Source organism: Heloderma suspectum, chromosome 4 (assembly GCF_057233095.1).
Source record: "Heloderma suspectum isolate Gila_16-S chromosome 4, 16-S_ref, whole genome shotgun sequence".
NCBI lineage: Eukaryota > Metazoa > Chordata > Lepidosauria > Squamata > Helodermatidae > Heloderma > Heloderma suspectum.
Window position 1 is genome coordinate 133,713,922 of NC_139461.1, and position 72,089 is coordinate 133,786,010.

Below are 72,089 nucleotides of genomic sequence, written 5' to 3' on the forward strand. Positions count from 1 at the left end.
GAAGACATGGAAGCAGTGACAGATTTTATTTTCTTGGGCTCCAAGATCACTGCAGATGGTGACTGTAGCCATGAAATTAAAAGACGCTTGCTCCTTGGGAGGAAAGCTATGGCAAACCTAGACAGCACAGTAAGAAGCAGGGACATCACCTTGCCCACAAAGGTCCGTCTAATCAAAGCTATGGTTTTCCCAGTAGCAATGTATGGCTGTGAGAGCTGGACTATAAGGAAGGCTGAGCGCCGAGGAATCAATGCTTTTGAACTGTGGTGCTGGAGAAGACTCTTACGAGTCCCCTGGACTGCAAGGAGGTCAAATCAGTCCATCCTAAAGGAAATCAACCTTGACTGCTCATCGGAAGGACAGATATTGAAACTGAAGCTCAAATATTTTGGCCACCTAATGCGAAGAGAAAACTCCCTGGAAAAGACCCTGATGCTGGGAAAGATTGAAGGCTAAAGGGGAGGGGGATGGCAGAGGATGAGATGGCTAGATAGCATCACCGATGCAATAAATATGAACTTGAGCAGACTCTGGGAGAGAGCGGAGGACAGGAAGGCCTGGCGTGCTATGGTCCATGGGGTCACAAAGAGTCAGACATGACTTAACGACTGAACAACAAGATGATGGAAGATAGAGAACTTATTTTTTGCAAGAGGATTATAAGATTATGAATGGTATCAAAGAGATAATTTTTTCTCCTAGTAAACTAGACCTTAGGACTACCCAATGAAGACTGGTAGTAGGTTCTGAGGGCAAAAGCAAGGACCTTTTACACAACGCACAATTATCCTCGCTATTTCAAGAAGTGGTGACTGCTGGATGAAGCAGATACATTCATGGAGGATAGGAATGATTATTAGCCATGATAGCTAAATGGAACCTCCATTTCTAGAGTCAGTACAACTCTGAATGCCAGATGCTGGGGACAAAAGGAGGCCCTGACTTTCATGCTGATTTTGGTTCCAAAAGCATGTAGCTGGCCACTGTAGGGATCTGCAATTTCTGTTTCTCTCAGCTTCTCATTTTCCAATCTTAAGGTTGGTTTGCCTTAAAAAAAAAAATCACATGAAAATCCAAATGCATTTTGTGCACATTTTTCTTAATACATGCATTTTGTATGGATTTTTGCCTAATATACATATTCTTCCCCAAACCAGATGGTTCCTGACAGTCCTACCAGTTTGCCTTTGGGGCTGGGGCTGCCGCTGCTGAATGCTGGGTTGGTCCAAAACAAAATCTCCCCCATCTGTGATTTGTGGATGAGGGGGCTGACCTGGCATGTACTACTGAGACCTGGGTGGGGGACCTGGGTGGGGGACCTGGGTGGGGTTACTTTCTCCCAGCTGTGCCCTCCTGGATACTTGGTGCAGCACCAACAACACCTCGAGGGTTGGGGAGGGAGGGAGTTGCTGTGCTCTTTAGGAATACAATCTCTCTCTCTGTTCTTCCTGTTCATTCGAGTGTGGATGTTGCGTGTCTGTACCTTGTGTCAGGTTATCCAGGACAGATTAGAGATTTTGCTGGTGTACTTAGGGGTGAACGAAAGTCACTTACCTGGTCTCGCAGCTTTTCGTGGTGAGGGGGAGGTGCTTCGCTGCTCTCCCCGCGAAGTTCAGGCCCGGGGGGGGAGGCTTCCCGCCTCGCCCAGCCGAAATTCAGGCCGGGGAGAAGGCGCCTCGCCTCGCCCGGCCGCGAAATTAAAAGTAAAAAAAAAAAAAAAACGACCCCGTGATAGGCTACGTGACGATTAATGTAGCCTATCACGGCTGACTTTGCAAATCTAGCCGTGATAGGCTACGTTAATTGTCACGTAGCCTATCACGGGGGTGTTTTTTTTTTCTTTTATTGGAATGGCGGCGGCGGCAGCCGGTCGAAAGACCGGCTGCCGCTCCCGCCCCTGACGAAGACCCGACGAACTGCCGGCCGGACCCGCCGCCGGGAGGGACATTCGGGAAAGGTAAGTCCCGTCCCGGGGGGGGGGTGCGGAGAATTTCTCCCCGAAACTTGTTCGCGGGGCCGAACATGTTGGCGCTCGGCCCCCCGAAGTTTCGGGGAGAAATTCTCCGCCATCCCTAGGTGTACTGCCCACCCTGCCACCCATTAGACTCCCTGCCTGAGCTGATGGAGGTAGTCTCAGATTTGGTGTTTAGGACCCCTAGGATGATGGTTCTGGGTGATCTCAACTTCCATGCCGAGGCTACTGTATCTGGGGTGGCTCAGGACTTCATGGCCACCATGATAACCATAGGGCTTTCTCAACATGTCATCAGTAGAGGTGTCACGAGTGTGTGACTGGGACTCGAAGCCCAATGAGAAATTGGCGGCTCAGCCCCCTCGACGCCAGTCTGCAGATTGCTGTGCTTGCCTGGCTCAGCATGGCCAAGCCAGGCAAATGCGGTGATCCCTCTCTGAGCCATAAAATGGCCTTTTTTGGTAAATTCCTATTTGTGTAAAAGGTGGAGGTAAAGCAGCCATTTACTCAACATCACAGGTGTAAATGGTCCATTTACAACTGTAACCTTGCATAAATGGCTGCTTTACAGCCACCATTCGCATAAAAGGCCCTTTTTATAAAAGAATGAGCTGCCATTTGACCAGCAGGGACCACCATGCTTGCCTAACCCAGCACATGCTGAGTTGGGCAAGTACTCCATGGACTGGAGTCTGGGAGGCCGAGGGGGGGGGGGAGTCCATTGGACTCCAGTCTCCTCTCAGATTCCCATGACATCCCTAGTCGTTAACAACTATAGGCTGGTAGCTAACATCCCCTTCCTGGGCAAAGTGCTTGAGCTGGTGGTTGCAGGTAGGGATGGGTAGGGATGTATGAATCCCTTACCTGGCTCTGCTCAGGGGCATCCGTGGTCGGGGGGAGGCACTCCGTCTCTCCCCCCAGAATCCTCCCTGGCCGGCTCTGCTCTGTGGTGGCTCTGCAGAGCCGCTGGCCAGGGCCGTCCGCAGCTGGAGTTCTGGCCGCGGCCAGGCTGCTGCGGCCGCAAATGGCGGCCATCGTAGCAGCCGCCATTTGCATCCTGCCAGGCTGCCGTGATAGGCTATGTAAGTATTTACGTAGCCAATCACGGAAAGAGCAGGGGCGCAAACGGTGTAGTGGCCGCCGTTTGCGCCCCTGCTCTTTGCCGTGATAGGCTACATAAATACTTACATAGCCTATCACGGCAGCCTGGCAGGACGCAAATGGTGGCTGCAGCAGCCAGCTGAGAGACCAGCCGCTACAGCCGCCACCGCAGCCCCCCCAGGTAAGCTTTGTCCTGGGGGGATTCCGCGGGGTGGCAGGGGGTGGGAGGCTGTTCCGCCACAGGTTTCGGGGGGCTGAATGCGAGTGCATTCGGCCTCACTGAAATCCGTGGCGGAATTCTCTGCCATCCCAAGGGATGGGCGGATTACTTACCCCGTTCCAGTCTGGGGCGTCCATGGTGGGGGGGAGGCGATCCGTCCCTCCCCCCGGAATTCTCCCCACCTGGCTTCGCTCTGTGGCGAGTCCGGGGAGCCGCCGGCCGGGGCCACCTGCAGCTGGACTTCCGTCCACTGCTGGGCTGCAGCTGCAAATGGCGTCTGGCGTAGCGGACGCCATTTGTGTCCCTGCATTAGCTGTGATAGGCTACGTATACATTTATGTTGCCTATCACAGCAAAGAGCAGGGACGCAAATGGCACCCGCTATGCCATTTGCGTCCCTGCTCTTTTTGTGATAGGCTATGTAAATATATACGTAGCCTATTACTACAGCTAATGCAGGGATGCAAATGGTGTAGCGGGCACCATTTGTGTCCCTGCATTAGCTGTGATAGGCTATGTATATAGTTACGTAGCCTATCATGGCTAAAGTAGGGAGGCAAATGGCGGCCACAGACCGGGGCAGCAGATGGACTGGCCTGGCCGATACCAGGTGGAGTCCATCACGGGAAAGTTTTGCAGGGTGGCGGGGGGGGGGAGTGCTCCATTCTGCCACGGACACCGGGGGGCTGGGTTCTAAAGTATCTGGCCTCATTGAAGTCCGTGGCAGGAATCTCTAACATCCCTAGTTGTGAGACAACTCCAAGCACTCTTGAATGAAACAGATTATCTAGTGCCATTTCAATTGGGCTTCAGATCTGGTTATGGAATGGAAACTGCCTTGGTCACCCTGTGGTATGACCTTTGCCGGGGAGGGACAGGGGGAGTGTAACCCTGTTGATTCTCTTGGACCTCTCAGTGGCTTTCTATACCATTGATCATGGTATCCTTCTGGATGGGCTGTCTTGGCTGGGTGTTGGAGGCACTGCACTGCAGTGGTTCTGCTCCTACTTGGATGGTCGATTCTGGAAGGTGGTGCTGGGGGATTATTACAAAGCTTTCTACAAAGTGCCCCATGATATCCTGATGAGCGAACTAGCTCAAAGTGGGCTAGATGAAACAACGATCCGGTGGATCCACAGTTGGCTACAGAATCGGACTCAAAGAGTGCTTATCAATGGGACCTTCTCAAACTGGGGAGAGGTAATGAGTGGGGTACCGCAGGGCTCAGTCCTGGGCCCAGTGCTCTTCAACATTTTTATTAATGACTTGGAGGAGGAGGTGCAGGGAATGCTGATCAAATTTGCAGATGACACCAAATTGGGAGGGATAGCTAATACTTTGGAAGACAGAAACAAAATTCAAAGTGATCTGGATAGACTGGAGCGCTGGGCAGAAAACAACAGAATGACATTTAATAGGGATAAATGCCAAGTTCTGCACCTAGGAAAAAGAAACTAAATGCACAGTTACAAGATGGGGGATACGTGGCTCAACAACACGACAAGCGAGAAGGATCTTGGAATTGTTGTCGATCACAAGCTGAATTTGAGCCAACAATGTGATGTGGCTGCAAAAAAGGCAAATGCTCTTTTGGGCTGCATTAATAGAAGCATGGCTTCCAAATCCCGGGAAGTACTAGTTCCCCTCTACTCAGCACTGGTTAGGCCTCATCTGGAGTACTGTGTCAAATTCTGGGCACCACACTTTAAAAAGGATGCAGACAAACTGGAGAGGGTTCAGAGGAGGGCAACAAAGATGATCAGGGGACTGGAAACAAAGCCCTATGAAGAGAGACTGAAAGAACTGGGCATGTTTAGCCTTGAGAAGAGAAGACTGAGGGGAGATATGATAGCACTCTTCAAGTACTTGAAAGGTTGTCACAGAGAAGAAGGCCAGGATCTCTTCTTGATCATCCCAGAGTGCAGGACACGGAATAATGGGCTCAAGTTACAGGAAGCCAGATTCCGGCTGAACATCAGGAAAAACGTCCTGACTGTAAGAGCAATACGACAATGGAACCAATTACCTGGGGAGGTGGTGGGCTCTCCCACACTGGAGGCCTTCAAGACGAGGCTGGACAGCCATCTGTCAGGGATACTCTGACTTGGATTCCTGCATTGAGCAGGGGGTTGGACTCGATGGCCTTGTAGGCCCCTTCCAACCCTACTATTCTATGATTCTATTGCTCTGTGTTTTGGCAACTGTGCCATGGGGTTTCACAGGCCTCTGTTTTATCCCCTATACTGTTCAACATCTACATGAAACCACTGGGGGAGGTTATCCAAAGGTGTGGGCTGAGGTGTCATAAGTACACAGATGACACCCAGCTCTACCTTTCCTTTCCATCAAATCCAGGTGAGGCAGGGGCTGTTCTGAATCAGTGCCCAGACACGGTAATGGACTGGATGAGGGCCAATAAACTTAGACTCAATCCAGACAAGATGGAGGTACTGTTAGTGGATGGTTTGTCTGCCTGTCTAGGTAATGTTCAAGCTGGTCTGGAGGGGGTTGCACTCCCCGTAAAGGATCAGGTTCGTAGTTTGGGGGTGCTTTCTACTGGAGAACTACATTGCAAAATTTGGAGAAGTGCACATTTTGAAGGCTACATGAGGTTCAGTTCACATATCGACTCAAAAGTGTAGAATTAGGTAAGCTCACATTGAAATGTGAATTGAACAAATTTCTCCCCAGGCCACCACTGGAAGCAGAACGCTGGACTAGCTATTCTGACCCAGCAAAGTAATTCCAATGCCATAGTTGGGCAGACAGTTATTTACATAAAGGAGAAAGTGGACAGACCTGTGCACAAATCCTTCCATTCTGGGAGACTATTGGGTAGGACTCCTGAAATATTTGCTACTCCCATCTCAGTGAAAACACATCTGAGCAAAGGCTGGGGATGGCTGGTCTATAGCATAGCACAATTCACTGTGCATTATTGAAAAACTGCCTCTCCCCCCACCCCCGGATTCTGTCCTCCAGCACAGGTCTTGAGTGGAGACCTTGGCCTGTCTCCCACCAACAGCAGAAATTCAGTTGGTGGGAATGTGGGACAGGGCCTTCCTTATTGTGATACTCATGCTCTATTGTGGTGCCTCAGGAGTTCTGCCTGGGGAGACCTGGCTGGCCCTGTCAGTGAGGCCATTTCCTCCCCTTGTAAAATATTTTAGTTCGATATGCTTTTGACCTCCAGAGACTTGAATCCTACTTTTGCTCCTGTTCTACCTGAAACTATGATTTTGTTTCTTGTGTTTATATAATTCTCTTATGAACTGTTTTTATGAAATCTTTTAAAAATGAATTGTCCGCTGCCTTGGAGATCCCATTGTTGGGACAGAAAGTACAGGATATATATTTTTTAAATAAATAAATAAACATTATGATTGACAGGATTCGTCAGGTCTGAATTATTCTACTGATGATGTTTTTTCATCCCCTGGTATAGCTCAGTCCACTTTAAAATCGTTTTTCCATAGGATGCCTTTGGTTGGAAGAAAGCAATTTAAACTTGAAATGTATTCTGTTCTGTGCTGCCCTTGAGTAGACAGACATTAATATCTTTTCTTTGGATCCAAATTTCTGCCTGGCTTTCTAACTGCCATTCTTCACCGCTTAATGCTTCAGTCCTAGACTCCTACTTGGACAATTTCCTGGAAGGTCTTGGAAGACATCCCATAATATTCAGACAGGCATGTCTGGTGTGATGGTTACCCATGTGTAAATGCCAGCATCCTAGTCAAATATTTCATATTATTCCAAGAGATAACAGTCTTAATTTGAAACCCCAGTGTAGGTGGCAGAGGCGTGTGCCTGTCTTATAAGATGTGTCAGGCTGTCTTGCCCTTCTACCACTTCCCACAGTGTCGTCTTGGCTGTACTTGTTATAAATAAGAAATGAAAAACACACGAAAACCATGTGATACATATACTTCAGGTAATGCTGCTGTTGAGGAATAACATCTGTTCAAAATGCTCATAATATTTCTGTGCTGCCTTTTCCTTCTAGAACAGAAGGTTTCTATGTTAGAGGTTAAGGGATTTAAAACTAGGGATGTACAGAAGTCACTTACCTTTTTGAAGGGTGACATTCGCAGTAGGGGGAGGTGCTCAGTACCTCCCCCCGAAATCCTACCCTGGCTGGCTCCGCTCTGCGATGACTCCGCAGATCTGCTGGCCGGGTGCATCTGCACAGCAGGTCTGCGGACGCAAATGGCGACCGGCGTAGTGGCCGCCATTTGCGTCCCTTCGCTGAGCCATGATAGGCTACATAGATACTTATGTAGCCTATCATGGCTTGCCAGGGATGCAAATGGCGGCCGGCACAGTGGCCACCATTTGCAGCTGCAGCCCGGCAGTGGCTGGAGCTGCCGGAGCCACTGCCAGAGCCACCGCCAGGTAGGCTCCATTTCACGGGGCTTTCGCAGGGTGGTGGGGCAGGTTGCTCCGTTCTGCCACGGATTCGGGGGGGCCGAATTCACTGGAATTCGGCCTCCCTGGGATCCGTGGCGGAATTCTCTAACATCCCTATTTAAAACTAGTTTTTAAAATCTTTACACTGGCTGCCAATTTGTTTCCGAGCAAAACATAAAGTGCTGATTCTTACCTTTAAGGCCTTACATGGTCTAGGTCCAAGGTACCTCAGGGAGCGCCTTCTCCCCTACGTCCCAGTCCGCCACCTAAGGTCCTGTGAGGGCGCTCTGCTGCGGCTGCCTAGTGTGAAACTGGCAGCCACACGCAAGAGGACCTTTTCCTTTGCCGCCCCTCAACTGTGGAATGACCTGCTGGTTGAAATGCGCCTGCTGACCTTGTTGAAGGTTTTAAAGCAGGAATTAAAGGCTCTATTATTCTGGCAGGCCTTCCCTGTTTAGAACTATCATTCCTCTTTGTTGACTGTTACATACTGTTTTTATGCTGTGTTGTTTTTATTGCTGGATTTATTGTTAAATTGTTTTTAACTTTGTACACCATCTAGAGTATTTGTATATAGGCAGGTTATAAATTGAATAAATAATAATAAATAACAATAATAAAAACCAGTCAAGCCAAGAATACAATGGCTTGTTTCAGATGTAATGAGAAACCCTGGTTTGTCACGCAGGCATGAACCTTGGTCTCGTTTGCTCTCTCCTCCTCTTCTGCCACAAACCAGGGCAGGAGATCAGAAGCAGCCATTCAAAGCTGAGTGAAGAACACCCTCCAGCGTTTGACCCCATATGTAGGATATCGAAGTGAGAGGGCATTTTTGGTGATTTCCTGTGGGCGGGGCAGGAGAAAGTAAAAAAACCCAACAACATCTTACTGATAACAATGATGGCAGCCACGTATTTCCTCCTTTTCTTGCTTTAAAATGAAATTTTCCTCCAGATTCCTGCAGCAGAAATTTGTTGCTATTGGTAGCGAGGTAAACTGTTGAGTCGCCTCAGATGGAATGATGCTACATCATGATGCAGAGGCATTGCTGGAAAAAAAGTGGCACTCGCTCAAAGCAGTTTGTCATATTTGGATGCAACAGTAAAGCTATTCTCTGCTGTCATTTTAAAATGGATGCTTCTAACAGCCTTCCCTCACATACAGATAAAGGGAGGGGAGTGTAAAGGAAGAGAACTGGCCTCATTTTGGGCATTCAGCTTGGTTTTAGGATATTATGGGTAGGGATATGTGAATGAGCAAAACCTGAGCTTGTCAAAGTTCTCCAAATTCCATCTTGAAGCTTGTTCTGACTTGAGTCAGATGACTGTAGGAGGGCTAATGTTGTCCCTGTCTTTAAAAAGGGCAAAAAGAAGAACCCGTGAACTACAGACCAGTCAGTCTGGCATCAATCTCTGGGAAAATTTTGGAGCAGATTATAAAGCAATCAGTCTGGAAGCACCTTGAAAACTATGCAGTGATTACATGAAGCCAACATGGATTTGTCAATAACAAATCCTGCCAGACTAATCTGATCTCATTTTTTGATCAGGTAAGCTCCCTTGTGGACTGTGGGAATGGTGTGAACATAATATACCTTGACTTCAGCAAAGCTTTCAACAAAGTGCCCCATGATATCCTGATGAGCAAACTAGTTAAAAGTGGGCCAGATGAAACAACGATCATGTGGATCCACAGTTGGCTACAGAATCGGACTCAAAGAGTGCTTATCAATGGGATCTTCTCAAACTGGGGAGAGGTAACGAGTGGGGTAGCGCAGGGCTCAGTCCTGGGCCCAGTGCTCTTCAACATTTTTATTAATGACTTGGAGGAGGAGGTGCAGGGAATGCTTATCAGATTTGCAGATGACACAAAATTGGGCGGGATAGCTAATACCCTGGAAGACAGAAACAAAATTCAAAGTGTTCTTGATAGGCTGGAGTGCTGGGCAGAAAACAATAGAATGAAATTGAATAGGGATAAATGCCAAGTTCTGCACCTAGGAAAAAGAAACCAAATGCAGAGTTACAAGATGAGGGATACTTGGCTCAACAATACTACAAGCGAGAAGGATCTTGGAATTGTTGCAGATCACAAGCTGAATATGAGCCAACAATGTGATGTGGCTGCAAAAAAGGCAAATGCTATTTGGGGCTGCATTAATAGAAGCATAGCTTCCAAATCCCGGGAAGTACTAGTTCCCCTCTACTCAGCACTGGCTAGGCCTCATCTGGAGTACTGTGTCCAGTTCTGGGCACCACACTTTAAGAAGGATGCAGACATACTGGAAAGGGTTCAGAGGAGGGCAACGAAGATGATCAGGGGACTGGAAACAAAGCCCCATGAGGAGAGACTGAAAGAACTCGGCATGTTTAGCCTTGAGAAGAGAAGACTGAGGGAAGATAGGATAGTGCTCTTCAAGTAGTTGAAAGGTTGTCACAGAGAAGAAGGCCAGGAACTCTTCTCGAACATCCCAGAGTGCAGGACACGGAATGATGGGCTCAAGTTACAGGAAGCCAGATTCCGGCTGAACATCAGGAGAAACTTCCTGACTGCTGGAGCAATACGACAATGGAACCAATGACCTAGGGAGGTGCTGGGCTCTCCCACACTGGAGGCCTTCAAGACGAGGCTGGGCAGCCATCTGTCGGGGATGCTCTGACTTGGATTCCTGCATTGAGCAGGGGGTTGGACTTGATGGTCTTATAGGCCCCTTCCAACCCTACTATTCTATGATTCTATGAATCTGTATCAGATTGTGAGCTTCCTTTGTTTCTTTTCACATGAAGTCCATTGGTATTTTTGTGGATATTTTTCCAAATGTATGCATCAATTGTGCACATCTTTGAAATGTGGACATTCTTCTCCCATTTAGTAATGTGAGTTTGTGTGCATTTTTCAAAAGTACACATTTTTCATGTTTTTTTTTCTAATGTGCACATTTTTCAAATGCATACATGCCATTGAATGCATTCATACATACATCGATCCTCTTTTTTCCTTCAGGCTAATAATTATCGGCCCAACTATAACACAGGAATTGCCTTGCTAGGTCAGAATGCTAGTCGGGTATTCTGTTTCCAGTAGCAGCCAACTGTATCCCTTTGGAGGCCCAATAGGATGCAGTTGGCCTCTTCCCCAGCCCCCCAGCAGATGGTATTCAAAGGTGTACTGCCTCTATATATGGAGGTTCCATTTAGCTATCATGGCTAATAATCATTCATATTCTTGCAGTATTGAATTCAATAAGTTGTTTGTGTAAAGGCATCCCTTTGATCATTTTGAGTACCCTTTGAGTGATTACTGCGTGTACAGTTGAGCTACAGTCTGTTATGAAAGCATGTGCAAACTAAAAGTTATCTAGAGCTCTTTGCCAGGTGGAATAGTAGCAAGCTATATCATGGCAATTTTTTTTTTTTTTATCCCCCAGAATTTACTACCAATCTTTGTAGTAACTCGTCACAACTTGTGGGTAGTATCTGCTGCTTCTGCCCTCCACAATTGACCTGCAGAGACCAGGTAAAGAAAAAGAGAACAGCAAGGACAAAGGAGCTCTATATTTTATAGACCAGTCAGGGGTAGCTGAAAGTGTTTGGTGCCTGAGGCAGAAAATCAAAATGATGGTCAAGATGTAACAATAAATCAAGTAGGAGACAATTTACTGTCCTTTAATGGTGCCTAAAGTCTGCAACCTGAGGTATTCACCTCACTCTAATAGTAGGTCTGGACCTGGGACCAACGGGTAAGTGGAATGCTTACTTTATTCTTGGACTTTTGACTCTGTTCAGTCTCACTCTCAGAACTGCCTCAATTTATTTTTGAGAGGTCCCATAACTAGGGGGGTTGGACTGTGACAGTAGGAAAGCGTCCTTTGTTTTCCGTATTTGTCAGAGCAGCTGTCACTTGGTTGGCTTCAGTCCCCTTCTTTGAAGTACCACAAATCAGGACGTGCCCACGCTGCTGAGGAGAGAGTTCCAAACATACCGTTCCCCTTCCCCCAACACTTCTAACTGGAGCCAGCTTTACAGTTCTTCAAAAACGTCCCTCTGAGCAGAGGGAAAACACCAGCTCTTTGAACATTTCTTTTAGATACCTTTCCTTTCCTTCTATCTAAAGGCATAAAGAGGGCTTACTGCTGCTCCTGGCATCCACCACAAATCAGTCTAGAAATAAAATGAAGCTCCTCTTGAATGAAGAGTGCATAACTGATGCAACTGAACTGTGAAGTGAAGCCATAAGAGAAATACGTAGGTCCTAAGCAGCTAATTTCTTTTAGTGCTACTTCCAGGGGGTCAGGGGCTGCATTGCCCCCAGACCCCACCAGCAGCCTCACCCCTGCCCTCTGCCACCAAATCTGCTGCTGCAATACAGTGGCAAAAGGGATGTTTTTACTTGAATATGGGGTGTGTGGGGAGCACATGCTTTGTTTTAAAGCAAATTCATGCTCCTGGGAGCATGATTTTGCTTGAAAACAGGGAACGTACTTCCCGCATGCCATGTTTTAAAGTAAAAATGACCATCTTTTACTGCCTTGCATTGCTGATTTTTTTTGTTGCTTCTGCTGCCACTGCAAATTTGACACCAGTGGCACTGGGGCTGCACAAAATGTCGGGGGGGATATGCAGTGTATAGCCCATCCCCGCTGTAAAGGCTGGGACAGACTGCATGGTATTTTGCTGGCCAGGGTGAGCTTGAGCTTGAACCCATATTTATTACAACCTACCTACCTTGCTATAACATCTTCCCTTGTTCCTCTCAGGTTGTCTATGCTGTCTCACAATGACTGGGTTTGCATGATCCCTATAGCCCACAGTGGCCACCAGCTAGGGATGTACGAAAGGCACTTACCTTTCGCGGATTATGTTGATGGTGGGGGGGAGGCGCTCCGTCCCTCCCCCCGGAATCCTGGATGGGGGGGAGGCGCTCTGTTCCTCCCCCCCCCCGGAATCCTGGCCGGTCGGCTGTGCTCCGCAGGGATTCTGCGGAGCCGCCGGCCGGCTCCGCCAGCAGACGGACATCCGGCCGCTGGCTAGCAGGGACGCAAATGGCGGCGGCCATAGCTGCTGCTGTTTGCGTCCCTGCAGTCAGCCGTGATAGGCTACGTAAATGTTTACGTAGCCTATCACAGCTGACTTTAAAAACAACAACAACAACAACAACGCGCATACGCAAATGGCGGCGTCCACGGCCGCCGCCATTTGCATTCCTTATTTTGGCACGTCTTAGTCTACGTCAAGATTTACGTAGACTAAGACGGCGAAAATAAGGGGAACGCAAATTTGGATCTTAGTCTACGAGATCCATGGCGGAATTCTCTGACATCCTTACCACCAGCAGGTGGTGGGTTGTGGAGCCTACTGGTAGCCATTTTGAATATTTAACCCCCAGCGGGGCATTGCCATGGTTTGTTGTGTCATCCAAACCTAGGTGGCAGGGGTTGTTGGAGGAGCACAGCCGACCGGCCAGGATTCCGGGGGGGGGGGAGGAACGGAGCGCCTCCCCCCCATCCAGGATTCCAGGGGGAGGGACGGAGCGCCTCCCCCCCACCATCAACATAATCCGCTATTTGTGTTCCCCTTATTTTCGACGTCTTAGTCTACGTAAATCTTGACGTAGACTAAGACGTGCCAAAATAAGGAACGCAAATGGCGGCGGCCGTGGACGCAGCCATTTGCGTATGCGCGTTGTTGTTGTTGTTGTTTTTAAAGTCAGCTGTGATAGGCTACATAAACATTTACGGAGTCTATCATGGTTTTTTTTTTTTAACTTAGCCGTGATAGGCTACATAAATCTTTACGTAGCCTATCACGTGTGTGTGGTTTTTTTTAACTGGAAATGGCGGCGGCAGTGGCAGCTGTTTGGAAGACCGGCCGCCACAGCCGCCGCCGCCGAACTGCCGCCGGAGCCGCCACCGCCACGAAGATCTGCCCCAGGTAAGTCTCGTCCCGGGGGGGGGCGGGGGGGCAGACCGTTCCGCCACCGATTTCGGGGGGCTGAATGCGCTGGCATTCGGCCTCCCCGAGATCCATGGCGGAATTCTCTGACATCCTTACCACCAGCAGGTGGTGGGTTGTGGAGCCTACTGGTAGCCATTTTGAATATTTAACCCCCAGCGGGGCATTGCCATGGTTTGTTGTGTCATCCAAACCTAGGTGGCAGGGGTTGTTGGAGGATTAAAAACCCTTGAATAACCCATTGTTTGTTGTATGGTTAATTGAGGGTTGTTTAACCCTCAGACAATCACTGCCACCCAGGTTCCAATGACACAACAGACCATGGCAACCCCTCGCTGGGGTTGAATATTCCAAATGGCTGCCGGCACGCTCCCTACCCCCCCGGGGCTTATATAAGCCATGGTGGGCTGTGATGATTGTGCAAACCAGCCCATTGGCTCCCTTTCCCTCAAGCCGCTGATTGGGATGTATATATGTGAACCAGTAACACATGTCTGCTCCCATGCCCCAAACCCTTTCCGTCTTCTCGTTGTTGTGCTTCGTGGCAAAGAGAGATCATGTTGGCAACTGGCTATTTTATATACATTTTTTTCAGCATTTCAAATTCCACACACCCCATTAGGTTCAACATTTCAAATTAACCATGATAAAGAATCATTAACTCACATCCACTCCAGAGCATATAACCACAATAAGCTTGTCCATCTTGCCAGTGGTTATCTCTGGGGTGGGCAACCTGTGGACCTCCAGATGTTTTGACCTACAACTCCCATCAGCCCTAGTGAGCATAGCCAATGGTGAGGGATCATGGGAGTTGTAGGCCAAAACATCTGGAGGGCCACAAGTTGCCTACCCCTAACTTAGCTGAGCATTCACATCTCAATGTTACACAACATCGAAATTGTTTTGTTGTACTTTTTATGTAAAATGTCCTGGGAACGTGATTGAAGGACAATCTAAAAATGGATGTGATTAAATAAATCTCTCTCATTCCCCCACACAAAGTTTCTTTACTGGGAATGTTTCTTGGAATACTTCCTCATGGTTTCACAAAGTTTTCTCTTGTATCCTAGTTGCTGTTACATGTGTGGGTGGGGATAAGTTTTTTTTCTTCCTTTCTTTTTGGTAGTCATGATGTGTGATGCTAATAGTGATGATTTTTAGGGCTGGCTCCAGGCCATGGGCAAAGGGTTACCTGGTGGGCCCTCTCTTCTGTCAGCTTACCTGGCTATGATGCAGCACAGGCCACTAGGCTTAGCCATCCTTTACATTTCCCACGGTTCCCAGAGTGATGCTAAGTCAGGGCATCATGGAAAATCTAAATGGTTGCTTGATCCAGTTACCTAGTATTGCTCAGAGTGCCGGACCAGAAAAAAAAGGGGGGGGGATTGAGGGCAGGTATTAATTGTGGGACCTGGAGGAGTGCTCGGGCCCTGGGATGCCAGAGGTTGACATCAGCCCATTTGACTTTATTTATACAGTATCATCAATGCATATGTCACTCTCTAGAGTAACAGAGCAAGCAAAAGCCAAAGAGGGAGAGATCCCTGCCCCAATCAAAATGAGGAACTTGGGAAAAGAACAATAGGAGGGGAGACAGAGGCAAATGAAACATAGGATAATGTATTTAATTATTTATTTACTATTTATATACCACTCCATATCTAAAACAGATTTCAGAGCAGTGAACATAAAAGGTAAAATAGTAAAAGGATAAAAAGATTAAAACAGCATATTAAAATTATGCTTTTCAAAAAACAGAATGCTGATAAAACTGTGACTAGCCACTTAGGAATGCCTCCTGGAACAGTGCTGTTTTCAGGTGCTGGAGGCGCTGGAAGCAACACAGGGTTGGTGCCTGCCTGACCTCCAGGGGCAGGGAGTTTCAAAGAAAGGGGGCCACCACACTGAAGGCTCTTCTCCTGGTGGACTCCAATTGGGCTGTAGGTCCATGTGGAACCACCAGAAGCATGCCCTCTGATGACCTCAACAACCGGCCAGGTTGGTAAGGCAATTGTGAGCCATTTTAATTACATGTACTTAAGCTTCATTTTTGCTGGAGGAGAGGTCTAATATAAGAGGTTCACAAAAATGTGGGCTTGAGCAGGGGTGGGAACTTTTTGCAGCCTGAGGGCCAAATTCAATTTCAGAGAAACTTTTGAAGGCCGCATTCCAGTGGAGGATGGGCTGAAGGCAAATGAGGTGGGCCAAAAGGGCTGCCCCCCCCCAAATACCAGCTTAAAGCTCTTCTTGCCGGGAAACCACCAAAAGGGGGTGTAGCCAGGGGGAAGGGAGCATGGCCTTCTGGCACCTCAGGTGGGCTGGATTTGGCCCAGGGTCTGAGATTCCTCATCCCTGGTATTGGGGATGGATTTGAAGGAAGATACTTTTGTTGGAAGATTCAATCTGTGTTTTTGCATCTGTGTTGGCCTGCCCTTAAGCATATTTATACTAGGGATGCTGGAGAAATTTGAGATGGACTAAAATGAGCTCAGATTTCTAAGAATTTGACCTGCAGAAACCACTGTGGTGTGACCCCCTCAGGCCACATGGAGTCTGTGGACTTTCGGATGGTTTTTTTAGGGATGGCAGAGAATTCCACCACGGATTTCAGTGAGGCCGAATGCCAGCGCATTCAGCCCCCCGAAATCCGTGGCGGAATGGCCTCCCGCCCCCCCGGAATCCCCCCGGGACAGCACTTACCTGGGGTGGATGCGGCGGATTTGGCAGTGGCTCCGGCGGCAGCGGCGGTGGCTGGCCTCCTGCCACCGCCATTGCCATCCATGCAGCCGTGATAGGCTATGTAAGAATTTATGTAGCCTATCATGGCTAACCCACCCCCAAAGCCCCAGCGTACGCAAATGGCAGCGGCTATGGCGGCCACCATTTGCGTTCCCTATTTTTCGCCGATTTATCTTATGTAAATATTTACATAAGATAAATGGGCGAAAAATAGGGAACGCAAATGGCGGCCGCCATAGCCACCGCCATTTACGTACGCTGGGTTTTTTTGGGGGGGTTAGCTGTGATAGGCTATGTAAATTCTTGCGTAGCTTATCACGGCTGCCTGGCTGGATGCAAATGGCGGCCGCTATGGCGGCTGCCATTTGCGTCCGCAGCAGCCCGTCCGCAGCCGGAAATCCAGCTGCGGACAGCCTGGAGCCGGCTGTCGAGGATTCTGGGGGGGAGGACTAGATCGCCTCCCCCCCATCGAGGATTCTGGGTGGAGGGACAGAGTGCCTCCCCCCCACCGTGAAAGATTCCGCGAAAAGGTAAGTGAGTTTCATACATCCCTAGATTTTTTTACTTTCCTGAAATTTACGCATATAAATTCAAAGGAAAATACGTAAGTTTCTGCTGAGGAAATATTGGATGGAATGGGGGACAATATGCTAAATATTACGTACTAAAGTAAATTATGTAAATACTTGCATAAATACTTACATAATTATTTGTGTATTTTTTCTGCATGACAAAGAAATAATATTTACAGCCATTTGTGGGCAGATGCCAGAACAAAAGGCATCTGACAATCCGCAAAACACAGACGGAGCAGATTTTACACAGTCTGTCCATCCCTAATTTATAAACTCTTGGTTTCCTGTGGAGGAAAACAAGGCATAATCTTGGCCTGGAGCCTTTGATCTGGGGGTTAGCAAAATTAACTTTTACCTTGACTGCAAAGCAGAATGTAAGCAATCCATCTCTGCCATTTTAAGTGACACTAACAGCAAGATTGATGATATTTTTTTCTGTACTTGGTTTCATGGTTCTTTCTCTCTTTGGCACCTTAAAATAACTTTTTTCCATTTACCAGGCCTCCTTTTTCAAAAGTATTTATGTATTAAAATTCACTGCGCTTACATCTTTTCTGCCCCTTACCCCCTCTAAACACTCCATTATTTTCTCCATCTTGAATGGCATAGAACTTGTCCAGGTTCCTCTTTTTCCCCATCTCAGACATTACTGTAGCCGCCCTTTCCCACAGTGACTTTGCTGCCTAAGTTGACAGACTGGGAAGTAATTTGCATGAATTGCTTTAGAGATCTGCTTGTAAACATGACAGTGTGCCCAGGCACTGTCACGGGTAGCTTATTAATACTGTTCTCCATTAACTTGACAAACTGGCAGAGAAATGTGCACATGAGAGAGAGCATACAAGGGCAATGTGGCAGTGTTCCCATCAATAAGGGAAGGAGAATATGGGAGAAAGAGCTGAGCAGAACTTGAGATAATTGCTCCAGGGATATTTCCTATGGTGGAGGAAGGCTCGTCTTTGTCAACTTCTATACAGGTTACAGAGAAACTAGAGCAGGGTTCCCTGGTAGTGAATGTGTTGCTTGGTAGAAAGGGACTCTTGAGTGCTGATAGAGATAGTTTTGGAGCAGGACTTTACTTGATGGGTGAGGATGGGGAAGGTGAACAAAGAATTGTTGTGAAGGGACAGAGCCTTCAGGAAGCAGGACATTAGGGATGCTTGGGGGGGGGGGAGTTTGATCTTTGCAAATTCCATCACATACTGACCTCATCTGCATCTCCTGGGCTAATGTGTAGACTGGAATATAGTTATCCACTCGCTTTGCATTTCCTGAATGTTCTGATGCTATTCTTGGCTTGCACAATGTATCAACATATCTTTACAACTGCTCAGAAAATCCATTCAGGGCACAACTGTAGGATGTTTTTACTGTCTAAACATACATGCAACTGCCAGCATGCCTCAGCCAGCCATGTTGTTTGGGGCATGTAGGGGTTGAAGGATTTTTCTTCTGTAAACATACAGACTATTGTGTCCTTAGAAATGCATGTTTTGAGAGAACATACAATTTAAAATACTATTTAACAGTGGTGTAGTGAAGCTAAGGCTCACAGGGGCACAGTGCCAGCAGTTTTTGATTAGCAGTTGATGAAAACTGGCACCCCGTTCATGGTGGCCCCGTTCAGCAGAAAGCTTGGCAAACGCTGCCCATCCCTGGATGGATTTCTCCAACATCTCTAAGGAATCCTGCACCCAGGTTGGGAGGGAGAGCAGTCGGATGTTCAGAAATGATAGTTACAAGAGAAGGATGACAATTATATTATTCCCACTAGGTGAGATAAAACGTGCCCTATTTGAATTCAGAACTTTATATCCCTCCTCAAAGTACCTCATTAGGCAGCACACGTGCCATAATACAACTGTGGGTCAAAGACTGAGTGTGACTTTGACCAGTTTCTAAGATCCCTCGTCTGACAAAAATGAGAGAAAGGCCTTTACCCTTTCTTTCCCATAAGCTCTGCCATACTCGTTAGTACTTTTAACTTTCAGTTCTAACCTCTTTAGATCTACCTCAATTTCAGTTCATGAAATTAGAGGAAATTCTAGTTCTCAAACAGAGCTTCCATCTATCTTTTTCCTGCCTCTTTCATTAACCAGACCCAATTGTCACGTTCCTTCATCCTCTCCCTTCACAATCAACACACTCCAGGAAACAAAGCTTCAGGCCAACACTACTTTATTAGTAAACGACTAGCTTCTTTACAAATGCAGATTCTAGGAAACTCTCAGACTGCATAGAATCAGCTAGGGATGGCGGAGAATTTCTCCCCGAAACTTCGGGGGGCCGAGCGCCAACGTGTTCGGCCCCCCGAACAAGTTTTGGGGAGAAATCCTCCGCCCCCCCACCCCCGCACCCCCCCGGGACGGGATTTACCTTCGCCGAATGTCCCTCCCGGCGGCGCGTCCGGCTGGCGGTTCGGCAGCTGTTCGTGCGGGGCGGGAGCGGCAGCCGGTCTTTCGACCGGCTGCCGCCGCCGCCATTCCAACAAAATAAAAAAACAAACAAACGCCCCCGTGATAGGCTACGTGACGATTAACATAGCCTATCACGGCTAGATTTGCAAAGTCAGCCATGATAGGCTACGTAAATCGTCACGTAGCCTATCATGGGTGACTTAAAAAAAAAAAGCGCGTACGGATAATGGCGGCCCCCATAGGGAGCCGCCATTCCCATTCCTTATTTGGTTGCTGTAGTCTACGTAAAGATTTACGTAGACTACAGCGACCAAATAAGGAATGCGAATGGCGGCTCCCTATTGGGGCCGCCATTAGCGTACGCGCTTTTTTTTTTTAAAGTCACCCGTGATAGGCTACGTGACGATTAACGTAGCCTATCATGGCTGACTTTGCAGATCTAGCCATGATAGGCTACGTTAATCGTCACGTAGCCTATCACGGGGGCGTTTGTTTGTTTTTTTTAACTTTCGAGTTCGCGGCCAGGCGAGGCGGGAAGCCTCCCCCCCGGCCTGAATTTCGGCCGGGGCGAGGCGGGAAGCCTCCCCCCCCGGCCTGAACTTCGCGGGGGGAGCAGCAAAGCGCCTCCCCCCCACCGCGAACGAGCTTCGGCGAAAGGTAAGGGACTTTCGTCCACCCCTAGAACCAGCTAATCCATATATCTATGAATACCAATAGAGGATATGAAGTGGAAGGTAAAGAAGTTGCCAGCTGTCTGGGCATGAACTTCACAGCCAGACTTGCTTCGCAGGGCTGCCCCTCCCTTAGGGTGGCTCTCTCCTGTTGGCTTCCATGAGTGGCCGACCTGGCAGAGCGTCTGAGCCCTGCCCCTAACTTTTCCCGCTTCACTCTGTGATGGACCGTAGCGTCATAGATCAAAGAATAGTAGGGTTGGAAGCAGCCTATAAGACCATCGAGTCCAACCCCCTGCTCAATGCAGGAATCCAAGTCAGAGCATCCCTGACAGATGGCTGTCCAGCCTCGTCTTGAACGCCTCCAGTCCAGTGTGGGAGAGCCCAGCACCTCCCTAGGTCATTGGTTCCATTGTTGTATTGCTCTAACAGTCAGGAAGTTCTTCCTGACGTTCAGCTGGAATCTGGCTTCCTGTAACTAGAGCCCATTATTCCGTTTCCTGCACTCTGGGATGATCGAGAAGAGATCATGGCCTTCTTCTCTGTGACAACCTTTCAAGTACTTGAAGAGTGCTATCATATCTCCCCTCAGCCTTCTCTTCTCAAGGCTAAACATGCCCAGTTCTTTCAGTCTGTCCTCACAGGGCTTTGTTTCCAGTCCCCTGATCATCCTTGTTGCCCTCCTCTGAACCCTTTTCAGTTTGTCTGCATCCTTCATAAAGCATGGTGCCCAGAGCTGGACACAGTATTCAAGTTGAGGCCTAACCAGTGCTGAGTAGAGGGGAACTAGTACTTCCTGGGATTTGGAAGCTATACTTCTCTTAATGCAGCCCCAAATAGCATTTGCCTTTTTTGCAGCCACATGACATTGTTGGCTCATATTCAGCTTGTGATCTGCAACAATTCCAAGATCCTTCTCACTTGTAGTATTGTTGAGCCAAGTATCCCTCATCTTGTAACTAACTCTGCATTTGGTTTCTTTTTCCTAGGTGCAGAACTTGGCATTTATCCCTATTCAATTTCATTCTATTGTTTTCTGCCCAGCACTCCAGCCTATCAAGAACACTTTGAGTTCTGTTTCTGTCTTCCAGGGTGTTAGCTATCCCACCCAATTTTGTGTCTTCTGCAAATTTGATAAGCATTCCCTGCACCTCCTCCTCCAAGTAATTTAAAAAAATGTTGAAGAGCACTGGGCCCAGGACTGAGCCCTGCAGTACCCCACTCGTTACCTCTCCCCAGTTTGAGAAGATCCCATTGACAAGCACTCTTTGAGTCCGATTCTGTAGCCAACTGTGGATCCACCGGATAGTTGTTTAATCTAGCCCACTTTTAGCTAGTTTACTAATCAAGATATCATGGGGGCACTTCATCAAAAGCTTTGCTGAAGTTGAGATATATTATGTCCACAGCATTCCCACAGTCCAGAATGCAGGTTATCTGACAAAAAGATGAGATCAGATTTCTTGGCAAATCCATGTTGGCTTCGAGTAATCACTGTGTTGTTTTCAAGGTGCTTCAAGATTGCTTTATAACTGCTCCAGAATTTTCCCAGGGATTGATGTCAGACTGACTGGTCTGTAGTTCCCAGGTTCCTCCTTTGTCACTTTTTGAAGTTAGGGACAACATTAGCCCTCCTCCAGTCATCTGGCACTTCACCCATCCTCCATGATTTCTCAAAGATAATAGATAGTGGTTCTGAGAGTTCTTCTGCCAGTTCCTTTATGACTCTAGGATGCAGTTCATCTGGCCCTGGAGATTTGAACTCATTCAAAGTAATGAGGTGTTCTTGACCATATGCCTATCGATCTCAAGCTGCAATCCTGCCCCTTCAGCCTGTGCTTTGACTTTGTCAGGGGGGTCACAGACCCTCTTTCAGGAGAAGACTGAGCCAAAGTAGGAATTGAGCACTTCTGCCTTTTCTTTGTCTTCTGTTATCATCTGTTTGCCATCCTCATTGAATAGTTGAACCACCATTTCTTTCCGGTGTGTCTTTTACTATGCACATATCTGAAGAAGCCTTTTTGTTGCTTTTAGCATCCCTCGCTAACCTCAGCTTGTTCTCAACTTTAGCCTTCCTGATGCCATCCCTGCAATTCTGTGCTACCTGTGTGTACTCTTCCTTTGTAGCTTGGCCTTCCTTTTACTTCCTATATGTGTCCTTTTTTGTTTTCAGGTCATCTCTAAGCTTTTTGTGAAGCCACATTGGCTTCTTCTGTTGTCTTCCACCTTTTTTCTTGTTGGAATTGTTTGTAATTCTGCCTTGAGAATTTCCTTTTTTTAAAAAACTCCCACCCATCTTGGAATCCTTTTCTCATTAGAATCACTTGCCATGAAACTTTACTGATCGTTGTTCTGAGTTTATCAAAATTGGCTTTCCTAAAATCCAGGGTATGCATTTGGTTACACTCAGCTTTTGCTTCCTTTAGAACCAAGAACTCAAGCATAACATGGTCAGTTTCCCCCAGAGTTCCTGTAGCTGCTGCTTTATCCACTAAGTCATCTCTGTTGGTTAGGATCAATTCAAGGATAGCCGATCCTCTAGTTCCTTCCTCCACTTTCTGTAGGAGGAAGTTATCAGCAACTCAACTCGAATTTCTTGGAGGGGCCATGTTTAGCTGAATTTGTCTCACAACAGATATCGGGGAAATTGAAGTCCCCCATTACTACTACATCTTGCTTCCTTGAAACATTGGCAATTTGCCTTTCAAAAGTCTTATCCTCATCTTCTCCTTGGTTGGGTGGTTGGTAGTAGACTCTGACCACCATGTTCCTTTTCTTCATTGCTCCATTTATTTTAACCCTGATGCTCTTGATGGGGCTGCCAAACTCATCCTCCTGTATTTCTGTGCAGAGATATGTATTTTTAACGTATAGTTCAACTCCACCCCCCTTTCTGTTCCTTCTGTCCATTTTGAACAAGTTTATCCTTCAATTTCTGTGTTCCAGTCATGGGAGTCATCCCACCAAGTTTCAGTTACAGCTATCAAGTCATAATTTCCCTCCTGTATTAAGAGTTCAAGTTTGTTCTGTTTTGTTTTCCATACTCTGGGCATTAGTATGTAGACATCGAAGACCATGTGCTTTATAGTCTGGCTTTCTTCCTACATGTTTTTGAAGACTATTATCGGGCACTATTTATGGTGCATAAGCCTTTGTCCATTGTTACCCCCAACTTTACATCTCTCTCCCCCGTAGGATTCAGTTTAAAGTCTTCCTGATGAAGTTCTTCATGCTGTGGCCAAAGACATACTTCCCAGCTCTTGTGAGGTGCAACTAGGGATGTCCGCAGAATCCACCGTGGACTCCAATGAGGCTGAATTCCAGTGAATTCATCTCCCTGAAGTCCATGGCGGAATGAATGCACTTACCTGTGCCTCTCTGAACCGAATATCCGCCCCCGGCTGGTTCCATTCTGCCATCTGTGTGGAACATGGAAGTAAGCGATCAGATGCAGATGGCGTCCACTATGCTGTTTGCGTCCCTGTTTTTCTTCGCGATAGGCTACGCGTAGGGATGTATGAAAGTGACTTACCTTTCACGGATTATGTTGATGGTGGTGGGGAGGCGTTCCATCCCTCCCCCAGGAATCCTGGCTGTGGGGGGAGGTGCACCATCCCTCCCCCTGGAATCCTCGAATGGCCGGCTTTGCTCTGCAGCAGCTCCGCGGAGCAGCCGGCCAGGCCCGGCCTGGCCAGGCCAGAGCCGTCCACAGCCAGATTTCTGGCCGCGGAGGACTCTGGGTAAAAACAAAAACAAAAACCGTGTACACAAATGGTGGCAGCTATGGCCGCCGCCATTTGCGTTCCTTCTTTTTGGCCGTCTTAATCTACGTAAATATTTACATAGACTATGACAGTGAATCAAAAGGGGATGCAAATAGCGCCCGCTACGCTATTTGCGTTCCCCTTTATTTTCGCTGTCATAGTCTACGTAAATATTTACGTAGATTAAGACGGATAAAAAGAAGGAATGCAAATGGCGGCGGCTGTAGCCGCCGCCATTTGCTTAAGCTTTTTTTTTTTTTTTACCCACCCAGCCGTGATAGGCTACGTAAAGATTTACGTAGCCTATCACGTCTTTTTTTTTTTTTTTTTACACAAGGCAAGCCTGGAAATGGCGGTGGCAGTAGCCGGTCAGAAGACTGGCCGCCGCCGCCGCTGCCGAAGCCACCGCCGAAGCCGCCACCGGAACCGCCGCCAGAGCCGCCTGGAAGATCCGCCCCAGGTGAGTCTTGTCCCAGGGGGGATCCGCGGGGGAGGCGGGGGGTGGCAGGCTGTTCCTCCACGGAGTTCGGGGGGCTGAATGCACTGGCATTCAGCCTCACCGAGATCCGTGGCAGAATTCTCTGACATCCCTAGCTACACGTCTCTATTTACGTAGATACTTACCTAGCCTATCATGTGAAAAAACAGGGAGGCAAATAGCATAATGGATGCCATTTGCATCCCTGTTTTTTCATGCAATAGGCTACGTAAGTATCTACGTAAATAGAGATGCGTAGCGTATCGTGAGAAGAAACGGGGATGCAAATGGTGTAGCTGATGCAATTTGCATCCAGAGAGCACTGTAGGAGCCGGGACGGAGCCGGCTGGCAGCTCTGCAGAGCAGAGCTGGCCAGCTCAGATTCCAGGGGGAGGAACAGATCACTTCCCCCCCTGGTGGGCCCCCCCGCGGACGCAAGGTAAGGGGATCCGTACATCCCTAGGTGCAACTCATCCCTTGCCAGCAGTCCATCTTTCAGGAAGTCCCTCAAGTCACACCCCTCGCCCTCCTCCTTCTCCTCCTCCTCCTTCTCAGAAACTTGAATTCTCCTGGTGGAGGAATGGGGAAACAGTTCAGCCTGGTCCATCTGTGTGTCAAAGTCTTCGGAAGAAAGTCTCACTCAATCTGGGCTCACTAGGTAGGATGCCTCCCTCTGTTCTTGCTGTTCCCATTCTGATTCTGAAGAGCTGCCAGACATGTCTACATGCTCAGATTCATCCCTGACACCAATAAAGTCTCACCCATTCCATCTAATTCCTGAAAAGTTGTTCAACAGCCATCATCATCAATGCCCTCTCCTTCCCAAATATCAACATCTAGGAATATGTCTTTATTTCATTCAAAGTACCCCCCCCCCCACACACACATCTTATCCTATGGGCTTGGGTATCTGTTGTCTCTTAAACCATTTTGGGCACTCCCTCCCTCCAGGCAATCCAGAAGACACCTGAGTTCAGTCACAATGTCTCTCAACTCAACAGCTCCTGAATCTCAACTGAACTTAAGGTCTATGAAGCATCCTTTATATGTTCCTGTCTCCATGGAGACCACCCTTCATTATGACATAAGAGAAAGGAGTGCCTAACAGAGAACACACTGTTGGCTAGAAAGGCATTCTTGGCTGCTGATATAAGAAATCTTGAAGAGAGCACAAGAGCTTTATGGGATGAGGTGGGGGGAAGAAAGAGAAAATGAGAATGGAATAAACTTTAAAACAGGAAAGTAACTTATCTGAAGTTATGCCAAGGTGAGGACTTGTGTTTATTTATCTATCTAGTGAGAAATACTAACTAGAGCCACTCATATTTTAAAGTTTTGCTTAAGTATTTATTGGTGAAATAATGTATAAACTTCCTAATTCATTAGGCGAAAACAGAAAGGAAGCTTATTTTGAAGTGCCTTAAGGTGCCTAATTGGCTGTTTCTAACTCAAGTAAGTGAAGCCCCACTCCCCTGAATAATTCATAGAGGAATATAGCAGTTTGTTTAGAACCCAACAAAAAGTAACCAGTGGAGACGGGGTCCAATTCTGGTGGGGCTGTGAATCCATTCTGGGTTTTAGTCAGAACAAGCCAGATCTCTAAGAAGGCTGTCCAAAGTACTGAACTTATTTTGGGGATGGGGTTCAGCACCTTGGATAGCTTCTTTAGAATTCTGGCTGGTTCTGACTAAAACCCAGAATGGATTCACAGCCCCCAATGAAATTGGAGCCACCAGCCACCACTGGAAGTAACTCTAGAATCATAGAATCATAGAATAGTAGGGTTGGAAGGGGCCTACAAGGCCATCGAGTCCAACCCCCTGCTCAATGCAGGAATCCAAGTCAGAGCGTCCCTGACAGATGGCTGCCCAGCCTCGTCTTGAATGCCTCCAGTGTGGGAGAGCCCACCACCTCCCTAGGTAATTGGTTCATTGAGTTTATGGGAATACACTCAATAAACTCAATAAACTCATTGAGTTTATGAGAATACCCAGAACAAGAATTGCCAAATATCTTGTACAATCATGTACTTCCCTCTCCTGTGTTAGTGACTCCCATAGAAAAGTGTCAGGGAATGCTGCTGTTGCGAAAAATATCCAGGTGATGTTTTTGTTTTGTTACCAAGGTGGTGTGACAGCTAGACATTGGGAAAGCTTTGTAGTAGCAGTCATATGGCCAAACTGATGTATGAACCAGGCCTTATTGTTGGGGAGTGTATGAGGCTGAAAGGGTGATACTGAATCCTGAAGTGCCCTTCCTTGATGCATCTGTTTGGTGACTGATAGGTCGTGCTTTTGATACTATGGCTGATGGGAATTTTTTTCCGGACTTCAGCAACAACCATTGGTGGCACAAATTAATTGACATCTCTGTTTGCAGAAATGCCAGCTTATAGTGGGAGAAGTAACAAGGTTGCAAAAAGAAAAAGAAAAAAAAAGACTCAGGAGAGAGTGCGGGAGAGGGGGAAAGAAAGAGTTGTGCAGGAAATGAAACAGCAAGTAAACAGGCAGGCAGGTTGCAGGCAAAGAACACATTAGCTTTTCTTGGAAGCTCCCTGAAGTAAAGGGACATTGAATTTGACAAGGTTTTCATGCCTGAGACTAATTTCTCTACTTAGAAACACAACTTCTGCATGGCTTAAATGCTTTCTCTTTGATAAATCACATCTTTTTGAAAACATTGAGAGCACAGCTTCTGTTTCCTTCTGAAATCATGGGAGAAGGCACCTCTCATGCATGAGTGAATGCCACATTGATTATGTGTTTGTTTATTTGCATGAGTGTGCATTTACTGTATATAGTCAGGGCCAGAAATATTGGAACAAGGATAACTGTTTTGGCAGTTGGCCTCTGTACACCACCACATTGAAGTTGAAAGGAAAGAAACACACACAGATGGGAGCGAAGTCAGGACTTGCAGCTGTAATTCAAGGGGTTCGACAAAAGTGGGGCACTAACCATTCAGGACATAAAGCCAGTGGCATTACCCCCCCCATCATTGGTGGCTCATAAGTAATGGAACGAATGGCTGACAAGCAGCTGCATGGCCAGGTGTGGCCTGTTTCCTGGGTACCCCATGACCAATCAAGCAGATAAAAGGCCTGGAGGTGGTTCTGAGGGTTACATTTGCATTTGGTAGCTGTTCACTGGAACTCCCAACATGAGGTCCAAAGAGATGTCCATGCGAGTGAAGGAGGCCATCATTAGGCTGAGGAAACAAAATGAACCCATCAGAGAAATAGCAAAAACAGTGGGAGTGGCCAACACAACAGTTTGGAACATACTGAAAAAGAAGGAATTAACTGGCAAGCTCAGCAACTGCAGAAGGCCTGGCAGACCATGGAAGACAACTAAAGTGGATGACCACAGAATTCTGCTCATGGTGAAGAGGAACCCTTTCACAGCCAGGTCAAGAACGCTTTTGCAGAGGTAGGCATGTCATTGTCAACATCCACAGTCAAGAGATGGCTTTATGAGTGTAAATACAGAGGCTTCACAACAAGGTGCAAACCACTGGTAACGCTCAAGAACCGAAAGGCCAGATTAGCCTTTGCCAGCAAACACCTAAAAAGGCCTGCCCAGTTCTGGAATAAGATTCTTTGGACTGATGAAACCAAGATGAACTTGTACCAGAATGATGGGAAGAGAACAGTATGGAGAAAGAAAGGAACAGCTCATGATCCAAAGCATACCACATCATCTGTCAAACATGGTGGAGGCAGTGTTATGGCATGGGCATGTGTGGCTGCCAATGGAACTGAGTCACTGGTGTGACCTGACTGCTGATAGGAGCAGCAGGATGAATTCTGAAGTGTGTAGGGCTATACATTCTGCTCAGATTCAGCTGAATGCTGCCAAACTGACGCCGCTTTGGCCCCATCACTTCCTGGCATATAGAAGGGGAAGAAATGGAAGCAGTGACAGATTTTACTTTCTTGGGCTCCAAGATCACCGCAGACGGTGACTGTAGCCATGAAATTAAAAGACGCTTGCTCCTTGGGAGGAAAGCTATGGCCAACCTAGACAGCATAGTAAGAAGCAGAGACATCACCTTGCCGACAAAGGTCCGTCTAATCAAAGCTATGGTTTTCCCAGTAGTAACGTATGGCTGTGAGAGCTGGACTATAAGGAAGGCTGAGCGCCGAAGAATTGATGCTTTCGAACTGTGGTGCTGGAGAAGACTCTTACGAGTCCCCTGGACTGCAAGGAGGTCAAATCAGTCCATGCTAAAGGAAATCAACCCTGAGTGCTCATTGGAAGGACAGATAATGAAGCTGAAGCTCCAATATTTTGGCCACCTAATGCGAAGAGAAAACTCCCTGGAAAAGACCCTGATGCTGGGAAAGACTGAAGGCAAAAGGAGAAGGGGACGGCAGAGGATGAGATGGCTAGATAGCATCACCGATGCAATGAATATGAACTTGAGCACGCTCCGGGAGAGAGCGCAGGACAGGAAGGCCTGGCGTGCTATGGTCCATGGGGTCATGAAGAGTCGGACACGACTGAACGACTGAACAACAACAAAATGACCCAAAACATACAGCAAAAGCTACCCAAGAGTTTCTCCAGGCAAAGAAGTGGGATGTTCTTCAATGGCCAAGTCAGTCACCTGATCTCAACCCAATAGAGCATGCTTTTCACTTCCTGAAGGCAAGACTGAAGGCAGAAAGACCCACAAACAAGCAGCAGCTGAAAGCAGCTGCAGTAAAGGCCTGACAAAGCATCTCGAGGGAGGACACTCAGCATTTGGTCGTGTCCATGGGTTCCGGACTTCAGGCAGTCATTGACTTCAAAGGATTTTCATCCAGGTATTAAAGGCGATCTTTAAGTTTGAAACGATGTTGGTTTGTTCCATTACTTATGAGCCACCAATGACGGGTGTGTGTGTATGCCACTGGCTGTCCTTCCTGAATGGTTAGTGCCCCACTTTTGTCAAACCCCTTGAATTACAGCTGCAAGTCCTGACTTCGCTCCCATCTGGGTGTGTTTCCATTCAACTTCAATGTGGTGGTGTACAGAGGCCAACTGCCAAAACAGTTATCCTTGTTCCAATATTTCTGGCCCTGACTGTATAAACAGGAATAGATTTCATTCAGAAGGAAAAATATCACTATTTTTAAAGAGATTTTTGTTTTGGTTACATGGCTTACTTTAAGTTCTCATGGCATTTAGAATGGTCTGAGGAAAACCTCAAAGATGAATAGTAAATCAAAAAGACAAATACCTAGGTTGACCCAACTCTCCTCTTTCTACCCTTGGCTCTGTTTAACCTATTCAATCGGTGCCTACTGAATTCAGCAAGGCTCTTCTACTCAAAGATTTCTACTGAAATATAAAGCCATTTATGGATCAGATGATTATGGTCTCTCAAATCTAGCATTCTGTTTCCCACTGTGGCTAGCTGGATGCCCTTTAAGGTCACAAGCCAGACATAAAGGTAATGGATATCTCCTTAGCATGAGGTAATCAAAGATATAATGCCTCTGAATACAGAGATTTCTCAGCTATCAAAACTGGAAAATACTCTACTCATTCAGTATTTAATGGAACCATTTGTCTAGGGATGGCATGGATGACTGATTGGGTCTAGGAGTCCCTCAGGCTCCCCCCTGCCCATGCCCCCAGACTGCACCTGCCAAGCCTCTGGCCTCACTCGCCTGTGCACTCACCCACACCTCTCCATGAGCACCCACCATTTTGCTGAGCTTATTTTTACAGGAAAAAGGATGGCCCATTTACACCTCTAATATTGTATACGTCAAGCTTTCCCAGCCCAATTATGTGTATGTTTAAATATGCACATTTTAATGACCTCCTTTCCCCCATAAAAATAAGCTCAGCAAAATGATGGGTGCTTGCGGATAGGATCCAGGATGAGTGTGGGTGGCTCAGCGAGCTCATGGGGGCCCAAGCATGGGTCCGTGGCGGAGGGCTTGAGCAGAGGCAGAATTTCAGCAGACACCCACCAATACCAGAGTGGGGTGGGTTTGTCCATCCCTACATTTGAATTGAAAAAGTTGAGAATCTACTCCCTCTGACTATGGGTCTGGTTGCTGGCCTCATCCAGTGGATGAAAACAATATTTTGTCTTGGTTCTCCAGGAGGTTGGAATAATCTCATTGGACTTTTATTGAATTTACTGAGCTCCATTTCTCCAGAATTCAGCAGAACTGTCCAGAGGTTCTGTTCTGTCTCCTGTGTTGTTTAACATCTGCATGAAAGTTCTGGGAGCGGTCATCCGGAGCTTTGGAGTGAGATGCCATCAAAATGCTGATGATACTGAGCTTTATTGCTCTTTGTCACCTGACTCCAAGGAAGGAGTTGACATCCTTGAATTGCCTACGTTCTACTGGATGAGGGTGAACAACCTAAGATTAAATCTAGAGAAGGCAGAAGTCCCGTTGGTCGGTAGAAAGCCTGGCTTGAGGATTGGAATTCAACCTGTTTTAGATGGAGTCATGCTCCCCATGAAAGACAAGTTCTTAGCTTGGGAGTGGTCCTGGATCCTACGCTATCCTTGGATCTTTAGGTGGCAGCAGTGTCAAGGAGTGTGTTTGCACAACTACATCTAGAGCATCAACTGTGACCATTCCTGAGTCAGGCTGGTCTCGCAACGGTTATCCATGCCTTGGTGACATCACAGTTGCAACACGCTCTATGTGAGGCTACCCTGGGGGTGGTAAGGAAGAATGAATGAGGCAATTGGCAATTTCTGATTCCAGGAATGGGACCCCTTTGCTCTACCCCAAAACACAAGGCAGGAGAGGGAGGAAATTCTCTCATAGTGCTCTTGTAACTGTGAAAAGGAAGACTAACCAACAATCTCTCCCAACTTAGAGCAGCTCCACACCTTCACAACAAACCTTATTCAGTGTTTAAACACCTATGCCAGGTGTGGGCAACTTGTAGGCCAAAACAGCTAGAGGGCCCCATCTCCCATCCCTGACCAACACATAAGTGTTTGGGTACTTAAAGATGCCAGTATGGTGTCCACACTCGATGCATTTACTGTGGAAAACACACCCAAGTACATGTGGCAAGCATTTCATGAAGTTGCCCTTCATGACAGAAATGTATTAGTTTCTGTCAGGGGAAAGGTCACTCCTTTTCCCCATCTTTCTGTGAGGACTAAGAGAACCTTATCAAGGCCTTCTGACTAGAGGCCTGCTAGCACTATTTGAGGCATGTTTCTAGGGATGGCAGAGAATTCCACCACGGATCACGGTGAGGCCAAATGCCAGTGCATTCGGCCCCCCTGAACTCCGTGGCGGAATGGCCTGCCCCCCCCCTGCAGATCCCCCCCGGGACGAGACTCACCTGGGGCGGATCTTCCAGGTGGCGGCAGCTCTGGCGGCGGCCGGTCTTCTGATCGGCTGCCGCTACCGCCATTTCCACTCTGGTAAATAAAAGAAAGAAAGAAAAAGAAAGACGTGATAGGCTACGTAAAGATTTACGTAGCCTATCATGACTAGGTTTTAAAAAAAACACACGACGTGATACGCTACGTAAATCTTTACGTAGCCTATCATGGCTGGGTGGGTTAAAAAAACACAAAAAACTGTGTACGCAGTTCCTTATTTTTGCCCTCTTAATCCTTATACGTGTTCCTTATTTTTGCCCTCTTAATCTACGTAAATATTTACGTAGACTATGACGGCGAAAATCAAGGGGAATGCAAATAGCGTAGCGGGCGTTATTTGCATCCCTTTTTGATTCCCCGTTTTAGCCTGCGTTTTAGCCTACGTTCCTTATTTTTGCCCTCTTAATCTATGTAAATATTTACGAAGACTATGATGGCGAAAATCAAGGGGAACGCAAATAGCGTAGCAGGCGCTATTTGCATCCCTTTTTGATTCCCCATTTTAGCCTACATAAATATTTACGTATTTACATAAATATTTGATTTTCACCGTCATAGTCTACGTAAATATTTACGTAGATTAAGAGGGCAAAAATAAGGAACACAAATGGCGGCGGCTGTAGCCGCCGCCATTTGCGTACGCAGTTTTTTTTTTTTTTACCCAGAGCCCTCCGCGGCCGGAAATCCGGCTGCGGACGGCTCTGGCCTGGCCAGGCCTGGCTGGCTGCTCTGCGGAGCTGCCGCGGAGCACAGCCGGCCTCGGAGGATTCCGGGGGGGAGGAACGGAGCCCCTCCCCCCCGGTGAGGATTCCGGGGGGAGGGACGGAACGCCCCCCCCATCAACATAATCTGTGAACAGGTTCGTACATCCCTACATCTTTCCTAGGAAAAATACACCAATTCCTCTTTCTGCCTTTTAATGACATATTAAAGTGTTAATAGTTCCATTATTTCTCCACAAGACAAATAGAAGGTGGGGGTGAAAGCCTCAGTGTTGGATTCAGTAAATATCTAGAGCTATTTCTCTGTTGGTTGACATCAGCAGATTCACTGATAATAATATCTTCAGATAATGCGATGTTGGTATGTATACCCAAGCAACATACAATTTTCAGGAGCTGGTTTTATTCCTCTTCTTGTTTTAGGACTGTACCTGGGACACTGTCAAAAATGAAGTTGGATGTCTGAAAAGCGACCTACGTGATCATGATATAAGGATATTGGAAACTCAGGTATGGCTTCTTTGTCCTAGCTAATTGATTTGTGTTGCATTTTATAATCCATCACTATTCCCTTTATTAATGCTACTATTCGTTTTAGTAGTAAACATAAGCCACTCTAACAAATCATTTTCAGATCTACATAACATAATGGATTATAGCACAAATCCCCTGATCTCATTTGTTTCTTACCTGTTGTCACAGATCTGGTGATGGTAGGGACTTTGCAATTCACCCCAGCATTAAAATTTTATTTTCCAAACGTACTTACGGAATGTCAGCACCATTGGGATTGTTCAGAAAGGTTATTCATGATAGCGTACGACGCTGACCTTTACTTAAGACTGAAGTAAACAAGTTAGATCACAGGTATGGATTCCTTGTAGTCCATCCTCTTTACTTCTCCATGCAGGTGCTCTGTGATAGCAACTTATCCCTAAGATACTTCCTGGAAATATGAGTGCAAATTAATTAGTTATTGACTTGACACGGGCATATGGCACACAACAGCCTCCTACTCCCCTCCAATGGGTTTGTATGTGACATTGCCATCTGCATGGGGCCATGTCCAGCTAACAATCAGTCTGCTTCTTTTGTGCTGGAAAACCTCCATAATTAAAATGAAAACTGTTGCCATCTTCAAAGGCTTTGAAAACCCCAGGAAGCAGTCGTTTGCGTGGATGAGCAGTTTTTGTGAATTAATTGTTCTCATCAATACCAAAGCTGAGCTAGGTCTTCACCAAAGTAAATACGACCACATTGTGGATGGCTTTGGTGGGGTTTTGTATGTAGCTCAGTTAGTCCCATTATGTTCTATGGCAAAATACAGTGTTCATGAAGTGGCCTTGAGATTTGAATAAAAGATTGATAATATTCAGTAGCAGTATCAAACTAGGGATGTTGGAGAAATCTGCCATGGACTCCAGTGAGGCCGGATTCTTTGGAATCCGGCCCCCCGGAGTCCATGGTGGAACGGCCTCCCACCCCGCCACCCTGCGAAATCCCCCCTCTGGGACAGACCTACCTGGCAGTGGATGTGGTGGCGGATGCGGCATATGCGGCGGATGTGGTGGCTCTGGCTTGTCTTCCAGCCACTGCCGGGCTGCTGCACCTGCAAATGGTGGCTGTCGTAGTGGCTGCCATTTGCGTGCCTGCATTAGGCCATGATAGGCTATGTAAATACTTACGTAGCCTATCATGGCAAAGAGCAGGGGCACAAATGGCGGCCACTATGCCATTTGCACCCCTGCTCTTTGCCGTGATAGGCTATGTAAGTATTTACGTAGCCTATCACAGCAAAAGGCAGGGACACAAATGGCGTAGCGGCCGCTATTTGCATCCCTGCCTTTTCCCGTGATAAGCTACATAAATACTTACGTAGCCCATCATGGCCTAATGCAAGGATGCAAATGGTGGCCGCTAGGATGGCTGCCATTTGAGGCTGCAGCAGCCTGGCAGTGGCCAAAAGTCCAGCTGCAGCTGGCCCCGGCCAGCAGCTCCGCAGCTTTGCCGTGGAGTGGAGCCAGCTGGGGAGGATTCCAGGGGGAGGGACGGATCGCCTCCCCCCTCACCACGGATCCCCGGAACGGAACAAGGTAAGGGATTCGTACATCCCTATATCGAACGGGGCGCTGCACACCTGCCAGTTCGGTCACGCCCCTGCGGATTCGGTTCTGCAAGTGGCCCCTTCCGCCAATTCCGTTGCACAAGCAGGATCCACTGCTTGTGCAACAAAGATTTAACGCTTCCTAGAGGAAGCCTCGGAATGTGTGGAAATGCTCATTTCTGGGTCAGCCCTTATGCGAGCTTCGCTGACCTGTCCCATTCCAGGAGTGAGTGGCATAATGCAGGATCCTGTGGAAAACCTGTCATGCCATCTAACACTGTTGGCGTTGCACTACAGGCCCTTAAGGTAGCACAATGTAATTGATGTTGGCGCTCATGTCTTATTTGATTCTCTTGGGCATTTGGCAGCATATAAGGAGTGTTTTTGGTTGTCTCTGGCTGGTTGTTTTAAATTGTTTTAGATATACATAGTTGTTGTGTGTGCTCTTTGTTCTATGTCATGACGTGAATGGCTTTATACTTTATATAATGCATTTTAATGTTTTTTTATTTTATTTTTGTGAACCGTCCAGAGAACTTCAGCTATGGGGTGGTATAGAAATATATATACCAATATATTTCATTTCATTTCATAAATGAAATGAAATGAAAAATGAAATGATGCCACTCAGAGTTTCTACTGTTTTTTTTTAAAAAAACAAAATGCTACAATATCAAATGCAAAATAACTCTAGGACAGTTTAACAGTTTGCAGATCTGTAGGATCACCTTTTGAGAGAAAACTCAGAAACATTTTGCTGTCAGAACTGCTCTGTATGACACACAACCTCTTTTTTAAACCTTTGAAATGGTGGTTTGTTGGAAAATTTAGACGTTTGAATCTAGAGTCAAATGCTCTTTGGGGCTGAGACCTTTTTCCTTATGTTACTCTATAGATCACTGTATTCATTGACAGAGCAAAATTAGTAATTAATAATAATCCATGTATAAAAAAAGCCCATTCCCAGTATTTCATAACCCCCCACCAACATTCCGTTAAACTCTTGTGTGAAAAAGACAACAGTCCCAGATTACCTGATCTTTATGCAGACAGGTGCTAGTTCTCAGTGGTTCCCACTACCTTCTGTGGGGCAAAGGCTGAAATCCTGCACACTTGTACATGTGTGTAAGCTTTACTGAATTCAAGTGGAGCACTTCGGAGTAAACTTGCACAGGACTGGGCCAAACGCACCCAGTCTGCAACGCTAGGAATATCTGAGAGGGGCAAAACTGCTTCTGATACCAGACACTCAGATAGACAGGAGTAGGAGATGAGTTTAGCCAGTGCTGCCACTGCTTTCCATGATTCTGGTGCGTTTTGTATATAACTCAGCTTCATTATTTACTAGAGCAAATGCTCTGCTCATTAATGGCTTATCCCCAGGTGTATGTCTTCATTTTCTCCCATAGATGTGAGTGGCCATCAGAACCTAACTACCACCTTGGAGACTGGGTGACCCAGTCACCAGGCCCAGTATCAGCACCTGGGATGGGGCAAATGCGAGGGCCCTGGACGGCTCATCAGGGCTGACACTGTCATCTCTAAACCTTCTTAATTAGTTTTTTCCCTCTAGCTTGGCACTCAGAAGTGAAGTGGCTACAAAAGGTGCCACTACCTTTGTTACCCCAGAACAGAGGGATGCCTCTAGGCCTCGATATGCATGTTGTCCAGAAGCATTGTGGGCTGATAAAGATGGCGGCTGCAGCAGCTGCTTCACTCAGTGGGCTGGTTCGGATGTGACGACAAGCCACCATGGGTTAATTTCCCTGCAGGGCTTGTTGTTGCATGCCGGCCAACATTTTTCAAATGCAAGCTGGGGGGCGGGGGGGAAGGCGGCATGCTGTGGCTTGGCGTTATGTGCAAATCTGGTCAGGCTAGGTTTTTGGGGTGGTTAACAAACCACCCACAAACCTGAACCAGGCCATGGGTTCTGGGTGTTTTGTTAACCGCCCTAACAACCCACCACATAATGACAAGCTGCAGCATGGCCCCACAAAAAAGGGTGGCTGGTGCTGCGACTACAAGCCCCACGGGTAAATGAACCCATCACGATGGCTTGTTGTTACATGCAAACCAGGTCATTGTGTCTCTGCCAAGCACCACTGCCTTTGTAAGCCTATGGGGTGGGGGCAGAGATGGGTGGTGGCAATCAGCCTGGTGCTTATCAAAGAAGCATCCAGTGAAGTGGCAGCAGCCACTGTTATCTTAGTTTTGGGGTAGGGGTCCACTGAGCTGGTGCTGGGGGGGGCAAAGGGCAGCTTGCCCAGGGCTCCCTTAAACCTGGCACCAGCCCTGCCAGTTACCCCCAAAAGGGACCCACCAGGGGAGCAATTCCTCCCTCCTGAAAGCAGTTTAGTGACATGTGTGAGGACAATATGTTTATGGTGCCCTGCCTCTTCCCACAAAAACAAAAAATGAAAAACAGGAGGTGGCTTTGAGAGGTGGCTTTTATATCCCCTCCCTGTCTCCAAATTCTTGTTTAGAAGGGCAAATGTATTTCTTTCCTCCTCCTTCTGGGGGCCAAGTCTGGTTTTGGGGTATAATAGACAGAGACAGATCAGAAAAAAGCAGGTTTGATTTCACCCCATATTCCATGTGAGGTAATCAGTTCAATAATGGAGAGGAAGGTGAGATTAAGGGGTGGAGAATTAACACAGTGGGGTTGCGCAAAGTACTGGGATGCTCATCTAGGGATAGATGGACTCATTGGAGTCCATGCTCAGCGGGTGCTTGAGCTGTCGCCGCTGCCGCTCACCCATGTGAGCCAGGCTGCGCAAGCCTCTGGAGGGCTCGGCGAGCTGAACAGGAGCACGCCACAGCCGTCTGCTCCTCCGTGCACACCGCCATCTTTTACGCAAGATGGGGTTCTGTATTTTGTATATTTATGGTTGCACACAATGGCGGTCAGAAAGGGCCCTGTCTGGCCACCATTGTGCACAACAGTAAATATATGAAAATACAGAGCTCCCTCTTGCGTAAAAGGGCTCTATGTTTCCATATGCTGGTAGCTGAGATGGGAGGGGGAGAAAGGATCATTGCCTGCCCCCGGCCCATGCGAAGCTGTGCACCTGCAGCTGCTGCTATTTTCCATAAATTAAATCTTGCGCACAATGGCTGGTTGGAAAGTGTCAGCCATTTTGCGCAAGATTTAACTTATGGAAAATAGCAAGTCACCATTTAATGGTGACTTGAGGATAGATGACTATGGGTGCTCGAGGGAGGGACCAGTAAGTCCCAGCAGCTCATGCAGCTCAGTGGGCGGGGGTGGGGCCTTGGTGAGCCACATCCAGGGGGCTGAGCAGGGGGGAGTCTGTCAGGCTCCACTCCCTAAACTGATGCTTGCAACATCCCTACTGTCATCCCTCAGTAGTAGTAGTAGTAGTAGTAATACAGAAATTGTAGTAATAGTAGCTTGGTCTAGTAGTAGTAGGTCTTAAGAGAATTTATTTATTTATTTATTTATTTATTTATTTATTTATTTCATTCTATACCGCTCAATAGCCGAAGCTCTCTGGAGGTAGGTCATTGTAAGTCATCATAGTACTAAACAAATATTAGTGTTATGAAATTGACAATATGTTAATACTTTTAAGATTAAAATGACCTTTGAGTTGAATTTGTGGTATACTAGGTTACTACTTGTTAGCTTCTTTGGGGAGGAAAAAAAGTCACATCAGTGAGTTCCAACATGTTCAAAAGGAAAAGGCTTATTTTTAGGATCCATATTTAAACAGCATCGTCTAAGAATTCCCTTAGCTGCAAAGCTTTGTGTTTCATATCTAACCTCATATTGACATAACTTGCTTTCTTTGGAATGGAGCTTTTATAACAGACTACCTTGCTACCCAAACAAAAAAGTACACAAATAGCCTTATTGCCATGGGCTGTGGTCTTTCAGGATTCACAAGATAATCCAGATCAGACTATGTGGTGGGGGATGTTTTGCTTGGAAAAGCCCCATGGGAAAGCATTCTCCAAGAATACCTTCACATATGTGGATAATTCAGCAACTCTAAAAAAGGGTATAAATATTAAGAAACCAGTTCCAGGAGTCTCATATTATAGTGTAATACAAGCAGCAGGGTTAGTAGTTCCTCCAAAAATCCAAATGGGTAACCAGTGTTGAGGTTGCATCTTTCATTTTTATATTTCCACGGGAATGATTCCAAAGGCATGGTGTAGTGGCTAGAGTGCTGGACTGGGAGTCGGGAGATCCGGGTTCTAGTCCCCACTCGGCCATGGAAGCTCACTGGGTGACTTTGGGCCAGTCACAGACTCTCAGCCCAACCTACCTCACAGGGTTGTTGTTGTGAGGATAAAATGGAGAGGAGGAGGATTATGTACGCCGCCTTGAGTTCCTTGGAGGAAAAAAGGCGGGATATAAATGTAATAAATAAATAAATAAAATAAATAAAGTCACCCCTGTAGACTTTGGATGCGACAATAGGCAATGAACAGGAAGCTCAAGTGCTGTATACCATGTCACGCTAAATGTGACTTCTACATCTCTCCTGTTCAGGAGATGCATACTTTGCTTTGGGAATGTGTGTGTTTCTTGGGTGGGGGAGATATAGATGTTGTATTTCAGATGACACGCTTGTAGAGAAGGGGTAGGCAACGCATTGACTTCCAGATGTTGTTGGTTGGACTGCAATTCCCAATCACCCCAAGCCGGCATGGCCAATGGTGAGGAATCATGTTGGTCCAGCAACGTGGAGAACTACACGTTCCCCATCCCTTTTGTAGAGGAACAGTGAGTACAACGCATGTGCAAGTGAGTACAAAGCAGTGAGTACAAAGCACGTGCACGCCCTGTTCAAGGTGCAACATCTTCGTGCTGTTCACCAACTTTCCCACTTGTCCCTGTGGCATTTTGCATAGCTGTCCCTGTGGTCATCGGCAATTTCCTTCTTTGCAAGGAAGATTGTGATGTCTTTATTATGAGTGTGTCAGGGTTTTGGTTTTTGTTTTAATTTCCCAGACTGTAAAATTAAATGTTTGCTTATCAGGTTCATAATCACAACCATCTAACTTCTATTTACCCCCCCCCCACACACATGAAGATAGTCTTGCTGCTCCATGAGAAAAAAAAATCCAAAATCCACAGCTGGGCAATACCTTTATTAGGACCAACAAAAATTCCACAAAAATGTGCAAGCTTTTGAGTTCTCCAGGTTAGGTGGCTGTGTCGTTTTGAGGTACAAAAGCAGGGAATGGGGGGGGGAGAAAATTCCCCCCAATTGACCAGATGTTATGGTCATGAGGTCTGCAGTTTAGATGGACCTAATCTCAAAATGAAGATTTACAGTCTGAATGAATGAATTCAGAATCTGTTCAGGGCAAAATCTACTGCCAGATTTTCTACCACCTAAAGAGGGACTTTGCACTGAGGGATTCATCCCCTCCAGCCACTAGGTAATGCTCACAATTTGGCCTCAATTGACTTTCTTTTTTTTTTTCTTTTCTTTTTTTTAACCTAATGCACTACCTAAATTAATCTCCAGCATAAGGACAGTTGTGTTTTTCTGCATTTCTGCTCCATGCTGTCTCAGGAACCTGTGTTTCACCCATGGCAAGAGGCAGATTAGAGTTACAGCCAGCCTTTGTGTTTTCAGAAATGGAGATCGGCGATTGCTGCTGTCTCCCAGAATGCATTACTAGGTATAATCTGATACCTGCAAAACGGACTACTGCCTAACTGATGCAGACTGAAAATCTCCATTTTGAGACTGGGTCTATCTAAACTATAGATGTCATAGTCATAACATCTGGCCACGTTTTCAGACTTTTCTGTTTCTTCTCCCATCCCCTGCTTTTTGTACCATCTTGTCCAAGGGTGGGCAACTTTGGGAGATTTGGGGGGCATTTTCAGCCCCCCCCAGGCCCCACTTCCCCCCTTTCAAAAGCTGAAAGAACAAAGCATTAAAAAACAAGCATCTGGCGCAGCTACAGAGCACCAAAAGGGTTAAAAAAAAGCCTTCAAAATGGCCGCTCTGGATGCCATTTTGGTTTTTTTATATCCCCTCCCCCTGGATTGGTGGGTGGCAGCAGGGGCTGCAGTTGGGGGCAGCAGGGATTGCATGCTGGCCGTGGGCTGTATATTGCCCACTCCTGACCTAGGCTGATGAGGAGGTCTGAAGAACACAAAAGCTTGCATAGTTTTGTGGAATTTTGGTTGGTCCTAATAAAGGTGTTGCTCAACCATGGATTTTGGATTTAGGCTAGCTTCTATTTGTTATAGCACAATTGATTAGTTAGCTACTGTTTATTTTAAAAAAATGTTGTCTTATTTTTAAATGATAGGATGTGGCATTGGAGGTAAAAGTGAAGTAATCTGTAGTTCTGGCCCCTGGATTTTATTTACTGTTGATTCATAATGGTTTCTCTAGTCTTTGGGCTCCTTCACATGGAGCTTTTATCCTGCTATTGAGATTGCTTTCTCATGGAGGTTTGCTGGTCCAATTCATGATGCTGTTAACCTCCAGGGCACATCCAGAGGTAGTTCCTGGTTATTCCATCTCAAAAAGATCTGGAATGAATGAACTATCTTTTAAAGTTAGAATGTTATGCGATTAAAACAGCCACTAGATAGCACTGTTTCATTGAGTTCTATGGAATCTTGAGAATTAAAAGCTTCCCCTCTCAACAGTCACGTGGTTGCTGTCTGGGAGCCTGCGGTAAATGTGGAAAGGCTCCAGAAAGGGAGGAGTGCAAGGGTTTTCTTTAGTGTAAAGGCAGCTTTTGTCAAATCAATTATGTCAAGATTACCCCCTTGAAATGTTGGCACAGCTAGACCTTCATAACTGTATATAAATGCTTTTGTTACAGAGGCTGCAATCCTATACCCAGTTACCAAGGGAAAAGGCCCATTGAACTCAATGGGACCTACTTATGAGTAGACCTATATAGGACTGTGCTGTAAGAAAATACATGGGGTGTGTATTATATAATGCACTGAGTTCAGAACAAACTCGATGATATTTTTACCATTTTCCCTGCATTTCTCTTGTCTGAAGTAATATTCTCCCAGTTCTCTTTTCAGCAGAAAGCTGGAAGAGCATGGTTGGAAAAGCTGTTCTTCTTTGCCAGTCAAGGGGCAAGAGAATTTAATTACTTAGTAAATTGTATAAATATTACCTCACCTTTCCACTGCAAAATCTTGAAGGCAGCTTACAAGATTAAAAGCAATTTTAATCAACCATAAAAATATAACAATCACAATGAAATTAAAAGCAATCGGTTTAAACAACCATAAAAATACAGCAATCTAAAACACCCACAAAGAGAGACAAACTAGCAGATAAACACATCAACTAATAAATAAGCCAGGGAGATTAAGGGCGCAATCCTATGCATGTTTAGACAGAAAAAAGTCCTACAATTCCCAGCATTCCCCAGCCAGCATGTCTAAATATGAACAGGGCTGCGCTTTAAAAATAGCAACTCTGCTAGGCAAAGGCTTGCCAAGAAAGAAGTCTATGCACAAGGGCAGAAGGCCATCAATGAGCTAGCTGGGCTTCTCTTGGCAGAGAGTTCTGTAGTCTAGGCCCTGCTACAGAGAAGACCCCCCCCCCAATGTCTTAGTCAAACTGCCAGGTGTTCTGTGGTACAGCACCAGTATAGCATATTTATTTGAGACAGCCATAATACTCTTACTTGCATATGATGGCTGAGGACCTCCTTTCCAAGGTAGCAAATGGCTTTGAGAGAGAGAGAGAGAGAGAGAGAGATTTCAGAGTAACATTGGGTGACTATTTCTCGTCCCCTTGGCAATTGAGCTGTGTGGTTCCACAGGGTACATTCTGTCCCCAATGTTGTTTAACATTTATATTAAGCTGCTGGGAGAGGTCATTAGTGGATTTGAAGCTAAGTGCCATCAGCATGCTGATGACACATAGCTCTCTCTCTCTGTGACATTTGAATCTGATAAGGCTGTGCCAGTCTTGGATCAGTGCCTGGACTCAGTGATGGGGTGGATGAGGGCCAATAAACCGAGGCTGAATACTGGCAAAGTGGAAGACCTGTGGGTGAGTGGTTCCTGAGTCTGGAAGACAGGCTCACTGCCTGTTCTGGATCGGGTTGCATACCTTTTGAAAGACCAGGTTTGTAGTCTAGGGGTACTCCCAGATCCATCACTGTCTCTGGAGGCCTAAGTGGCCATGGGAGCTCCAAGTGCCATTTATCAGCTTCAACTGGTATGCCAGTGGTAGCCTGGACAGGGATAGCATGGCCACAATGGTACAGGGACTCATAACCTCACCACTGGAGTACTGCAGTACACTGTATGTGGGGCTACCCTTAAGGCTGATCCAGAAGCTGGAGCTAGTCTAGAATGCAGCAGCTTGGCTGTTGTCAGGAGTTGCCCCTTTTCAGCCTGCAACTCCTTTGCTGAGGGAACCACACCGGCTGCCTATTGATACCAGGCCAGGTTTATGGTTTTGCTACTAGCTATAAAGCTCTCAACAACTTGGGACCAGGATACTTGAGAGAGCAGCTTCTCCCTTTTCTACCTGTCCAGCCACTGAAGTCATTAGATAGGTTGCTCTTGGTGGTTCTGCAGGGATGTATGGCCCGGTTTGAGTTCAGTGTGGTGCCTCCCTTTCTGTGGAACTTCCTGGCTTTAGAGGTCAGGCAGGCATCATTGTGTTGTTTTTGGCACGTGCTGAAGACATCTTTATTTCAAGAAGCTTTCTTCCATTGGCCAGCCACTGTTTTTGTTGGTATTCAGGTGCTGTTGTTTTGTAAAGCTTTTATTGCAGTGTTCTTTAAAAAAAACCCAAAAAACTTTTACTGTTCACCATTCTGGAATCTGTTTAGATGAGGAGCAGTATAAAAATGTTATAAATAAATACATAAATAAATAAGGGTTATAAATAAGTTAATAAATATGGGTTTCAAATAAATAAATAAGGCTTATGAATAAAGAAATAAATATGGGCTATAAATAAAGAACCCCTTCATTGATCACTGCCTTGTTGTGGTGAAGGGGCTTGCGTAACTCAGTGAAGCCATAAGCTATGCCGTGCAGGGCCACCCAAGATGGGCAGGTGATGGCGGAGAGTTCTGACAAAATGTGGTCCACTGGAGAAGGAAATGGCAACCCACTCCAGTATTCTTGCCAAGAAAACCCCATGGAACGTATCACAAGGCTTAAAGAGATGACGCCGGAAGATGAGCCCCTCAGGTCGGAAGGTGTCCAATATACTACTGGGGAAGAGCAGAGGGAATTTCCAAGTAGCGTCAGAAAGAGTGAAGTGGCTGGGCCAAAGCCGAAAGGACACTCAGCTGTGGATGTGTCTGGTGGTGAAAAGAAAATCTGATGTTGTAAAGATCAATATTGTTTAGGAACCTGGAATGTAAGATCAATGAATCAAGGTAAGCTGGAGGTGGTCAAACATGAGATGGCAAGACTGAACATCGACATCTTGGGAATCAGCGAACTAAAATGGACAAGCATGGGCGATTTTAATTCAGGTGACCATTATATCTACTACTGTGGGCAGGAATCCCTTAGGACAAATGGAGTAGCACTCATAGTCAATAAAAGGGTGGGAAAAGCAGTACTGGGGTACAATCTCAAAAACGATAGAATGATCTCAGTACAAATCCAAGGCAAACCATTCAACGTCACATAATTCAAGTTTATGCCCCAACCACTGAGGCCGAAGAAGCTGAGGTTGAGCGGTTCTATGAAGACCTACAACACCTTCTAGAACTAACACCAAAAAAAATGTCCTCCTCTTCATCATAGGGGATTGGAATGCTAAAGTAGGAAGTAAAAAAATCACCGGGATAACAGGCAAGCATGGCTTTGGTGTACAAAATGAAGCAGGACAAAGGCTAATAGAGTTTTGTCAAGAGAACACGCTGATCATAGCAAACACTCTTTTCCAACAGCACAGGCTGTTTCGATATTGACCAGATGGTCAATATCGAAACCAGATTGATGATGTCCTTTGCAGCCAAAGATGGAGAAGCTCTGTACAGTCAGTAAAAACAAGACCTGGAGCTGACTGTGATCATTTTTTTAATGTTGAGTTTCAAACCAGCTTTTGCACTCAGGAGGCAGAAACTCAATCCATCCCAAAGAAAAAGAAATGCAAGAAAGCCAAGTGGCTGTCTGATGAGGCTTTACAAGTAGCTGAGGAAAGAAGAGAAGTGAAAAGCAAAGGAGAAAGGGGAAGATATATCCAACTGAATGCAGAGTTCCAGAGAACAGCAAGGAGAGACAAGAAGGCCTTCTTAAATGAACAATGCAAAGAAATCGAGGAAAACAATAGAATGGGAAAGACTAGAGATCTTTTCAAGAAAATTGGAGATCTCAAGGGAACGTTTTGTGCAAAGACGGGCATGATCAAGGACAAAGAAGGCAGGGACCTCACAGAAGCAGATGAGATTAAGAAGAGGTGGAAAGAATACACAGAAGAACTATACCGGAAAGATCTGAATGTCCCTGATAGCCATGATAGTGCGGTCACTGAACTTGAGCCGAACATCCTCGAGAGTGAAGTCAAGTGGGCCTTAGGAAGCATTACTAACAACAAAGCTAGTGGAGATGACAGTATTCCAGCTGAGCTATTTAAAATCCTAAAAGATGATGCTGTTAAAGTGCTGCACTCAATATGCCAACAAATTTGGAACACTCAACAGTGGCCACAAGACTGGAAAAGGTCAGTTTACATTCCATTTCCAAACAAGGGCAATGCCAAAGAGTGTTCAAACTACCATACAATTGTGCTCATTTCACATGCCAGCAAGGTGATGCTCAAAATCCCACAAGCTAGGCTTCAGCAGTATGTGAACCGAGAACTACCGGAAGTACAAGCTGGGTTCCGAAGAGGCAGAAGAACTAGAGATCAAATCGCCAACATTCGCTGCATCATGGAGAAAGCAAGAGAATTCCAGAAAAACGTCTATTTCTGCTTCATTGACTAGGCTAAAGCCTTTGATTGTGTGGATCACAACAAACTCTGGCAAATTCTGAAAGAGATGGGAGTACCAGACCACCTTACCTGTCTCCTGAGAAACCTGTATAAGGGTCAAGAAGCAACAGTAAGAACCAGACATGAAACAACCGATTGGTTCAAAATTGGGAAAGGAGTACGACAAGGCTGCATATTGTCGCCCTGCTTATTTAACTTATATGCAGAGTACATCATGAGAAATGCCAGGTTGGATGAATCACAGGTCAGAATTAAGATTGTCGGGAGAATGATCAACAACCACAGATACGCAGACGATACCACCCTAATGGCAGAAAATGAACAGGATCTAAAGAGCCTCTTGTTGAGGGTGAAAGTGGAGAGTGCAAAAGCTGGTTTGAAGCTCAACATTAAAAAAAGAAGATCATGGCATCTGGCCCCATCACTTCCTGGCATATAGAAGGGGAAGACATGGAAGCAGTGACAGATTTTATTTTCTTGGGCTCCAAGATCACCACAGATGGTGACTGTAGTCATGAAATTAAAAGACGCTTGCTCCTTGGGAGGAAAGCTATGGCAAACCTAGACAGCGTACTACGAAGCAGAGACATCACCTTGCTGACAAAGGTCTGTATAATCAAAGCTATATTTTTCCCAGTAGCAACGTATGGCTGTGAGAGCTGGACTATAAGGAAGGCTGAGCGCCGAAGAATTGATGCTTTTGAATTGTGGTGCTGGAGAAGACTCTTACGAGTCCCCTGGACTGCAAGGAGGTCAATCAGTCCATCCTAAAGGAAATCATCCCTGACTGCTCATTGGAAGGACAGATACTGAAGCTGAAGCTCCAATATTTTGGCCACCAAATGCGAAGAGAAAACTCCCTGGAAAAGACCCTGATGTTGGGAAAGACTGAAGGCAAAAGGAGAAGGGGACGGCAGAGGATGAGATGGCTAGATAGCATCACCGATGCAATGAATATGAAGTTGAGCACACTCCGGGAGAAAGCGGAGGACAGGAAGGCCTGGCGTGCTATGTTCCATGGGGTCACGAAGAGTCGGACACGACTGAACAAAAATAAATAAAGAAATAAAGATATGGGTATGGATATAGATATAGATATAGATAGAAAAGAAGCAGCAGTACAGAAGAGGAAGCTGGGGGTTGATGTTATTTGGAATTGCAGTGGCACAGATGCTCCTCCATGAGAGTTTAGATCAGCCTTCCCCAACACAAATCCTGCTGGATGTTTTGGATTACAGGTCTCATCAGGCCCAGCCAGCATGGCCACTGGGCAGGGATAATGGAGTTGTATGGCAAAATGTCTGAAGGGATGCAGGGCAGGGAAGGCTGGTCTCTAGATTAAGGCTGCAAGACTCTGCACACTTATTTGCATTAAATTTTCATTGACATTTGTAAAACATGCTTCCAGCTAAATGTGATGAGTACTGGGGTACTAATGCCTTCAGTTCAACATTCAGGAAACTACTATGGAATAACAAATGCAAACTAGTGTAAAAGTGCACCTTTCTTGTTCTTAACATATCCCCAGGAAGCAGCCTGTTTTGACTTCCATGATTATGCCCCAAACAAAGGAAACATCAGGCTGCCTTCCTATAGCAGCAAGATAATTTCCCAAACAATGGCATAAATTGAGAAAATGTGTATTGTTTAGGATGAGGCAGTTGGAAATGAAGGAGCAATTCTGCAAATATTTGGTTAGAATGGCAAGAGAAGTAGCACATTAAATAATGCTCCATTCTCCCTGCCCCAATAATTAACTACTGAACTACTACTGGATCTTTACCAACCCCAAACTTTGGTCCCACTGTCTTCACATTAATTACTCTTTCCATAGTAGCTTATTCCATGTTTTTGGCACTAGGTGTCAAGCTCTCATCTGATCTGTTTGTCCTGAAGGATTAATGGAGCATGTTTCAGTCATTTTCCTGCTTCAGCAGAGAGGATTTCAGGAACTGCTGTGAATTCTGTAGAACAAAATATTCAGTATCATTCTGTGTTACATGTCAATGAGCATTGTCATTTGTTCACTGGCTGACTTATGTAAAACTAGATGGCTGTCAATTCCAACTGTATCACAAAATGAAGAGGAAAAGTCCACCTTTGGCCTGGAAATTCACATCTAGCCAAAAATAAGGACTGGGTGATGGCATCGTCTTTCTCTGAATTAAAGGTGTCTTGTGTTTGCAGTGGGGGAGCCAGGGGCGGAAGAACAGGAGAAGAAACACACAGCTTTAGGTTCAACTGGCTACAATTTTAATGCATTGGACTTTCTAATTCTTGGGTGTAAAGAGGGAAGGGAGAAGCCAGCTGGCTGTTCACAGGCCACATTCTCCAAGCTGGCATCTAGGTACTCGAGGAAAAAAAAGTGGCTTGCGATCAGTAGTGTAGTGGCTAATTCAGAAGTGAGGGGCCCCTTCGTGACAGTCACAGCCATGCCCCCTCACAGCCACATCCCCTTCTAAGATTGTACAACCTTGTCAGATATACAGCTGTCAACTGGGATCCAAAAACAGTGCAGCTGAGAGTAAGGCAGTGGTATTTCAATTGGATGTCTGAGAAAAAAATGCAGGGGTGTTAATCTTTTTCACTCACTCACTCAGAAACATTTTAGGTTTTCAAAATATGATACTCTATGGAAGCTTCACTGTCTCAACTCAGCCCTCATGGACAGATCCCTTCTCATTTAAACAGCCCCACTCCCTTAGCACCCCAACATTACCCATTAGCCTTCCCTAAGCTCCTTCATTATATCTCTCCCATCCTGCAACAGAAACGTCCACATAGCCAGCTGGATTGAAACACACACACACACACTTTCTCCCCTCCCCGCAATGGATTTTTTTCTGTTTCCCTCCGCTCCACCAGGGGTTGTTTGCCCAGATACATGCCAACCTTGTACCAAAAAGTGTAGCTGACAGAGCAGGTTGCATTTGGCAATTCCGCTTACTGTAGAAATGAATGTTTCTACATTAACAGTGCAATTGGTGTTTATTTCGAATTAAATTTAGAGAGATCTTGGGAAGGCAGCTAAGGCTGCACTCCTAGGCAAGCTTAACTGGGAGAAAGCCCAATTGGCAATTGAACACAGTGGGACTGACTTCTGAGTAAACATGCATAGGATTGTGTGATCAATCCTAAAAACTGGCACAAACCAACTCTCACAATGAATATTAATAATTAAATAGCTGAACAAGACATCATCGTGCCTCTCATTTGCACCACGCATGTGCCTCCATCTTTCTCATGTTCATCAAGATGTGCAAAGAACTTCTCCATAAGATTTCTCCAGCCCCCGCCCCCCTGCACCGTAGAGCACAAAAAGGCACCAGTCCTAAACACACTTACTGAGGGAGCTGGTGTATTGCTGTGGCCCTGTTCTCCTTTCCTGCCCTGGAATTGTGGGAGTGGGATAGGAGGGTGCTCTAGCTGGCTCTGGCTGCTGGTACTGGGGTATAGTCTGGAGAACTGCCAAGAACAAGTTTAAGCATCAGGAGTTTTAAGGGTGATGCAGTAATGAGCTCCCCCCGCCCTGCCCCAAACGTAAGGATATGTAAATCAGCTTTATGTGTGTTTTTAAATAAAAGGTACAAAACAATGGGAGCATATTTTCAAGAGGAGGACAAGGGTCTAGGCCATTCACATCTCCACACCCTTACTTCCTACAGGCACATTATAAGAAAAAGGAGAACATAATGATGATGATGATAGGTTGTATAATCAAACAGCTATGTAACTTTAGATTACAAATTAACTTTAACTTTAAATTTAGATTGTAAGCTTCTAGGGGCAGAGATTTGACCTTTTTGCTCATGGTTCTTTTAAAGTACCACATATATTGTAAAAACCAAAAACTGTGAATCTTCTGGAAGTAGCTGAAGACATGTTTTATTCAAACTGTCTTTTGGTGACCAGCAACAGGGAAAGATAAAGTAGACTGATCAGCATATTGTTACCAGCCCTGAGCTTTTGGGATGAAGTAGACTATACATCCAATAAAATAATGAAATAAATAATACATCAGATATGGACAACAATGATGATGTATTTTTTTTTCCTACCTCAGATAAAATACTTAACCTATCATATGGATAGAATAAAGCCTCATGGCCATGGGGCTTACTCTCAAGTATGGGGGCTTACTCTCAAGTAAATGCAAAGCAAATATATGGAGGAAATGACTGTGTGTGTGTGTGTGTGTGTGTGTGTGTGTGTGTGTAGAGAAGGAGAACAAGAGAAAAGCTGCTTTTCTTAACAAATGTATTTAAAGACCGTCAGGATTGCTGGTAATGTGCACTTTAGGCCCCCACCCTGCACAGGAACAGTCAAGAAGAAACGCAGCAGGGAGCAGCCTTCCCCAACCTGGCACCCTCCAGATTTGCTGGACGACAACTCCCTTCGGCTCGAGGCAGGATATTGGGTATGCTGGCTGGGAGGGAGGATGATAGGATTCACAGCCCAACACATCTGGAGGGCACAAGGTTGGGAAAGTCTGGGTGAGAGACGCAGTGGAGAAGTTCTGTGGCCCCTGCCCAGAGCTCTGTGAGCTGTGTGGAGGCAGGTGAGGTGGCCGATATCCACATACATGTCTTCTCGGAAGTAAACCTATAGAGTTTAAAGGGGTTTATTCCCAGGTATTTCTTATCATTTTAATTTAATTTTTGAATTTTCTTTCAAAATTTTCATTTATTTTTCACTCACATAGACTTCCTCTTTCTTCTTTCTGCCCTCCCCATGCCCCAACCCCACACCCTGCTGCTGCCGCCACTGCCACCACCCAACAAACTGACTGAGCTGACCTATCTGAGTCTGATGTTGGCCAGCATGCTCTCGGGCGTGCACGGGGCTGCTGGGTTGCTGCCGCTCTACAAGTGGCTGGGCTTGCTGGGGGCACAGGATTGATGATCAGGATCAGCATCTCCAGCAAGCAACTTAGCCTGGCCCATGTGCTCCCATCCTCCCTGAAACCGGATGGTGACGGCGCAGTCTCAGGTGCAGGTGCGACGGGCAGCTCCTCCATCTCTCCATCTCGGAGTGAGAGAGAGCGGGCTGCAGGGGAGGGGAAATTAATCCTTTGCTGGATGAGACTGCTGTCCAGAGAGGGGAGGGGGGAATTGGCCGCTCTTCCCATGCCTGGCAAGCAACAGCAGCAGCGACTGCTCTAGGGCTCTTCCAGCCACCTGCCCTGCCCCACAAGTAAACAATGGCAGCAGTGCCCCCCCCCCCACAATCCTGCTGCTGCTGTGGTCAGTAGTTTCCATAAGTCCCATGAGCCAGCAAAATCATGCCTTTAGGAGAAAGGTGGATGCTCTCTTCCCTATACAGCTGAAAGCAGCTGTGAACTGTCACAATAGACAATGATGAGCAAGAATTAGTGCAATACCTCATTGATTCTTTGACGTGCCCTGGAGTCTTGGCTACATGCCTCTTCCATCACTCTAGGAGCTCCTACCACATGATTTTAACCAAATCTTGCCATGCTGCACAAATGAGGTTGATGCCCTTGCATTTGCAGAGCTTGTTCTCATCCACCTGGATGATGAGGGCATCAGGAGGGTCCATGAACTACTGCTTCGTGCTGGAGCAAAGGTTAAAGCCACTTCCACCGCATTCCTCACTGCCCCAACCAATGCAGCTGCAGTTGATCACCTATCCTGAATTGGGACCTTCATCCAGGTTGTATCATTCATCTCTAGGTCTGCTGCCTGCACATCCAAATGGACTTTGGTTCAAGTCTGTAACTAGCTCAAAGGAAATATTAGAGACCGGGGTCCCTTTGAGGACAGCTATAGGGTTTTGGATGTGGCTGAGCTTTACCTCTTGAGGGCTTTCAGACAGACAGCCATATGCCATCGAGGTGACTGCCCCAATTCAAAAAGAATGAGAGCCAAATTCCATAGGCAGTAACTCTGGTATAGATACTGCTGTGGATAGTACTGCACCAGACTGCTACCTCATTAGGGGTGATCCTCCTGGGACATACGGAGTGAACTCCGCTTGTCAAGGCAATGGGCCAAGTAAAGCCTCATGGCCTTTGGAGGGTATGGATCAAATAGCCAAATATACACCTAAATTGACAATGAGCAATGTAATCCGCTGTGTCATCACAGGTAAAACCACTGCAAACAGTAGCCATACAACTTCAGTATGGTTTATTGCACTGAGCGCTACTCAGCATGTGTGAGAAGGCGGGTGCCTGAAGCCTGAGCCCTGGCAACTGCCAAGTGCTGATGTTACAAGCATGTTCTAGAGCAGGCAAATATTTTTCACTCTGTGATGTACGACATCTGTAAAATACTTTACTATAGGTGCCATGCAATTAGCACCAGAAACATCAAAAGCAGTGAGCAATTTAATGGCGAATAATGATTACAGGCTAATTTAAAGAATTAAAAGGAAGGCGGCACAAAATTGAATGGCTCCTGCTTAAGCTACTAGTGCAGCAGCTTTAGCTCTATTCTGAAACATGCGGAAGTGGGCATCTGCTTCCATCTATGACAAATATGGGCCAGTTCAGCTCAGATGCTGGAACATCCTCCATGTGTGTGAGCCCCTGGGATGCAAAAGCATGTTTATGGGTGCTGCTTGCTTATGTCAAAGCATGTGTGAGCATAGCTGAACATCTTCCAGCCACCATGCTTGCACAGATCACAATTGGGAAACAGTGCCTGTTACCAGTGGCAGCTGGTGAATTTTGGTGTGGAGGTGCTTTAGCGGGGGCCAGCAGCTCCAAACTTCCTCTCACGAGGGGGGAGACGTAAAACCTGTAGGCAGGAAATAAGCATGCTGTTCAGGTTTTCCCAGGTGCCTTTTGGATAGTTGAGCAGGCACCTTCTCATCGCTCTTCGAAATGTAGGGATGTACGAAACGATGTACCTGTTTTGTTTCGTGACATCCACGGTGGGGGGGAGGCGCTCCATCCCTCCCCCCAAAATCCTTGCCAGCTGGCTCTGCTCTGCAGCGACTCCACAGAGCCTCCAGCCGGGGCCGCCTGCAGCGACATCCGGCCGCTGCTGGGCTGCGCAGGGACGCAAAAAAGAAAAAAGGAATGCAAATGGCGGCGGCTATGGCAGCCGCCATTTGTGTTCCCTTTTTTGCCATGATAGGCTACGTAAATATTTACGTAGCCAGTCACAGCCTCCACAGGGATGCAAATGGCATCCCTGCATTAGCTGTGATAGGCTATGTAAGTATTTACATAGCCTATCACGGGAAAAATCATGAAGCGAATGGCGGCCGCATTCAGAAAGTAGCGTGAAAGACACCAGGTAGGTGCTCCGTTTTGCGTGCCTTTCGCGAGGTGGTGGGGCGAGGGGGCTTCGTTTCGCCACAGATTTCGGAGGGCCGAATGCACTGGCATTCGGCCTCACTGAGATCTGTGGCAGAATTCTCTGCCATCCTATCAAAACATCACGCCACTCACACACTGGAAGCAGGTTCCTGCAGCTCTACACCATGCAGGACAGCCTCCTCACAGCCTCCAAGGGTAGCCAGAAGAAATGCAGAGGGCTTCTTGGAATATTCATTGCCACTGAATGAAGATTCTAGGGTCTGGGGCCTAAGATTTATTTATTAGGCCACCTATCAGGAATTTGTGGAAATGTGAAGCTGCCTATCAGAGGCGAAAAGCCTTGCCATGTGATTCTCTCTGCAAATTCCCCTCACATTCTCTTGTCCCCTTCCTTGGTGAAGTCTGAGAGAAAGACAGCGAGGAGAAGAACATGGGCTTAGTGCAATGACTATTGGCTTTCATCCCCTCTGGAGTCTGAAAGAGAGAAAGCTCAAAAATGGGGAAAAAGTAGGGATGGCAGAGAATTCCGCCACAGCCCCCCAGAATCCGTGGCGGAACGGCCTCCTGCCCCCCGTCCCCCGTGGAATCCCCCCGGGACGGCACTTACCTGGGGTAGATGTGGCGGATTTGGTGGTGGTGGCGGTTCCGGCGGCGGCGGCTGGTCTCCTGGCCGGCCGTGGCCGGGCTGCTGCGTAAGAATTTACATAGCCTATCACGGCTAACCCTCCTCCCTCAAAAAACCCAGCGTACACAAATGGCGGTGGCTACGGCGGCCACCATTTGCGTTCCCTATTTTTTGCCGATTTATCTTACGTAAATATTTACAAAGATAAAACGGTGAAAAAAAGGGGAATGCAAATAGCGTAGCGGCTGCTATTTGCGTTCCTTTATTTTTCGCCGTTCTAGCCTACGTAAATATTGACGTAGGCTAGAATGGCGAAAAATAAAGGAACGCAAATAGCGCCCACTACACTATTTGTGTTCCCCTTTTTTCGCCGTTTTATCTTACATAAATATTTACGTAAGATAAATCGGTGAAAAATAGGGAACGCAAATGGCGGCTGCCGTAGCTGCTGCCATTTGCGTACACTGGTTTTTTTTTGGGGGGGGTAGCTGTGATAGACTACGTAAATTCTTACATAGCCTATCACGGCTGCCTGGCTGGATGCAAATGGCGGCCGCTATGTGGTGGCTGCCATTTGCGTCTGCAGCAGCCTGTCCGCGGCCGGAAATCCGGCTGCGGACGGCCCTGGCCGGCTACTCTGCAGCCTGGCTGCGGAGCGGAGCCAGCCATTGAGGATTCCAGGGGGGGAGGACCGGATCGCCTCCCCCCATCCCCTACCACCATGAAAGATTCCGCGAAAAGGTGAGTTTTGTACGTCCCAAGAAAAAAGTAAAAAACAAAGATAATGCAGTGGATCAGGTTCATAGAATCATAGAACACTCGGGTTGGAAGGGGCCTGTAAGACCATCGAGTCCAACCCCGTGCTCAGTGCAGGAATCCAAGTCAAAGCATCCCTGACAGATGGCTGTCCAGCCTCCTCTTGAATGCCTCCAGTGTGGGGGAGCCCACCACCTCCCTAGGTAATTGGTCCCATTGCCATGTTGCTCTAACAGTCAGGAAGTTTTTCCTGATGTTCAGCTGGAATCTGGCTTCCTGTAACCTGAGCCCATTATTCTGTGTCCTGCATTCTGGGTTGATTGAGAAGAGATCCTGACCTTCCTCTCTGTGACAACCTTTGTACTTGAAGAGCACTATCAGTCTTCTCTTCTCAAGGCTAAACATGCCCAGTTCTTTCAGTCTCTCCTCACAGGGCTTTGTTTCCAGTGCCCTGATCATCTTCGTTGCCCTCCTCTGAACCCTCTCCAGCTTGTCTGCATCCTTCTTAAAGTGTGGTGCCCAGAACTGGACACAGTACTCCAGATGAGGCCTAGCCAGTGTTAGTACAAGTCTCTACAATTGCATATTTTTTTCTTTGTCTTTGTTCTCAGGGGTGGGGGTGGGAGTAGAGTCTCACAGCCCATAATAGAGGAGCCTCCCCAAGCCTACAAATAGTGTTGCACCAGTTCCGATATTATTTCTGCCATGTGACTGTGCCCATAGCAATATGCCCCATGGAGGATTTCCCACCATCTGAAGGAGAAGCTGGCTATGTGTAAATAAGGCATGCATGCTTAATTGGCTAAGATCTATGAAATGAGGGTTGTTTTTTTTAATGGGGAGGATTATTAAAAAAAATGCCATTATTTATTTAGTCATTTGTGAACTTGAGCATAGTGCTCAATTAATGAAACATTAATTGGTCCTGCTCAAGAGACTTCTGTTCTCGTCCTGTATTATTTAGTAACATAGGAAATGATTTTGGTGATGGGCGAGGGGGGGGGTGTTGAATTGCTCATATTTACATCTGCTTCTGAACTATGTTAATAATGAACTTAATCCTGTAACATGTTGGTGATACAATAAAGATAATGACAGTTCAGAGAATAGCAATTGAAAACCTCTGAAAACAGGACTATAGTGGAAGGTGAAGGGAAGGCAATAATCGCTCTCATAAGCTCAAGTATATGAAGGAAGCTGATCGGCTTAACCATAATTTATTCCTACTTCCCTTATTATTGCCCCAAACAAAACTTTCTGGATATTGCTATTCATTAGATTGCATTTTATTTTCAGCACCCGGTACTACCTATTTTATGAGCCATGTGTTTTGTGAATCTTTAGAAGAAACATACATTTCCCATGCACATATATTCTTTGATTTACTGCATGCAATAATTGGGCTGCTTTCTGCTGACATTTATTAGAGTGTGATAGTGTTAGTCATCAAGCCGTGGCTTTTATTTTTGTTCTAAATCAAAACTTATTAATATGTTCAATTAGCTGAATTGATTACATTCCCTTCCAAATGGCATTTTGCAATGTTAGCACTTTGAAACTGGAAACAAGCCCCATTTTTGGCAGTTGCCGTTTGCTTACCTTGCTGTTGGCTTTAATATTTTTAAAGCTGTGTTGTATACGTGTGCACACATGCGGCAGCCTTACTGGAGGAAAAAGATTAATCTCAAATGAAGCAGCAGCAAATAGCCTCCAGTGAAAATGTAAATGCAGTTCTTGTTTACATAGCAGGGTTGTGACTGTATTGATTTAGAAGCTATGGATGGCTTGGTGCAACCTTTTAGTATGCATGTATTTCAATTGGTTTGAGTGCATTCTAGAAATTTAACTTGCTGATCCCTTTCCAAAGGTGTTTGTAAGTTATTTCCTAATATAGAAATCCCATGATAGCAGCACACTGAAATTTCAAGCCATCAGTGACTCCACAGGTCCTTAATGTGGTCACATTCTTCATAGCATGTAAGTTTTGCAAACAAAACAAATGAATTAAATCTCTCAGCAGTCTAAGAACTAAGTAGGATCTCCAGAGTTATTAACACCAAAAGAATGGAGTGAGATGTCAGTAACTCTGAAAATTCACTCTCACAGGAGTAGGGATGGAGGAGAATTCTTCCACGGACTCAAATGAGGCCGGATTCTTTAGAATTCTTTAGGATCCGGCCCCCCAGAGTCTGTGGCAGAACGGACCAACCCCCATCCTCTACCCAGCAAAGTTTGTCCAGAAGGACTTTACCTGCCGCCGGCCGGGTCCAGGTCTGTCTGCTGAGTCCATAGCTGTCTGCTGCCGGTCTGTGGAGGCAAAAGGCGTACAGCGTAGTGGATGCCATTTGCGTCCCTGCTCTTTTCGTGATAGGCTACGTAAAGATTTACATAGCCTATCACGAAAAGAGCAGGGACGCAAATGGCATCTGCTACGCTGGACACCATTTGCGTCTGCAGACCGGAAGCAGGTGGAAGTTTGGCTGTGGATGGACCCGGCCAGCGGCTCCGCAGACTTGCTGCAGAACAGAGCCGGCCGGGGAGGATTCTGGTAAGGATGTACGACATGCTTACCTGGATCTGTTCTGGAGCATCTGTGTGGGGGGAGGTGCTCCGTCCCTCCCCCCGGAATCCTCCCTGGCTGGCTCTGCTCCGCAGCGATTTTGCGGCCGCATAGGGATGGCAGAGAATTCCGCCACGGATCTCGGTGAGGCCGAATGCCAGTGCATTCGGCCCCCCAAACTCCGTGGCAGAATGGCCTGGCCTCCCCGCCCCCCCGCGGATCCCCCCCGGGACGGGACTTACCTGGGGCGAATCTTCCGGGCGGCGGCGGCCGGTCTTCCGCCATTTCCAGTATTGTTGTTTTTTTTAAAGACGTGATAGGCTATATAAAGATTTACGTAGCCTATCATGGCTAGGTTAAAAACAACAACAACAACATGATAGGCTACGTAAATCTTTACGTAGCCTATCACGTCTGACTTAAAACAAAAAACAAAACACGCGTACGCAAATGGCAGCGGCTACGGCCGCCGCCATTTGCGTTCCTTATTTTGGCCCGTCTTATTCTACGTAAATATTTACGTAGACTAAGATGGCGAAAATAAGGGGGAACGCAAATTGCATCCGCTACGCTATTTGCGTTCCCCTTATTTTCACCGTCTTAGTCTACGTAAATATTTACGTAGACTAAGATGGGTGAAAATAAGGAACGCAAATGGCGTTGGCCGTAGCCCCTGCCATTTGCATACCCGCATTTTCTTTTTTTGAAGTCAGACGTTATAGGCTATGTAAAGATTTACGTAGCCTATCACGGCTGACTACAGGGAGGCAAATGTCGGCGGCTATGGCCACCGCCATTTGCGTCCCTGCTAGCCAGCAGCCAGATGTCCGGCTGCTGGGGGAGCCAGCCAGCGGCTCCATGGAATCCCCACACAGCAGAGCTGGCCGGCGAGGATTCCGGGGGGAGGGACGGAGTGCCTCCCCCCCCCAGCGGAACCCGGCGGAGCCAGGTAAGGCCAATTTCGTACATCCCTATGGCCGCAGCTGGAATTCCGGCCGCTGCCGGGCAGCTGCGGCCGCAAATGGCGGCTGCTATGTCAGCCACCCTTTGCGTGGCTACCAAGCCGTGATAGGCTACATAAGTATTTACGTAGCCTATCACAACAAAAGGCAGCCACGCAAATGGCAGCCGCTACGACGGCCGCCATTTGCGGCCGCAGCAGCCCGGCAGCAGCTGGGAGACCAGCTGCTGCCACTGCATCCGCTGCCGCATCCGCTGCCCATCCGCTGCATCCGCTACCGGAGCCGCCGCATCCGCCAACAGGCACGCTCCGTCCTGGGGGGATTCCGTGGGGTGGTGGTGGGAGGCCGTTCCACCGTGGTGGAATTCTCTGACGTCCCTAGATTCTGGGGGAGGAAGGATCACCTCCTCCCCGGACCCACCCCACGGACCTCCAGGCTGACTGGTGAGTGGGGTTCATACACCCCTACACAGGAGGATTCCTCTGGCAATACAGTAAGGCTCAGATGCTTCATAAGGCAATATAGGACCAGAACAATGTGGGACATCTTTGCTGGTCCCAGGCACTCTATCCTCCCCATCTGGATTTGGGCCTGAAAGACCCAGGAAAAGTGTGGGTGCATGGAGGGTAAGTTGTGAGCAAGCACAATTTGTGACATTGCAAAATGTCAACTCTGATCACAGGACACGTCTGTTAAAGGCATTGGCCTTAGCATCCCATTTCTTGGTTTTGTGGAGCTTGAGCCAACATGAGATAGCCTTAACTCTGGTGTTTAAACTGCCAGGATTTGTGTCATTGAAATGTGTGTGTGTGTGTGTGTGTGTATACTATTTTTGTAATATTTTATAGGCCTTGGGTAGTAGAGTTGTGTACTCTTCAGAAACTGAAAGCAATTAAATTAGCAGGCTGGCTAGCCCCTGTATAAGGGGAGAATTCCACTTAGTTTTTCTCCCTGTTAAGAAGGCATTGTCTGACTCAGTGAAATAATAAAATTAAGCATGCAAGATATCCAACTTAAGTGATTTTTGGAGGCAAATGAATCTGAACATAAAACCATTTTCTTTTTTATCCTCATGAGTGCTATTTCCATGCTAGATTAGGCTGCTGTGAGTTTCCAAAGTCTTATGAATACATTTAAAACAGTGGAATTGAGTAAATTCAAATATCTACCCATGCCTTGATTATAATCCATATTAGAGCCCAACCATTAAAAATCAGAATCTGTAGTACACAGTCTTTTAGTTTAAACAACTCCTTCCCGCCCATTCCCCCTGCCCACCAACCCCAAAATAATGTTTCCGCTTTATGTAGAGGCTGCGATCAGCATTTGCTTTAGTTGTAAGTGTGTTTGATAGAATGTTTTAATGCTGCTTCAGTTTAACAAGATACACTTTAAAGGTTTTCATTAGGGAAATGGGGTGTTATGCAAAGCAGTTAAAACGGAACTTAATGCAAAGGAGTTTTCTTTTTAACGAAAAGTCAAAAGTCAAAAGAGGTGAAGAGGAGAAATAGTCATCCTAAAACAATTGCCTTTTCTTTTAAGGAACGAATATTTTCAGAAAATAAGAACTCTGACAGGGGATCCTATCATCTTGCTATGCTGATGGCTACTAAACCAGGGCTAATGGCAGCATAGCGTAGTCACAACCCTATGCACGGAAGTTGAGTTACAATGCTAGCTTACTTGGGTGAGGGGTCTTTTCCTTCAGATGGTAGTTATAACCATAAGACCCAAGCTCCCTTCAAGCCTTTCACATGTGAAGGGGTCCACACACAGAACATGGAGTGGGGCTGCCCCACTGGGCCCATCCTTGATGTCATGTGGCCTATCCCTGCTCCCCATCATCTGCATGTCGAATGTTCATGTATAGGAGCTCCATGAGATAAGAATGCCTATGCAGTTGGGGTGCGTGTGTCCCAACTGCGAATAGTCCCTGTCCTTGCCAATGTGTGGATATTGGGTGTGGGGCTTGGCTGGTTGCACAACACTGAAAGCAGGGCAAGGGTCATGGCCCCACTCTTTGTTCTGTATGTAGAATCCCTTCATGCATATAATGAGTAAAGGGGGCTACTGTAAAATGAATACCTCATCTGTTTGTACACAGAATTGTCACTAGTACTATAGTTCATTGTACTGAATACAGTGAATGAAGGTTAACACTTGCCTTTTCTTGGGGATATTATTCAATAATAATAATAATAATAATAATAATAATAATAATAATAATTTGGTGGTTTGGCCTCCAGACTCCAGCTTGCTTGTCTGTGAGCTGGCCTGACTCAACCTGTGCAAATCAGGCCAGCTTGCAGATTTTCGCCCCTGGCACTGCCATGCACAGACCCTTGCGCTTTCCTTGCCAATGCCTACACCAGCAAGGAGACCATGAGGGGTTGCAACTTGCACACAGTGGCGGTGGGCAGCAGTGGGAGGAAGTTGGCGGTGGCGGCAGGAGTCCCCACTCCTGCTGCTCTCCGGTCGCACATGTCTTTCCTTCTCCCTCCTGAGCCCCGGGGGCAGGGGAGAAGGAAAGACTTGTGCACAGTGGCCCCACCATACCTGGGAGTCTGCAAGTTCTGGTGGCTCACTAACGCAAGTTGAGCTGTGGGCTCAGGGATCATCCATCAAGCTCCAAGAGGCCTGGATTTCCTCACGCCGGACATCCCTAGTGTGGGGACCATTGGGTAAGATGCACCTCCTCCCTATATACCACACTGAAGCCTTCCCAGAAGTCCTGGAACCAGGAACCCTGCATTGGGGGCCAAGGGGGCTAGAGCTCCCCTTGATGATTAGGCACAAAAGACGGCTGTTTGTCAAGAATGGTTGATAAAGAAGGGGGGTGCAACCTCTTGTCTAGGACCCTACAATGGACTGTGGAGTCCTGCTTGTTGTGACTTGGGGGGAAAAGCTAAACTAAGATGGGCAGATATACATCACCCCAAAAAGAGGGCACCAACCATATGCTCATTTCTAGGAATAGGTGCAGATTTAGAAATAATGATGACAGTTTAGATAGAAATACAGTACAAATACCACAGTGGAGAAGGCTAATCGACAGTGGACCCCAGCAAGAGATCCAACGACTGAAATGCACACACGCGATGTGGAATAAAGGTGCACCATTCTAGGCATTTACCAGTTTAGGAATTTAGAACAGTGTGCCTTTATTCCACATCATATGTGTGGATTTAGTTGTTGGATCTCTTGTTGGGGTCAACTGTCTATTAGCCTTCTGGCATTGTATCCTTGGCATTTTCTAGGTTTAGCTCTGTGAAGCTCTCCTTCTTCCACGGCTGTAAATTCTTTCCCTCACTGTTTCATTCCTCCCCCTCTCCCTTCTACCTGCTTCCCCACCCCTGCTACCTCTGAAGATGGTACTGTGAAAAGACTCCAGTCCTTCTCTGAAAAATAATGTGCTGTTTGAAGAAACCAAATAATCTGACAGCTGCTTATAAGTGGGCAGCTTTTGAAGTAGGCTGACGTCATCCAAATTATTGCAGTGGCCACAGGAGACATGTCACACCTGCTTCGGCTATTGGGCGGTATAGAAATAAATAAATAAATAAATAAATAAATAAATAAGGTTCTGAAGCAGCCCATTTTTATTATTATTAAAGAAAACTCTGTTATGATTCTGTTTCTGGGAAGCTAACTAAAAAAACCCCTGGAAACTAGTTTTAAAATGAGCAAAAAAAAAATAAAATAAAAACCACCTGTCTACATTGGAAGATACTTGAGTGCTGTGCAGAGGTCCTTTATTTATAAAGCGATCAAATTGCATGGGGTAGGAGGATGCAGTTGACAGGAGAGGGAAGAAAAGAAAAAGATCAGGGAGTCTCAGTGCATTCTGAGATTGTCAATTGCCAGCAAGATGTTCATATTAATGTAGACAGGGAATTGTCACAGCTGCATTATCCTGGCATGGTGGTTGGTTCCGCTTCAGGCCTGACAGGCATGTAATTGAACCCAAAGAAGATTTGCTTGCTGTAGTTGAGGGAAGCACATTTGAAAGGGCACCATCATGTTCCTCTTTTTATGCTCAGAAATATCCCCCCCCCGCTCGCTTTCTGTAATGAATGATGCTTATTTCAGTGTGCTAATGTTCACTTCTATGAACAGTTCAATGGGGATCTTTCAGTCATTCAGAAGATTTTTACAAACAAAAACATGCCTGTTACCCACATGGCCTAATGGAAAACAGCATTCTTTCCTGACGTCAAATACTGTGGTCAGTTGAACCTCCAAAAAAACCCCAGACAGTGACAAGATACTGGTGATGGTCACTACCTTAATTGCTTTTAAAGAATTGGACAAATTCTTGGAGGTTGGGGTAACAGCTATTAGCCACAATAGGTAAGTGAACTCAACCTCCATGGCCAGTGATAGTAAACCTTAGAAAAGGGGGTGGGCAGAAGATAGATCTCCACTCCAGACATTTTGGACTTCAACTCCCAGAAGGCCCTACTAGCATGGAAAATGGCCAGGAATGCTAGGAGTTGAAGTCCAAAACATCTGCAGATCTTTTGTCTGCTCATCCCTGCCTTGGAACACCAGATGCTGGGGACAAGCAAAGGAGGGCTGGTTCCTTCATTTTCTGCTTGTGGCTTCCAGCATCTGGTAGCCACTTTTAGAAACAGAATCTTGGACTATGTAGACCATTAGTTTGATCTAATGAGGGCATTTGTATTCTGTCAAATGACACAAAGCTACCAAGCATCCCCAGTTGATGTTTTTGCAGACCTCGTGCTATCTTCATCACTGACTGTAAAATGAATTAGATACCTAATGAAACACTGAGATCTATCAAGAGCTTTCTTAATGAGAGGGAAAGGCTGTTTTTGTCCTAATCGGTCTGTCTGATGAACAGCCCTTAAGAACTTGAGAGCCTCTGACAGCAACATAATTGTAAGCTGCTTTGGAGACAGGCCTGTTTGTTCCATGGTTTGTAAAGTGCCTTGTGGGTGCTAAAGGAGTCAATCAATAAATAACACAACTTCCTCTTTAAAAAATGAATCCCCAAGCCTGTGTTGCATCTCTAGGATTTTCTCCTTCAGCCCAGAAGTGTTTTTGCTTATTGCCCTAGGTGTAAGGAAGAGAAATCAAAACAGCTCCCTATTTCTGAAAAGGTTATGACACATCTGACAATATACTGCGGGGGGGGGGGGAATAGCAATGCCTTACATTTGCCAGTGGTGGTAGGTTCAAAGTATCTACACTATTTTCTTTTTATGCTTTGGCCTAGTTAATGGCAAGAGCTTTTGTTTAAAGGTTTAAAACTAGTGCCTTAATAGTCCTGTTCTAAAAAAAATACTGGAATCCCATTTTAAATTTCCCCACTTTCTATATTTGAACAGTGAAATTCTGCTTCCTTGCAGTGTTTTCTTCCTGGTATTTCAGTTAGAAGGTCACTTGAAAAAAATAAAACAAAATAGAGCCAATGTTTTTAATACAGAGACTAGGGACATTGGAGAAATCCATTTGGGGATGGAGTTGGACAAGTTTTCCTGGGCTCGGTCCCCTGGACTTCATTTCTGTTCCTTCTGTGGCACTCGGCTCCATGTGCCGCAAGTTGGGCCAGTTTGTGGATTTTCCAGGAATTTTGCACATTTTGTGGGAAGGTTCTGCAATTTGCACAAGTTTCTGAGCCATTTGTGCAAATTACGGCTGAATTTGTGCAAATGACAGATGAATTTGCACAAATTGTGACCAAATTCATGTAATTTGCATAAATTTGGCCAAAGTTTGCACAAATTTCTGTGCAATTTGCACAAATTGCAGAACCTTCCAAAAAGGTTCCTGGAGTTTGGGGAACATAGACACAAAGCAAGTCATACACACTGTGGAACTCTGTTGAGTCAAAAAAGATCCAGATTTTCCAGCAACAGACATCACTAATAGAGACTACAAGGGTTAAACTAGATGAGACACAGGAGATCTGTGACTGGATTCTTTGACTCTTCCTTTTTTAAAAGAAGCAGCAGCCATAGCGGACAGAACCCAGACTGGCTTGGGAGAGAATTTAGTTGATTCACATTTTCATAAAAACAGACCCAATTCACACTTCCCAAAACAACATACAAAGTGGAATACACTATCCCAACTTTCCCTCAACCTGGTGACCTCCAGATGTTTTGGAATGCAATTCCCATCATCCCTAGACAGCATAGTGATTGGGAATGTCCATGGTGCCTGGGAATGATGAGAATTGTAGTCTACCACCTTTGAAAGGTGTCAGGCTGGGAAGGGGCCACTACCTACCACTCGTGTATTTTGGCTTCTTGGATGCATGAGAATTTGATAAACCCCTGGCTGCAATGGTCATGGGGTGGGTTTGACTTGATGGTCTCCCAGTTGTATTTGTTGTTCAGTCATTAAGTCGTGTCCAGCTCTTCGTGACCCCATGGACCATAGCACGCTCATTTAAATAATGTATACCAAACGTGAGATTATAACCTTAGCTGAAACAAGATGGTTACATTCACTGTTACTACCACTCTGTTTCTCATTGGATTGATCAGTTCATGTTTTTTCTTCTTGGGTTGCTAGGACGATTACCAAGATTCACACAGCCGTTAACATCGAGAACCACTGTGGCTTCAAGCAATGCATTAGATGCTGTTTAGAGTTTTTTTTCCTTTCAGATATACAAAATTCCACATGGCATGTTTAGCGCTGCCATTTCAGTTACGTTCATATTCTCTATGGGGAGAAAAAGATGGGGTGGCAATTTACATTTCCACCATGGTTCAACAGTAACAGACTGGAGACACCTCGCACTGAAAGAGGCAACCTGCTGTCTCTGATTTTGCAGAGCAGACAATAAACAGGATAATGATCTTTGCATGCTGGGAGTTGGTTGCTTATGACTCTTTTTGCTATTCTAATTAAAATGCCTCCCATTGCTTCCCCCAGCTGTGTCTTCTACAATTCTCACCCATCCAGTGTCCATTAGGAGGTCCCAGGAGCTTCCAGCGCCCAACTGCATCAAAGTCCACAGGTGTGAGGTCTGGTTAGGAACGCTTTTACATTTGTAGCCTACGTTTCCTCCAAGGAGCTCAAGGCAAGGTATACATGGGGTTAGTCTATTTTATGCTCTCAACAATAAGTTAGATTAGCTGAGAGAAAGTTGTGGACAGAATGCTGGACTAGATGGGCCCTTGGTCTGATCCAGCAGGGCTCTTCTTATTTCTTATGACTTGTCTGTGGTCACTCACCCGGAGAGTTTCATGGATTGAACCCAGGTCTTGTCAGTCCACATCCAACACTCTGACCGCTACATTGCACTGGCTTGCTGTGCAGGAGTAGGACGTTCATGCCAGGAGGGCATTTCATCCCCTTGCCTGCCCCAGCCACCAGACGTAATAGAATGCAACAGCCCCCTTTGTATGAAGTGGCTTCCAATGTGCCAAAACATCTAGCAGAAATTCTTTTAGAAACAGAAATATCATCAGCCACGCAACAGGCATAATGTATTCTAGACCATATTTATCACAATAGTAGCAACAACATAAAAAGAAATGTCAGCACAATTCCTACTTCCCAAATGCCTGTTTTGAACAAATGGATTTTATAGATTTCCTATATTTCAGCAAGGGGGATACCCTGTAATTCTTATAGCAGCTTAGTCCAGAGCCTTGGGCTTGAGTAGCTTCCAGTTATTCTGTGCTCTGCAAAAAAAAAAAAAAGGAAAGAAAAGAAAAAAGAAAAGAAAAGAAAAGAATGAAAAGAGCATGGTTTTCCTCTTTGGATGAAAGTCTCACCATTCCGTTTCTGTCCCAGCGATGTTTGAAATTGTCAAGAGCTTTCATTGAAGGATACAGTTCCTCAGGTGTAGGAGAACTTACCCTACCATTAAAGGGGATTTGTGGTGGGCAAATTGGCTCCATCATAATTTGTATTTTGCTTGCCAAGTTAGCAATCCAGCATTATAAACTTGGAGGAAGGTTCTCTGTTACGACAAGATTTCAAAGCATCTCAATAAGCAAGCAAATGAATAAACTAATTAAAATTTCAAAGTATCTGGATAAGTAAGCAAATAAATAATCAAGCAGATAATACATTTTTGCACATGTGTGTCAGCACAGCGTGCCTTGGGAACATGGCATGCATAATATGGTGTTCTTTTCCATCCCAAGTGTTATGGAGTCATGCATCATGACAATTTCCTTCTCTGATAGGCAGCTATGCTGTGTTTACAACAGCACATCAGCATGGAGCCACAAGTGGAAGCAATGGCTGTGGAAGTGAACAAAGCAGAAGCAGCAACAAAAATGCCTCCTTGTTGCAGGCCTTGGTATGTTGCTGACACTGTCAAGGAGGAGATGGCAGATTTTGGCTGCTAAATCTCATGGCAACCATGCAGACCACACAGGCACATAAAAGATAAATTAACTCATAATCAGTCTCTTCGAATTAGAAAAAATATTAAAGTTGGTTGGATCAAACTCATGAACCGAATCATTTTGAGTTGGGTAGCATCAGTTAAGTGGACAGGAGAAACTCCCTCATAGAGAAGCTTGTATCAGAATGTTAACAGGGCTCTGGTATTTTTGGTGAAATGCAGAAGAAATATTTATAACCCTTCTCCGTGAGCCCCTGCCAAAGGAAGTGAGGGCTTTTTCTGCTGTGGCACCCCAGCTCTGGAATGAGCTCCCTAGTGAGGTTCGCCTGGCACCTACATGGTATTCCTTTCAGCGCCAGGTGAAGACCTTTTTATTTTCCCAGGCATTTTAGCATTTTAGCTTTCTAAAGTTTTAGCTAGGGGTGCACGAAAGCCACTTACCTGGTCTCGCAGCTTGCTTCATGGTGGGGGGGAGGCACTTCGCTGCTCCCCCCGAAGTTCAGGCCAGGGGGGGAGGCTTCCCGCCTCGCCCAGCCGAAATTCAGGCCGGGGAGGAGGCGCCTTGCCTCGCCTGGTTGCAAAATAAAAAGTAAAAAAAAAAACGCCCCCGTGATAGGCTATGTGGCGATTAACATAGCCTATCATGGCTAGATCTGCAAAGTCAGCCGTGATAGGCTACGTTAATCGTCACGTAGCCTATCACGGGGGCGTTTTTTTTTTTTTTACTTTTATTGGAAAGACCGGCTGCCGCCTCTGCCCCTGTCGAAGACCTGACGAACCGCCGCCGGGACCCGCCGCCGGGAGGGACATTCGGGAAAGGTAAGTCCCGTCCCGGGCGGGGGTGCAGGGGGCGGGGGGGTGTGCGGAGAATTTCTCCCCGAAACTACTTCGGGGGGCCGAACATGTTGGCACTCGGCCCCCCAAAGTTTCGGGGAGAAATTCTCCCCCATCCCTAGTTTTAGCTTTGCTGTTTTAAATCTGTATTTTAAACTCCTGCACTGCTGCTAGGTTTTATTGTGGTTGTATTGTTATATTGTGGTTTTAATGTTCCATATATTTTAAATTGTTTTATTGTGTGCTGTTTAGTTTTAATTTTTGTGAACTGCCCAGAGAGCTTCGGCTATTGGGCGGTATAGAAAATAAATAAATAAATAAATAAATAAATAAATAAATAAGATTAAAATGGCAGTTGGGCCAATACCAGCTTCTTACTTTCTCTTCATAGTTTCAATTCTTTGAACTTTCCTTTCATCTTAAATTGAATCTTAAATTGTCATAAAGACTTATGGAATAAAAGAAGTGAGACAGCAGGACTCCCTCTTCTAGGGGTGGACGAAAGTCCCTTACCTTTCCTCGAAGGACGTTCGCGGTGGGGGGGAGGCGCTTCGCTGCTCCCCCCGCGAAGTTCAGGCCGGGGGGGGGGGAGGCTTCCCGCCTCGCCCGGCCACGAATGCGAAAGTTTTTTTTTTTTTTAAAAAACGCCCCTGATAGGCTACGTGACGATTCACGTAGCCTATCACGGCTAGATCTGCAAAGTCAGCTGTGATAGGCTACGTCAATTGTCACGTAGCCTATCACGGGTGACTTAAAAAAAAAAAAAGCGCGTACGCTAATGGCGGCCCCCATAGGGAGCCGCCATTCGCGTTCCTTATTTAGTCGCTGTAGTCTACGTAAACGTTTACGTAGACTACGGCGAAAATAAGGGCAACGCAAATAGCTTACATTATCCTCCTCCTCTCCATTTTATTCTCACAACAACAACCCTGTGAGGTAGGTTGGGCTGAGAGTGTGTGACTGGCCCAAAGTCACCCAGTGAGCTTCCATGGCCGAGTGGGGACTAGAACCCGGATCTCCCAGCTCCCAGTCCAACACTCTTGCCACTACACCACACTGGTCAGTGTCACTTTTGCCAATGTTTATCCCCATTCCATCCTGTTTCTTAGATCTGTGATTTTTAAAAATCTCTCTCAAGTATTTAAATACCTATTTGAGATGCAGTTACATTTGTACTTTCTCTCAAAATACATATTTTGATACGTTCGAGAACTGTGTCGCAACTTACAGAGATGTGCAAAATCTAGTGGATAACTACATTCAAATTCTCACATTAGTCTGAGAGGTGCAGATCAGGTCATTTCATATGGGAATTTGCAAAGACTAAATTCCTCAAGCATCTATACAGAGGAGAAGTCTTTTCCCTGAGAAGCTGTCAGTGTAAATTTAGAAAGTTTCTCTTTTATCTGAAGCTGCTTCCAAACCTTTCACTTTCTTGGTGATGCAAATGTGGTTTAGGAAATAATTGAGGGAAATTGTTGGGTCAGTGATTCATAAATTCTGATCAGAACTATGAAGAGGCTGCACAATCTATCTGAATGTGTTGCCAGACTGCTAAAGAGAGGAATGAGGGGTGGGTGATTTTCAGGTTATAGGGTGATTTTTGTACACAAAGATATTGGCCCATATGGAAAACTTTTGAGAGGGATATTCCACAAGGGCCAAATGGAATGTTTGTTTTCTTTGCCCTGATTGTGGCACCTTTCAGACAGAACTGAAGACTAGCAAAAATCTGTAAACGTATTTGTGAAGTTCCTGCCTGGGTTCCAGCTCTTCCCCAGCCTCCACCTCTGAAATGGGGAAACAAACCCCTCAGGAAACGCCTGCTTTCACCTGGATCATTTGCTCCCACTGACACCCAAGCTTCAGCCCTTTTACTCTCTCTGGGTTCCGGAAAAACTCAATATGCTCAGTTGGGTCTCTCAACCTGCTAGAGCAGAGGTAACAAGGAAAAAGATATAATAAAGGTAGTGTAAAATCAAACAACACATGGGAATTTGGATTTTTAAAAACAAAGATTTATTTTAAACATGAAAAGTTATGTTATTATTATTAATCAATGTTTGTTCCTAACTTCCCTACCTACTCTACCCTCCTAAACTCCCCCACACAAAGCCCACTACCTAGATGTTGCTTCTTCAGTTCAGTCCCTAAACCCTATCTGGCTGACTGTCAGCTCATCCTTTATATAACCTTAGAATCCTCTCTCATGCACAAGCAAACCCCTCCCACCTTTCATTGACTCTCTGGCATACTATTCACCCTTTTTAACCTGGGTGAAATTTAACAATAAAAAAAATACATAACAAAACAGGCAGATGTTACAGTATTCAGTGCAAAGGAACCTGCATTTTGGTGATTTGATATACAAGTAATTCGAAATAGGGAGGATTTGCAGTGAAGGTGTACACTAACAAGAGACAATTATCTTCAGAGTCCTAAGTAAATCCCAACTTGACCACAGGGCAGGTAGTCTTTTCATTTGTTCTTTCATTCCTAAAAGAGGTTTTATTACTGGGAACTCCAACGTGGTGCCCCTATGGACACCTCTTTTGCTGCCCACCAGGCTCCCTGCCCCTCCTGATTTTAATGTTATTTCTTAGGATTATTATTATCTGAGGGCACAATCCCATGGCTGCTAGACAGTGGCTAGTTCCCAGAGAACCACTTCCCCACCCCCTCTCCCACCACCTTGTAGGTGGCATGGATCGTCCCTGTGCTCGTAAGAGCAGTGCGGAGTGGGGCAAAAGGGGGTGTTCCTGGGGGGCAGAGTGGGGTGGGGAGTTTGTAAGTGCTGGCGTGACACTTCCTATGTGTCATTCAGCCTCCCCACCTCACACACTGATGTCCCACAGCTAGATAGCCAAAATCAGCCATCTAGCCACAAATGCAGGGCGGCTGGAGCATGGAGGAGATGATCCCCTCTGCGCTCCTCCCGCCGTGCATTAGATAGGTGGTTGCCTTTGAGTTTGGAGGTGGCTGCCTATCCCCATAGGATTGCTCCTTCCAACTGGGAAGTTGCCATGCTGCAAAGCAAAGTGATACCGTCCAGCACATCTTTATTTGGGCTCAAACGAATGTTTTTGTACTTTGGAGCTCAGATCCTATCTCAAAAGTCCAAATGCACCCACTGACTGGCCCAAAAAGGTTGGAGACCCCTGTTTTATTAGCTTCACAGGACATCATGAAAATAAATAAATATGACAAATAATATTTCAGGTAGGTTGTGAAGACTCAAGTGCTCAGGAACTTGATTTAATTCAGGCCTCCTGGCATTTCAAGGTCAGGAGCAGGTGAGTCTTAGTCCTTAAGTATTTGCATGCAGACATTTAATTGATATATTTAAACTATGTGAATTTGCATTTTAATTTTTAAAGTCACAGTACATCATGAAAATAAATAATTATGACTTAAATAGCATTTCAGGTAGACAATGAAGACTCGTGCTCAAGAACTTGATTTAATTCAAGCTTCCTGGCATTTCAAGGTCAGAAGCAAGGTGATTTTAAGTCCTTGGGTATTTGCATGCAGATGTTTAATTTATGTATTTAAAATATGTGAATTTGCATTTTAATTTTTAAAATATCTTGAGAATGTCATCACCAATTTTTTAAAAAAAACCCTGTGTATCTGTAGAAAAGGCAATTGCCCCTTAGTTTTCTAGTTTTAAAACTATGCCAGCAGCTGGGAGAGGAGGCAGCTTCATGTGTGACCTTTTTTTAAATGGCAGATCCCCACTTGTGTTACCTGAATGCATACATTTTGCAACATGGAAAGAGCCTGCTTTTGTTTTTGTTCCAGACATCTCAATTAGGAAGCCAGTCCCATAATATTTCCTCCCCAATGCGCATTCCAAATTCGCTCACATAGTGAGCGTGGATGATCTGAAACAGAATCAACCCTAAGGGCACAATGCTATAATGGTTAGACAGTGCCTAGATGGCCATAGGAGTTTTTGTTTTCTGGGAACCGAGCTCAGAGCCAGCACTCTGAGGTCGGTTCCCAGAAAACCACCTCCCCGCCCCCTTCATCATCACCTCATAGGTGGCACGGTTCATTCCCATCTCTGTGCTCATAAAAGCAGCACTGAGTGGGGGGAAAGGGGGCATTCCTGGGGGCAGGGAGGGGAGGGGATGGCGGAAGTGCTGTTACAATGTTTCCTCTGTGCCATCCACCCCCCCAGCTCTGAGGCACCCTGGCTAGACAGCCAAAATCGGCTGTCTAGCCGCAATTGCAGGGCAACCGGAGAGCAGAGGAGAAGATCCCCTCCACGCTTCGCCTGCCCTGCATTGGATAGTCAGGCAACTCCAACCTTGGAGGTGGCCAACTATCCCCATGGGATTGCGCCGTCCATTGCTGATCAGCCAGCTTTAAATGACCAGACAAAAAAACCTGATGAAAGGTCTTTATAGGCATCCTGTCAGATTGAAAGCTGGGTTGGAAGGATGCCAGTCCTGAGCACCCTTGTCTTATCCAAAGATTATGAGGAATTAATTGACGATGACAGCAGAGGACAAGCATATAATATAGACTGTGATACAAGCACTGTTGGAGGATCAAAAATGTATATCCTAATTCCGTGTGGATGTTGCTTACAGCACTTGCTGTAATTACAGAAGTATGAATTGGCTATTATTAAAGCATGGAACATATGCATTTGGGGGAAAATAGTTTTATCAAACCTTGAGGCTAAAGTCTGGGAGTTAGGTGAGCTCGTCCTAACCATTGCTCGAGTTGCTGTTACGTTAAATGAGACTGGTGGTCAGGGCATTAGTATTTATAAAACACAAATTTGGTATTCATTTCTACAATTCTAGGCTTGACCAGAGGTGTTGCTAGCTAGGCACTTAAAAGATTTGGGGCCCAGGCTCATAGGACGCAAATCTTCATGAAATCTGCATATGTTAATTTATATTTGTATGTGCACGTTTAGAAATAGGAAGATTTCTTTCACTTTTTCAGGAGACAAAGCCAACCCATTAATTTTGCATCCAAATTGTTTCAAACAAAATAAATTCCTCAGTTTATTTGTACTCTGCCCCAGATCATCCCACACCAATGAAAAATGCTCCTCCTGCCCAAGCTATATTGGCATGCAGGGGAAGATTGTGAGGGTGCATGGGTGGGTGGGAGTGTTGCAGCATGTGAGGAGGATGGAGCTAACACTTCCCTCCCCAGCTGCAACCCTCCTTGAAAATTGCCACCAGTGTGGCAACTAAGCTGAGAAGAAAATGACACCCCACCCCTTTAGCACCGATAGACACTCAGGGCTCTGTGGAATAGATCTCGAGCCTGGT